This window comes from Hirundo rustica, chromosome 6 (assembly GCF_015227805.2).
Source record: "Hirundo rustica isolate bHirRus1 chromosome 6, bHirRus1.pri.v3, whole genome shotgun sequence".
NCBI classification, from domain to species: domain Eukaryota; kingdom Metazoa; phylum Chordata; class Aves; order Passeriformes; family Hirundinidae; genus Hirundo; species Hirundo rustica.
This window is the reverse complement of record NC_053455.1, coordinates 44,039,970-44,110,940: the sequence shown is the minus strand read 5'-3', so window position 1 is coordinate 44,110,940 and position 70,971 is coordinate 44,039,970. Positions and strand designations below refer to the sequence as shown.

General features: G+C 44.8%; 1 protein-coding gene across 4 annotated transcripts; it reads left to right on the top strand.

The window, feature by feature from the left end:
* The first annotated feature begins 20,360 nt into the window (after positions 1-20,360).
* Positions 20,361-69,139, top strand: PRR5L (proline rich 5 like). Of its 4 annotated transcripts, none has more exons than XM_040067718.2 (9): positions 20,361-20,445; positions 39,701-40,049; positions 41,395-41,475; positions 44,916-44,964; positions 53,795-53,852; positions 56,748-56,839; positions 60,122-60,262; positions 61,934-62,060; positions 65,402-69,139. In XM_040067718.2, the coding sequence occupies exons 2-9, from the start codon at positions 39,880-39,882 to the stop codon at positions 65,731-65,733; spliced, it is 1,050 nt and encodes a 349-aa protein (XP_039923652.1). In that variant the 5' UTR covers positions 20,361-20,445; positions 39,701-39,879; the 3' UTR covers positions 65,734-69,139. The 4 variants fall into 4 exon arrangements, with proteins under 4 accessions (XP_039923652.1, XP_039923651.1, XP_058277218.1 ...); XM_040067717.1 differs by lacking the exon at positions 20,361-20,445 and adding an exon at positions 20,551-20,654; XM_058421235.1 differs by lacking the exon at positions 20,361-20,445 and adding an exon at positions 21,202-21,219.
* The last annotated feature ends 1,832 nt before the right edge of the window (positions 69,140-70,971 follow it).

The following is a 70,971-nucleotide window of genomic DNA, read 5'->3' as shown; positions in this document are numbered from 1 at the left end:
TACAGTGAGAGGTATGCAGAATTTTTTCAAAGCAGTAACACTTCTGAAATGCCATTTCTAACTGGGTGAGAGGGACACATATTTTTTCAGAGCCTTTCTAAAGCAATGGCTTTACCAGAGTTTAGTAAAATCAGGTTGATCTGTGCCTAGAGTATTGAGTTTCTGTGGCACGGTTCTGGTAGTGGGGGGGGGCTACAGGGGTGGCCTCTTTGACAAGCTGTTAGAAACTTCCCCCCTCTGCAACAGAGCCTGAACCAACTGGCTCCAAGATGGATCTGCCACTGGCCAAGGCCATCAGTGATGGTGGGAGCACCTCTGGCATAGCAGGGCTAAGAGGGAAAAAACAAAAGTTATTGCACAGAAGTAATTGCAGCCAGAGAAGAGAGGAGTGAGATTGTGTGAGAGAAACAGCCCTGCAGGCACCAGGCTCTCTGGAGAAAGACGAGAAAGGTGCTCCCGGTGCTGGAGCTGAGATTCCCCTGCAGCCCCTGGTGCCCATGGTGAGGCAGTTGTGCCCTGCAGCCCATAGGTGACCACAGGGATGCAGAGATCCACCTGCAGGCTGTGGAGGACCGCACACTGCATACCTGAAGGAGGCTGTGAGCCCGTGGGCAGCCCGTGCTGGAGGAGGCTTCTGGCAGGACCTGGGCACCCATGGAGAGAGAGGCCATGCTGGAGCAGGTTTGCTGTCAGGACTCATGCTCATGGGGCAGGCCATGCTGGATGTTTCTAAGGACAGCATCCTTGAAAGGGACACACACTGGAGTAATTCATGAAGAACTACAGCCTGTGGGAAGGAGTCACACTGGAGAAGTTTGCAGAGAACTGTCTCCTGTGGGAGGGATGCCGTGCTGGAGCAGGGGAAGGAATCTTTCCCCTGAGAGGAAAACTACATCAGAAACAACATCTGATGAACCGACCATATTCCTGTTCCTTGTACTCTGCGTCACTGGTGGGGAGGAGGTAGTGAATCGAGAATAAAGTTAAGTCCAGGTAGCAGGGAGGGGTGGGGGGAAGGTGCTTTTAGGATTTGTTTTTTTCATTATCCTGCTCTGATTTTGACTGGTAATAAATTCAGTTAATCTCTCTGAGTCAAGACTGTTCTGCCAACCATGGTAATGTGGTGAGTGATCTGTCCCTGTCCTTAACTCAGGAGCCTTTTGTTACATTGTCTCTCCCCTGTCCAATTGAGGAAGGGGGTGATAGAATGGCTTTGGTGGGCCCTGGGCATCCAGCCAAGGTCAAACCACCACACCTGTACAGAGGAACTTTGTAGGTGGAGAGATGCAAAGGATGCAAGGGTGTAGGTGTGGAGAGTAGATAACTGTCACTGCCAGCTCTCACAGGAGTGTGTGGCAAGAGAACATTTACCTGTGAGTCACACACTCAGAACAAAGATGCTGCCTGCTAGTAAACAGAGCTGGCATCCTGCTGAATTCGTTCTCCAGTCCACCTCCTATTGCTGCCATTTCCTCACTCTGGGAGCATTACAACTATGAAGAAATAATGACTGGTTTGATTTAATATCAAAATTGAAATGCTGTTTGTTTAATATCAAATTTGGAACAACCAAAGCCAACAGAAATGCTTAGTAAAATGCTTTATTTGGTTTGATCTTTCCTCTTTTCTTCTTCCTTCCCTTCCTTCATCTCCTCCTTCCTTCCTTCTCTCCTTCTTTCCCCCATTCCTTCCTCTGTCTTCAAGGTAAAGGCCTCCAAAATGAAATTACAAGGGGTGAAGTGTGAGACTGCATCCTGTAAGGAAGGCTGTCCCTGTGATCAGTGTGATTATCAGGAAGGTCTGAGAAACACCAGTTCAATTATCTGCTGTGCCAGAGGCACTTCTCTCTGAGTTTGAAAAAAGAAACCCACTTAGGGGAGTGAGATGGATTGGATGACCTCCAGATGTGTTTTCTCACAGCCTTTTTTTTACCATGATTTCATGTCTGTATCACCCAGGGGGACTCAGCTGTGAGTTCTGAGCCTGCAGATGAGTCACAGCACTGTGTGAAGGAATTGGGTTGGAGCTCATGAACCAAATTGTCCAGTCATTGAGTCTGAAAATTAAACTCTGCCTCTGGGCTGGCACATTTGCCTGCACCCAGGCCTGGGTGATACAGCTGGACTGACTGATGTAACTCTCTCTTGGCTGAACCAGCCTAGGGTATCTGCAAATGGTTCTCCCTAAAGCAGCGCAGGTGTGTTGAGGTGGTTTTGTGTGTGTTTGTTTGTGGGGTTTTTTTGTGGTTTTTTGTTTGTTTGTTTGTTTGTTTTGTTGTTTGTTTTGTTTTGTTTTGTTTCCCTTGAGAAGTAAAAAAAAGGAAATAATAAGTTTAGCTTCCCTATAAGTCTTACCTGAAGAACTGTAATCTTTTTATACTCCAGGGAAAGAACCAAACACTTCTAGCTCACTTTATCAAATCAAGGGTCCCTGGGAGAGAAATCCTTGGGTTATTAAGGATTTGATGGGAAGAACTCTTAGTGTTTTCCCCACAGCACAGCCTGTATTCACTGGAGTATGTGTTGCAGAGGAGTGGTCTCTTCCTTAAGGGCTTCCAGCTGCAAGCCAAGGCTCTGCTCTGTAACTGCTCCCTGTTGGGTGTGTGCAATTTTAGTAAGAAAGTTGCCTATCCTTTTCCAAATTAGAAATGCAGGACTTAGCTCCAAGGGAATGCAGTAGAGAGATGACATCAAGTGTGTTCATGGGCCTGGATGTAGACTGTGTGAGAGAGGAAAGTTCTTTGTCCCAGCCAGTCTGTGGCTTAAGCCCTGCAGAGCTTCACAGAACAGGATTTCCAGACAGTCACCCGTAATAAGTATTTCGACACATATTACTTTTTGCTGCAGTTCAGAGATACTGGCTGGTCTCTGTTGCTGGGGAAAGTTTCTGAACTGATCACTGGACTTGACGGGTAATCCTTGTTTTAACAGACTTAGGCAGGTCAGGTTCATCTTCCAGCTTCCTACATTTATTTCTGTTGGTGAAACCCATTCATTCTGTGATAGTGAGAATAGGGCAGAAGCTTGGGATGTGCTATGGGCATGATGAGCAGTGCTGGCCTGGATCTGAATGGCTGTGCACCCTGTTCATTGCCATTCTGTTGTCTCTTGCAGTGGCCAGACAAAGTGCATGTAATGTAGAATCAACACCTTTCCTATTTGCCCCAATCTCTACTCACTAAGGACCTGTCATCCTGACAGGTTTTTACTGTTAGGGTATTTTAAGAAATGGAGCCAAACTATGTGGTTAACACCTGGATTTGTACTCTTCCATGTCAGTTTTCAATCACCTTTCAGATGAGAGTATGCCTTCCTCCCTGGCCTCTCAGCTGAAGCAGCTGAACTGCATTTTCAGTTTGGATTGCTGACACTTGAGACTCTTCAAATGGGACTGCAAATTAGAGGATAAGACCACTGCTGACAAATGTGATCCATAAGGCTCATGCCAGCAGATACTCCATGTGCTCTGTAAGCCTGTGGACAGTTGCCTGCATTACAGCTGGAAAGTGAGCAGCCTCACACTGCTGTAAATCTGTATTAAAACTGGAAAGTGAGCAGCCTAACACTTGTAAAGAAGGCATCGCCCATTAACAGCTCTTCTAAGGTAATTTTCTTTGCCCTCTGCTGCAAGGCAATCCCTGTAAAATTTGGTAGGCAGCTCAGGCTGTTCATGAGATTATGAATGTGCTCAAACTGCAAAGCATCATTGGGACAAAAAGAACCTTTTTGAGTGTTTTCCAGCCTAAGCATTTGGCCTAAGCATCATACCAAGCTTTTACCATTGTCTTCATTCAAGATCCCATTCAGATTTAACAAACATTCATTGATGCTCACAAAACTCATGGGAGAAATTTCTGTGTAAGAATCAATGGAACTGCCTCTGGTTTTATAAAGCAAATTAAAGCATGCAACAAAACATTTTCCATGACGTATTTGCAGCCCCAATGGCATAGCAGTCAGTTCTGACAAGACAGGAGGAGCAAGCCAGCACAGACAAAAGCAAGACATTTAACAGCTCTTATAAAAGCAAAAAAGTAAACAAGCCTTTCCTCCCCACTCTCCTCTTGAACGACAGTGTCCCTTAGCATGATGTGGTCATGCTGAAGCTGAACAAGGAGGCAGAGGCCAGCACCAGCATAGGCTCCCAGCTCTCCCTTTTGGCTGCTGGAGGCCACCACCGCTCTGTGCAAGCCACTGTGCAAATACGGAGGGGAAGGCAGCAAGGGGAAGCTCAGACGTGCTGGAGCTCGTCGGTAAACTGATCGACAACGGCTGCCAGAAATGTCTCCTGTGAGACAAGGTGTGTGAAACAGCAAGCCTCAAATGTTTCAGTTGCACGGCTTCTTTCTTCCAGCAGAGGAAGTCACCTTCAGCAGCAAGTAGTTGATGAGATCTGTTACTGGGAACCACTGCTGGCAGGAGAGCAGTTTCTGCACATCTGTGGGGCCTCAGGCCATCTTGGTGACTTCTGGCAATTTAGCCTTCAGAGGGAAACCTCTGCAGTGATGCCAACTATCAACAAACCAGCTGTAGGCACGTTCCATCAGTTTTGTTTTCTGTACTCATTACAAAGTCTCACTCCAGCCCAGCCCATTGCAGCCTGCCGTGTTGCGGTGACACAGCCTATAGACTCTGCCTAACCACTCTCAGTCTGCTACGTTTTCTCGCCGCCCTTCCACTCTCCCGCCGCCGGAATCCCCCTTGGGCGCTGCCCTCTGCATTGCCTGCCTTTGACCGCTGGGTGCCAGGGGCCTCCCGGCAGGAAGCCGCTCACACCCTGGCTCCTTCCCCTGCATCAGGAGGAGAGCCACCGGCCGTGAGCCGCTTCACCCAGCTGTGCGTGTGCTCAGTTTACATTCGTGGTGAGGGCAGGTGTCTGAAACAGCCAGTGGCAGGTCAAGGCAGCCTCGGGCACCTAAGGACTTCAAGAAATCGCATTGTCTCCTCTCCTGCAGCTCAGGCTGCCTGCAGAGAGGGAGGTAGGGAGAGCTGTGAGGTCGTGGCTGTGACCCCAAACTGCAACAAGAACCCCATCAGTTCATTTCATATGAGAATAGCTCACAGAGAGAAAACAGACACCATTAGTTTAAGGTCCATCTCAGTAAGGCAAAAGGATTCATATCCCATTATCAAGGAAATACCGGAGTCATTCAGGCCCTTTTTGTTGCAATTGCTGCCTTTTATTGGTCTGAAATGACGATTTTGGAGGGCTTATTTCTGCCTTACTAGCTATGATTGTCTTTTCATTCTGTGTTAATTTGATGGCTAGCTCAAAGAACTCCAGATTTAGGTGCTAAGAAATAGCAATAGAATCGTAAAGCCACAGTTTATTTCAAGAATGCCTTGATCACACATATAATTGCAACAGAAAATAGTTTCAACAGCAGTTTTCAACAAAAAGCAGTTTCTTTCTCTATTTTATATGGCTTAAAACTCAGAAAAGAGGAGGTATAACACAAACACTTAGAAAAGCCTCTATTAATGCTTCAAAACAGAAGAGCAAAATTGTAAAAACTAACAAACTGGAAAATAAATGATTTCTCTTTCTCTAGGGAAGTAGAGTTTTAGCTCTACCTCTCCACAACCACACGCTTAAATTACCAAGCCACCATAAGGGTAAATGTCAAGATAAATGCTTTGAAAAATGTCCTTCCCTGTATTATTAACATCGCTGTGGACTATTAAAATTAAAAGGCTCTTTTAAATGTAATTGACTTTTTCATTATTTATCTGCTGCTGCTGCTGCTGTTCACTTCCATGCGTGTAAGTAGTAAATCTCTAGAGGGGTGTTTCATATCTATATAAATGTATATTAAATGCTTTGCCTCTGGCATTTTAGAAATAGCTCAAATGCAGCTGTGTTTGTGCATCTATAATTTCAGGACATGAGGCAGCCTCTCAAAGAAGTTTCCACTTGGCAGCTTATATTGTCTTCTCTGGAGTTTCACAAAATATCCGGTGTTAGTAACAAGGGGGTGTGAGGCGACGTCAGAACAGCAGAAATTGTCTAATTACATTAAGACTTCAGACTATGTTTATGTGAAACATTATGCCACAAGTAAATTGAATCCAGCTAGCTGTCTGCTGGGCTCTTACAATAGGATAAGAATGATATGCAAAATAGTAGAAACTAATTATTTTCTTTTAAGCGAAGCTCTTCAAGCAGATTATGTAAAACACACCAAACCAGACTTCACCCCCAATACCTATCATCTATTACACAGTAAATGCAGCATGTGTAACAGAAATTAATACTTTCTCTAGAAAAAGTAGCTTTAACCATTTTGTGTGCACTTGTCATAACTCACAGAGGGGGAAGGAAGAGAGAGGTGCTGTTTGGAGGTGAAAACAAACAAAAAAATGCAGTTCTGCAGGCCATGCAGTCCCTCTGTGCTGTGCCCAGTAGCTCTGTGTCTCCAAGGGGTGCAGAGCAGCAGCTGTGCCCCTGTGAGCACACGAGGTGCAAACCAAGCTGTGGCGTGGCAGGCGGGAGCTGTCACTGGTGTGACTCTCGCGCCCAGCGTGTGAGCTTCGGCAGGTTTGGTTTGTCAAAGATGGGAGCTGTGTGTTGGTTGCTTGCTTCTGCAAGCAGAAAGTTCTGGTGCTTATGTAGTGCATGTCCTTCTGGCTGTTACTAATTTAATGAGTGTTTTTTTCTTAATTGAGAACATTTTGTGGCTGTGGTGCTTTATGTTTTTTTCCTCTCAGTAAACTGCAGAATGGAGCTTGCAAACCCTCCAAGCCTCTCAGGGGATGCTGTATTTAATCCTGCCATCCCAAGGTATGTGGTTTGATGAGTTTGGTGAGTCTTTTGCTATGCTGAAAAGAGTACCTAAGCATTGGCGTGCTTCTTGTTCTGTTCCCTCCTGACTGATACATCCTGCAAACAATCCAACTTCATTCCTTGTCCCCACAATGACAGCATTGTACAGTGCCACAGATCAGCATCAACTGATGTGTGATGCACAGTGCCTCATCGTACCAGAGACTGAATCAAAGGGCTACTGAAGAGTGCCACAGCTTTAAAAAAATGACACAGCTGAACCTAGAATTTGTTAAAACCAGGCTCCCCAGTACATTTTCTATTAAAACCATCTTTTGACATGGCTATAAAATTACCTTAGTAGAAGGATAAACCAAATTATCATGACTCTAACATTAACCCTAGGAAGTAATTCCCTGGCTAATAGCTACTGATGTTGCCCCGTCCCTGGGTACTTGTTTTTTTTTACCCAGGCTGTGCATCCCCACCCTGTATCAACAGAAGAGCCACTGCCTGGGGAACCAGAGCTCAGGGGAGACGGCTGCAGGCATAGCTTTACTGGTCGAGTGTTCCTGTGACAACAATATGTTTGGTGAGGATTTGCGTCAGCTCAGGAGGAGAATCTTTGCGTGTTGCAGAGAGGCTGGATATTGGTAGCTGACTTTATAATTTCAGTGTGTGTTGGAACTCTGGAGGCTGATAATTTCAGGCTTTCTGTTCTAGAAGACACTGATCCTCAAGCGAGCACTGCATTTGACTTGAGGCCGTGGAACAGGCTTCTGAAGTTGAGTGATAGCACTGGGGTTGTGGTTGTGTGGTTTGAATAGTATTGTGTGATCTCACAGGGTGAAAAACTTACATTTGGGATTTTAGTATATAGTAATATATGGGGCAAGATGGAGGATTTTGGGCATTGTCTAAGTCCTTCTTCACCTTCTTCTTCATGGATTTGGATGGTTTTCTGTAATTAGTGGGTTCCGCATTGTGGACTTCAAGTAGTTAGTTATTAGGTTTAAAGTAAAAATAATTTAGGTGGTATTTCACAATGAGATGAATTGTCCTTGAAAAGACCTTGTAGAGGTAGAGAAGTACTCCATTTTACCTCCGTTTTCTAACTTCTTAGTTAGGGCTCATGAGTTGTGAGGCTGTAATATAGATAAGAATTAATAAACACTGAATCCAAACATGAAACCATGGCTTCCATGCATTAATCCCAGCACTAACATGAAGAAGAAAAGAAAATAAGAAAAACAACAAGTGTGTCCACATAGAGTGCAAACCTGTGGTTATAAAAGGCATATAATATATAAAATGTAAATACAGTGGTGTAAAGCAGGCCTTAAAGGTTTCTCCACTCGTGCCTGTAACTCTTTGTGCCAGTGCTACATGGGAGCACTGCTGCCTGAATCCTCCCGTTGCAGCATCTTGCCAGTGTACAGTGATGTAACGTTATGCAACTTCATTATGCAGTGACACAAATACCATGGAGCTGAAGCACTACTTTCAATAAAAATTTCTTCCAGCAGTAAAAACAATGTTTAAATCAACACAAACACAGGGTTTTGGTTGTAAGGCAGCTCTGGGTCACCAACTGCTCTGAATTAGCATGTCTTGAAATGAAGCAGAATGAATTCTCATAGCTTCAGATACAAACTGCCAGAGTTTAGAGAAGTATAGATGCTTTACACCTCAGGAAATGTGCCTGAAAGTAGGAGCTCATATACCAGTCTGGAAACAACAGAACCATGTGTCAGCCTGTTGTGCCTTCTCTCTGCATTGTGGCTGTAGTGTGCAGTGAAGTGACAAAAGTGTGGGACAGAGCAGAGCCATTACAGCAGTCCTGCCCGCAGTGCTTGTGATGTGGCTCCACTGGTGTTTTAGTTTGGATCAGGACTGTATTTTGAGGCAAATCTCCTGAACATCTTTATTGCCTGAGTTTCATTTTGCATCAGGGGCTGATTTTAATTGCAGGGGTTAGGTTCTGCTGCGTGAAATTAAACTGAAAAATGTTCTCCAGAAGTGTACCCAACATGCTCAGACCTCATTAGCCATTTGCTCCAGGGGATCTAAATGAAGGTGATTCGAATTGAAAAAAACCTGGAATATGCATAGTGTGCATGTCAGATCCTCAGCAGCAACTGTTTGTGCAGAGCATCTATTCTACAGATTCTTGGTCTGCTTGACCTTACCGTGCAGATGTAGCTTGATCTGATTTTTAAGAGGAGTTGAGAGAACCCACTGAAAATTAGACTCCTAATTTTTAATTTCATTTTCCCCATAAATTAAATTGACCGTGTGAAATTCTTACTCCTCCACAGACTACGATCATTAGTGAATTAATGAATTAGTGCTTACATTATATCACTGAGTGATTTGTCATTTCTGTAAATGTGCTGGTAATGGTGAGGAAAATTGCTAGTTTGTTCTATAATAAACTAAAAAATATTTCACAACTTACACAAGTGGTAAATATTTCATTTGTTGCTGAAAATTGACTCCCTTCAAGAGTGGAATGTCCCAGCAGAATCAGCACACAAAATTACAATGTAACTAGAGAAAGATAGGGGGTAAAAGGGGAAATTGCATAAAGAATTCCATATCCTAGCTAAAAATCAGCATATTGCAACCTAAATTGGATTTGGACTAGTCTTTGCCTCTGCTTCTATTGTAAGAGACAATGTGATTTTTAAGTAGTCAGGATCCTCCCAGCTACCTTTCATTGGGAAAGTCTGGAAATGCTCTAATTCCATAAAATGAGGCAGAAGTCCTAGAGAAAACATGTTTTCTACGGTAGACCATAAAGAGTACTCACAGTACCCTTGAGATTTTTCCTGTCTGCATTTTTAAAAGGAAAGGCATTTGAGATACTGTTTAATGTAAGGCCTTCAATTGATAAGTAAATGTTAAACAGTGTTTGGAGAAAGTTGGCTGTTAAGTAGTTATATTTTCAACAGTTCTTACTAGACCTTTTTCTTAAGCAGAAGCAAACAGGAAGCACAACTCTCAGTATCACCACCGATTCAGATTTGATTCAACTAGGAAAGGAAAGTCTATAGTAACAAAAATTTTAAAACGGTATTTCCTTCCTGGAACAGGAAATGTAAAAATAGGAATAGTCTACTTCCAAATGCTGCTAAAAGAGGTGAAAATATCTCACTTATTTCCAAAAAACCCAGCACTTTACATCGTTTTTGAAAAAACAAGTACAGTGACCTAACCAGTATCATATATGAATATGTAGCATATTAAAAGAACTGACAGAAAGCACAAAAGCACACAGAAATCCTAGGTACCTTTCTTTTCAAGACTTCTATTACAAGGTCCAAACCAGTATCAATCAATTTAATCCCTGTGAACTATGAACCACTGTTGATCCATAAAATGTAAGAGTCCAGACAATGGAATACTTGCTGATTTCTGACTGTTGGAAGAGAGCAGTATCGGTATTCCACTCCAAATCCCAGTCAAAATGGTTGTGATTATAATGTGTAATTTAATTTTTCTAAAATCACAACATTTTATTAATGAGATGGCAGGTGCTTTATTTATTGAGCAAATTAACAAACACTAGTAGTATGTAGAATGCTCCAGAGACTCCCACTTTCATTTTCCTTTCCCGCCTCCACCCCCCTTCAAACATTATTTGGCTTGTTAATTACAAAGGCTGAGAAATAGTTTTCTTACAACCCAGGTTTGGGCTTGGATATTAATTCTCGGCCAGAAACTTCCTGTCCCAATTCTCTCTTTGACTTGGTCAGTTTAAAACCACCATAAGCCTCAAATACTACACAGTTCCAACCCCGATCATCTTGAAGTGAGAACCTCAGAGTCTAAAAAGCTCCTTCTGCTGGAGTCATGAGAATCACTGTGTTTGAACAACCATTCCCATTTCTGAAGATAAGGAGGCAGGAGAGGAGCTTTAGTATTTCTGAGGTCTGATGCATGGTCAGCTACTTCACTAAAGAAGCAGTCGTGTTCGGGGGCACTTGAACAGATGAACCTCTCTCAAATTGCTGAGGCCAACTCTCCTCCTGTCTTAGAGCAGGGAGTTTCTTCCAGAATACTTTTTTGGGAGCATCCAGCAGCCTGCACTCACCTCCTTCTGCAAATACAATTTACATGATTAGCTGGAACTGAGTCAACACCCCCAGACAAGGGCACAGGATACAGAAGGACTTTAGTATGAGTTGGGTTTCCTGGAGGGAAGTCCAGCTAAAGAGGAGTCTTGCATTCTCCTCAGTCTATTGTTCAGTGTGACTCGGACCCTGGCCTTTTCTGTTTATTTGCTCAGACAGCCCATCTCCCTGCATACCAATCTCTGTGTGTACAGTAAACACTGGAAGCTCATTGTAGTGGTAATAATGCACTGCAGCTACAAGAATCCAAATCTTCCTGGGTCAGCTGCTGACCTTGGTCCTTTCTGCCCTCTTGTCCCTGCTGGCAGGCTCGTGCAAGAAGGTAGGTGCAGGCAGTGTGTATCCTGTGCATATCCTGAGCACAGCTGCATACTGCAACTTTTATCAGATGAGAAAAATACCTATATGTCAGCAAAATGTCTTTTTCGAGGCTAATGGAGGCGACAGAAGTTTTGTTGCTTAGACTTCTGTATTTATATCTTTTATTTGGTAATTTTGTGACCATTGTGTGTAGAGAAGGGGACAATATGGAATCACATTAAGGGTAGTTCAAGATGACTTCACTGACTTTATAGTTCAGGCTGTGGCTGTGTATTTGGCAGCAACTTAACACTATTCTTTCTCTTTGCCTCCTGTCAGGAACGTATGCCATGGAGTTTTCTCCAGCAAGACATCTGTTCTTCATAGACTTTGGAAAACACAGACATGAAAATAAATTCAAAGGTACCTGCAATTGTAGAGGAAAAGTGATTGAACTGCAGGGAGCAAGCACCTTGTGCTAGCTTCTTAACTAATGCTAGCTTCTAACTTAGCTAATACAGGTCAAAATAGTGGTGAAGGTAACTGAGAGAAGTCATCTTTCCATATGCTTTCCCTGTTCCTATGGTCCACCTAAGACATCTATGTTTGGCTACTGTCAGAGACAGAAATCTGAGCTAAAGGGACCCATTCTGGCCCTCAATATGTTACACTGCCTAGTAACCAAATGCAAGCTGGCTGGGATCCCTGCTACCTTACCTGAGCCACATTTATGCAATCAGACACATTTCCTATTTCCAGTTTGCTTGTAACAATTGTGTAATTGGACTAAGTAAGCCTCTCTTAGTGGTAGAACTACTAATTTTTAAACAGGCTGATAATTCATGGGGATAATGGATCTGTCAGACAACATGCAGGTTCCCTTGCTTTTGCACCAAATTCCCCTGCCTAGTCCTCAATATCACCTCTCCCTCCCTGAGAAACCCTCTGTGCTGGGTGCAGCCTAATGCAGAGTCCCTTAATGAAGCACATTCCCCAGCTGCAGGAGAACACCGCAGTCTGTCACTGTCACTCTGTACCTTGCTGGGCAGAGCTCCTGGCTCAGGAGGTGACACAGTGCCAGCTCAGCATTGCTTCACCGAGCTGTCACCAGAGCTGTTTGTGTCCACAGGTCAGGACTGTGCCTTGCCTTAGCCACGACCCAGCAGATGAACTTGAAGGATGGGAGAGAGGCTGCCTGCTCAGGGCATGGTGTGCATAAATCCAGTGAATAATAATCCAGAGAAAATTACTGTTTCCTTGGAATGTTTTTGCCATTTTGATTTCATATGTTTCAGCAAGGTGCAAAAATAGCGGGGAAGAAAGGGAAGGGGGGAGAGAAAGAGAGGAAGCGAAAGAGAAGAAGCAAGCTGGTTTATTTGCTGAATTTTATTGGTTGCAAAGCCCAAGTGTTGTCTCTGTGTCTGTTGTAGTGAGCTGGCACCACATACACACACAAAAATCTCATATTTCCTTTAAATGGCTGAAATTCCAGTCTGGCCTGGCAGAAGGGTAAATTCCACATAAAGAGCAGTCTCCATGGAGAGTTTTTGAAAATAAATCAAAAACCTGAGAGACTGAGAAAAATTCTGAAAACTGGCTATGTGTCAAACTGATTTACCCAGCTTCATATTGGCACAGTTGGGATATGACTGCCCCCCACAAAAATGCAGAGCCTTAGACACAGATTCCACAGCTGGTGTTCAAAAACTTACGTTAGCTCACTGGAGAAGTGTGTCTGTACACACAGCCATGTGGCCACCATAGAGTGTTGCTCATAAGCCATATGAACATGTGCATATGGGATTCTCGAGTTAAATGCATTTATTCTGGCAGTCACAAGATGAATTCCACAGGTGCACAGACCCTTCTGGCTCGCAAAGGCTCATCCTATGCAGAAGGTCGATACACAGTCTGCATCTTCCTTCGTGCAGTGCTTTTAGCATCTTGTGTCCTTCCTCCTGCTTTATAGTGTGGTCTGGTACAAAGGCTCTATGTGATAACAGTAGATAATTTGGGATCAGAAGCATCTGATAACATGGAGGAATTCTATGATGCTGTCCTGCACTTTACTTTCCACATACTTCCCACAAGCCATGCATATTATAGGTATTTGCATCTTGCTCTGTATATTGAAAAGCAGTCAACATTTCAAATGCTTCCTTGTCTGCCAAGGATTCTCATCCTCCCTAGTTTAATCCTACACTGTATCCATTGCTTCTGTGCCAGAAGTCATTGACACTCCTCTGTGAGACAAGAGTTTGGTCAAAAAAGGGGTATGTAGTTACTGAGTTAGACTCGCTCATTCTGCCAGGTCCTTTCTCTGTGCAGATAAACTCAGAATGGCCAAGGGTTTTCTTCTCCCCCCACAAAGCCTCCAGCCGCCTTCCCCACAGCACAGCCCCATTCCCAGGCAGACAAAATAAGACCCTTTAGCCAGTAAAGGCATCTTCCAGTGTGCTTAGCACTGCTATGTTTGGAAAAGGTGACCTGGCAATTACAGTGGAAGTCAAGAGCAAGATGAGTAAATAAGCACCAAGCTGTAAACATGTACCTTCTGTCTCTGACACTTGGCTGCATTCTATCATTCCTCCATTTATCAAGGAAGCCAGGGTCGCCTCAGGGAGGTGAGGAAAAGCTGTTGGCAGCGGTGCCAAATCAGCAACATAAGCCACAAAACAACAAATAAGAATCTTGCTCCTAAAGGAAAAGGCACGTCTGCCCATCATCATCCCACCAACCATGGGATGACTGAGGGTTCAAGTCTCTCCCACATTCTCTCTGAATATAAATGCAGGCAGAGCTACTCTGATCCTTTTTGGTACAGCACATGATTTCCTCATGGCCCCTGACTAAACTGATTCTTGTGCCAGTCAGCTCAGGAGCATGTCCTTCTGCTATGTGCACACAGATTTGTTTTCAGCCGGCTCTGAGAGCTACATCAAAGTGATGGTGCCAAATGCATTTAGGAGTTTTAAGGAGGAAAACCTGTCTTTTTCTCACTAAGAGAAATCTACCCCTACTAGTGACTTTCACTGTGTTGGAGTGCTTCTGTCCTGCAGAGCACAGCATGGTCTGCGAATGAGGTGTAGAAAGTGAAAAAAAGACAGACTGAAAACCAAGAGATGAATCACACCAAGTCAAGGATGAGTAAAGGAAGACATCTTAGAAACCTCCTGTAATTAGAACAGCGTGATTTGGCATCCATTCACTAGTGTTCACTCATTTCACCTGAAGAACCATGTCAGCTTTCAAGGACATTACAACCCAAAGCTGTTGCCAGCAGACAGCTGATATATGAAATATCAAACCTCTCTGCAGCTGTAACTGAGCCATTGGCCATCTTGCCAAAATTACCCCAATTACCCCCTGTGGTGAGCTCTTTACTGGCACAGCCTACAGATCCTAAATGGCCAGGGAGCTGGCTCACAGCAAGGCAGCACACGTGGCAGAGAAGTTTGCAGCTCTGCTTCCTTAGGCCTGTCCTTACATTAAGAGAGCACAGTTAGGTTCTCCTTGACTCTTAGGCTGGTGTCGTGTGGTGTCGTGGTGGGACTCACACGACACCGGATCCAGTTGTCTTCTTCAGATGTCACCAACAGCACAAAGTCAGGCCAAGCTCCCTGCAAGCAGTGAAGGCAGTGTCCACTTTGTAACCCTGCTCATCTTCCTGGTCCAGTCTGCTGTGCAGTCACAGAGATCTTGATGGTGCAAGGGAGGGGCAGTGCTGGACAGAGCTAACAGCCAAAGCCAGTGTGAGATTGCTTTTTTCAGTGGCAATCACAGCTGGCTTTGGTGAACCTAAGATATAAGAAACTGCAGTAACACCAAGATAGGAGAGGAGCTGCAGTGAAAAGTAGAGAAGAATAGGCCAAAAGAGGGAAGGAAAGTAAAAGGTATTGCTTTCAACATGAGAGGTGAATGCAATGACATTGTAGCATTGTTCTGCATAAATATGAGAGAAGGTTATATTTTTGAAAGCTGGAGAAAAAGATATCACAATAATCTTCATATGAAGTGACTAAAGTCAGGCTGAGATATATTGCTCTGTGGGTAAGGAAGGACGGTAGCTGAAAGAAGACACCCAGAAAATATCTGGAATATTTAGACATTGCCTGAAAATTAAAACCTAGAGAAAGAATAGTCTGACTTAATGCCCAAATAATTTACAGTTAGTATAGTAAGCGCAAAAAGAGAAGGGACTGAGGCAGAGAAGGTAACCATGCACCAGTAATTCAACTGGTCTGTGTGTGTGAAATTACCTGAAGTCAAGATAAAGAAGAATAGAAGTGACCAAAAGAATAAAAGCCCTCCCAGAGGAAGCCAAAGGATGATATACTGGTGAAGCAATTAAGGAGGAAAAGGAAACTGTAAGATGGAAAATGGAAGGCAAAAGGACTGCCATGTGTTTGAAAGATTGCTGACATGTCAGAGAAGATGGGTGTTGCTCTGAGGATTCACTCAGTTAGAAAATGTGACACACCACTCTGATGCGGGAGATATAGAAACCAGATTGGAGAGAGTTTAGGTGGATATATAAGATTCCAAGTAATGAATTTAAAGATTCATTTTTCTGACCTCAGGGATGAAAAGCATGAGGGAGATGGAGCAGATGGAGATGCTGGAGAGACGAATGAAATCAGGAGTGGGATGGGAAGACTTAGAGCAGGAGGATAGAAAGAATGGTTTGTTATGTTTGCTTGTGACCTTTGGAAATTTATATTTTGGTTTCTAGCAGGGGTCAGTGTAAGAAATACTGGTTGTCAATGCCTTTGCCTGGCTCTGATTTGTGATGTGACTGTAAAGCATCAAACACAAACATATTTCAGTTATTTTCTGCATTTAGATCTCTGCCCGTGGGCTATTTTGTTTGTCTTCTCCTCGAGGTTTGCCACTGGCGTGACAAACAGTGCTCTACAGAGGAGGAAGCTTTAGAAACACAGAAATTAAAGATGGAAAATTCCTCTGTAAAAGATCAACTAGCCCACTGTGCTTGGTAGGCCAAGGGATAAACACTGTGTTGTGCTTATTTAAAATACCGCAAGAAGTCTCCCACAGCAACTGCTCCACCAGGCAGTGGATCTCACAGCCAAGCCATTGTGACAGTACTCGTCCTATTCTTTTTGCCTTGTCCCATCATAGTTTCTCCCTCCTCACAATAATAATGCTCTCACTTCTGTAAACCAAAATAGTTGCTCTCCTGCAACTGTGTCTATTTTTTTATGGCGATGTGTCCTACACACCGTGCACAGCTGTATTTAGTTCTTTCAACTCATATGACAGGGGCTCTAAATCAATCCTCATCACTTCTTCTTTTTTTAAAAAATAAGTAATTTATGTTTACTGATGTATTTTTAGTGAGAAGATAGTCAGGACTGAATGCAGTATTCCAAAGAGTTTCCACAACACTACCAGTAACAGAGGCTTTTGTTACAGTTTCTGTTTATGAACTCTACTATCCCATTGTTTTCTTGTTTCTGGTTTTTTTTTTTCCCTCCCACCATCTCAAATTATGGGCCTGTCTAATTTACTGTCTGCTCTCCTGCTATTTTAGGTCTCTCTCAGCATTACAGCTTCTAAAAATTTGTCTTCTCAATGAATAACTGTGACTTGAATTATTTTTTGACAGATGTAGCAGTATAGCTGCATGTTTCCCTGTGGAACTACATTTTGTTTCCTGAATATCATTTGTGCCAGAGCTTTGGCTTGTAAAATTAATAGAATAACGTACCCTCAACCCCACAGCTTAGAGGTGTTTCTTTCCCTTCCCCTTTCATCCCCAAGCTTGAAATCATAAAAATGAACATTGAATGGCACCCAAAGAAAAAAAAAAAATTCTCTTTAAAAGAGTTGTTTAAGCTTTATGGCATCACTGTTACATAAAGTTTTCTCACTACAGTCCCAAGAGAAAGATGAATTGCTTTGTTAAATAATTTCCAGTGTCACTGAGGATTACCAGACGTGTCTTCCATGTCTGAGACGTGATAGGAGGTTGCTGCTCGCAGTTTATCCCCATTTGTCTGCCTCATACTCCTTGCTAGAATCTGCAAGGCAGCTTCAAATGTAGCTATTGCCTAACCCTTTGTTGCCCAAATAATCCACTTTAGTTGAAGTTAATTTTTTATTTTTGCTGACCCCTCCTCTCCACCACACATTGGAGAGATGCAGTAAATACCTGCTATCCTTGCAGATGGAAAGGGCAAGAGGTGCTTATGGATAGGATAAGAATAAAATGTAGGTTGTTTTAGCTGCAACCCTCAGCTATTTGAAATAGCGCCAGAATTGGTAATGCTCTTCAGAAATGATGACTCTTCTCACTGCCTTCCTCACAGACTACACTGTGGGTCTTTTCCCAGGACTCATTTCTGGGAAGCACAGGACGCTGAAGACCTGTTGGGTCACACAGCCAAAGCAAAGGCAATACGTTGTGGGTTCATCCCATCATCAAGTGCATTATAAGCAAACCAATAAAAGGTCACATCTGTTAGTCACAACTCTTGTGGTTGGGCTCTTATTGAACAGCAGGCTGTGTGAGAGCAGGACGTGTGTGCTCAGTCTCGCTATGCAGCGTGCTACAGAGAGGATGTGTGGTGTTAAGGCAGAGTGACAAAACCAAAATTAAGGCTGTAGCTATTTTTCACGTAGCTGTTCTTTATAGAAATGTCTGTGGCAACGTTGTTGATGTCAGTTTGCCTGCTTTTCAGTTCTCTGAGACGATGCGGTAGCACAAGGCACAGAAGAGCCCGTTCCTCTCACAGAAAGCACAGAGCAGTGCACTTGCACCACGCATGGTCTTTGGGGCAGAGAGCAGACACCCGTGAATTATCACTTGTCTGTGTAAGGCAAGGAGCTTTCTTCGAAAACCACGTTCTTCTCATTTTGCTCAAACCACAGCTAAAAGGGGAAAAGGAGAAATTCAAGGTAATTTTTCTCATCTGTCAACCTGAACACAGGTCTTTCCTATTCAGATCCCTTTCGCTGCTACCTTATTCCACTTGGGCAAGCTATAGGGCAGGATTTACCTTATCTAACTTGGAAAGCTGGGTGTGTTTTGCATACAGTCAGATAGCTAAAGTTAGGTGCAACGAATCCCATCTAAGTATTTTATCTCTTTCTACTGGGCTAATATTTCTAGTTGTCTTTCTCATCTGCCCTTGCCTTACTAAAGTCTTCCCAGTACCTGTGCTCCTGCACAACATAACGAGGGGCCCTCACTCTCAGAGACAAAGATTATTTTCTTTCCACAGAATCCTCACTTCTCCCTAATGAGGAAATTGGAGAGGACCTCCCCTTTCCTTTTGGTGTGGTGGCAGGTGTCTTTTCAGCTCTTTCCTTCCTCTTCTCCCACAAGTGAGAGTCCAGCCATACATCAGGATGGTCACAGTAAGTCTGTGTTGTGGCAGTGATGGCCCTCAGTGGTAGTCCTGAAGCTAGAACCGCATGGGTATGGCAACCAGCTTTTCTTTCATAAACCTTAGGCAGGAATTTGTCCCACACCTGAAATGTATTCTCAGATTTTGATTCATAACCATGTGAGTTAAAATTTGGGGAAAGATGCCAGCTTGTGGGATGGGGTTTTTTTTTTAGAAAACCTGGGAATTTCTCATAAATGAAGCATGTCACCTGAACAAATATGTCAGGTCACCAGACTCTTCACCTGAAAATTCCTTAGGGTTTTTGCTGGCCCATGGAAAACAGCTGAAGTACGGCAAGTCACATCCTTGCTCTGCAGTTGACCTACCCACAGTGGTGGTCGCTTCTCAGCTATACCATGAGTCACAGATTGAGATCCCCACTCAAACTCCACTTCAGCAATGCTGTCTCTGAAATGTAAGTGACTGTTGGCTTGAAAAGCAGGTGCAGAATGAATGATAAGATGCAATTTTAATTATTAGCAGATTAACTGATTTTATATTCTCGTAGGTATCAACTCTCATCATACGACACGAGTCTGGGACAGGAAATATGTTTTCTATGTATTCATACTGCTTGCAGTAAAGTTTTGTCTGCAATTTCTAGGTAAGGATTTCGTGTTCATAATAGTAAACCCTAACTAGCAGAAGTGATGGACAGCAGGTAAGGTTCACAGAATTTCAGTGAGTCTTTGTTTTAAACATCTGGAGATAGAAAAAAGGAGACATGAGAATACCTTTCCTACAAACACATAAGTCAACTGTTCTTATCTAAGCTTACTATGGATATCGACACAACTTAAAAGTATTAAAGGATCCCAGCATGAACTAATGGATTAACGAACTTGTTTCAGAGTAGCATTAGCTTTTTTCATTCTGAGACCGGGTACAACTCAGTTGTTAGGTTATGATTTGAATCTTCTTAACAAGGAGAGCATCAGGTTACCAAGCTTCAGCAGTATGGTGCATAATCCACAAAAGGCTCTTAAACAGTTCGAGAAAATGACACTATTTTACCAATTTGGTCTGTTTCCTTTAAGCAGTTAAAAGTCTCAAGTGTTTTTAGTTAATGAGTAGCTCTCCAAAAGTCAGCGTAACTATTTGACTTACACGTTCCATGCGATTGCTCCCTGATTGCAACTAATTGCGGCTTTTAATCTCTTTAAGGACCCCGAATTACAAGTGGGGTTTTTTTCAGCAGTTTCCTGTCTGATACCTGCTGCAGGCTGTGACAGCAGAAGAGAGCAAACTACACGGCGCTGCGGCTGCCAGAGGAACCTTGAACCATGAGATCAAAATAAAATAAACCCTAACTTTAAACGGCACATGCCTTCCCCCGTGCTACACGACCCGTTGCTTTGGCTGGGCGCGCCCCGAGCCGGGCCGGCGAGGAGCCGGCGGAGGTCCAGCATCTCCCGGCCGAGCCGGCGAGACCCGGGCGGCCGCCCTTCCCCGGCAAGGGCCTCCCGAGCTCCTCCATCCTTTCCATTCCCTGTCTTTCGCTTAAGGTCAGAAGAATTTAAACTTCCTGGCTCGGACGGGACGGGAGGGGTACCCCCGGGCGGAGCGGGCCGGGAGCCGGGGGAGGCAGGCGCGGCTGCCCCCGCTCCGCCCGGCTCGGCCCGGCCCGGCCCGGCCGGCTCTCGTCTCGGCGGGGAGGAGCCAGCCCGGGGCAGGCTGTAGCAGCAAGGGCTGGCCGGCCGCCAGGAAGTGTAAAATCCTGGCCGGTGGGTGGCAAATTTCGCCAGATCGCGGCGAGGAGGCAGCGCGTCCGTCCGTCCGTCCGTCCGTGCGTGCGTGCAGGCGCGGGGAGCGGCAGCCCGGCAGCCCGGCCCGCGGTGAGTGCGAGCCGCGACCTCGGGCGCCGGCCCCGCTGGGCCGGGGGGGCTCGGGCGGCCCGGGCCGGCCGCTCCGCCCGGGGGCAGCGGGGCCGGCGGCGCTGCCGGCGGCGCGCAGGGGATGCACCGGGGGCTGCGGACGGGAGCGCGCCGGGCCGGCTCCCCGCGCTCCGCCCGCCTCTGGAGCGCAGCGCAGGCATCGGACCCGGGTAAGTTCTCCATTTAAAAATATTAAAAATAGACCCTCCGGCTCCATAGCGCTGCCGAGTGAGTCATTTCCAAACCAAATGTCTCGGTCTAACCCTTCCCCCCAGGAGATGCAATAATTCTGAAACCGGGGCGGAGGGAAAGAGATTCTTCTCCCTTCTTTCTCTAAATAAATTGAGTTAGCACGTAGAGGAGACAAAAGCCCTAAGAGCAGCCGGCCACCTGTTTAACAAAGTGAAGCGCAGCTCCATCCCTTTTCTTTCTTCCCTTGTAGTACCTCTCCCGTGCTGATGCCGCCCATCTTTCCCCAACGTGCGCTCGGAACCTCTCTGCCCTAGGAATATTTACAGTGCTTTCCAATTCCGTGGGCACGATCTGCTTTCCAGTTTCTTCCACTGCCAAACACATTCACTGCCACCGTCTTCTCCGTGGGACATCAGCCACAGCCACGCATCATTCCAGCAGTGACCCCAGTCCATGCAGCTCCTGGCTGTCTATGCCAAAAAGAATAGTCCAAAGCGCAGCTATTTTTTTCTGCCTTTTCCAGTCATATGATGATTTGTTCATGTAAGTGAGCTGTCTTGACTAGAGAGATATTTTGTTTGTCAAAAACAAGTGCTGAGCGTATTTGTAGGCAGTGCTGCAATTTTGTGGTGTGAAAGATCTCGGGTATGCAGAACTCGTCGGAACCTGGATCAGCATGCAAGACCTGTTTACATCTCGCATATAGTGCTCTCTGTGTGTGCAGATTTAATGCATAAACCCATAGATCATTTTTCACGGTGGGGCAGAGTGTGCAAAACACAGGAGCTGATAGGCAGGTTACGTATTTCTTTTTCTTAACAGATGCCACAGTCCACCTGTGCAGCAGCCCTTGACAGTATAGCTCTAAATCGGAGGAGACAAGACACTGTGGTCTACTAATGAACTGACTTTCCTGAAAACCCCCTAGCTGCAAGTAAAATCCTATGCTCTTAACTCCATGAAGATCTGTTAGCATTTTGATGACAAAAAATGGCCTATAGTTGAAAATCTGTAAATTGTGTCAGTTGTTTTACAGCCATGACGAGGATGTTGGGTTTGAGAACATTATCTGTGTTAGCAACCCAAAACTTAATGGTCTGTCTGTGTAGGTAAGTGGAGAACTGTGATGTAAAAGAGCTTGCATTCTTTTTTTGTTGCTTAGATTAACTTCTCCTATTAAAGCTATTTATACTTTTTACAGCCAAGAGAGACCATTGTGATTGATTGACCTGTCACATAGGGTGAAGAGTGCTAAGAAATTCCTGCAGAAGGCATGAGACTTTTAGCTGTAAGATAGAAGCGATTCATGAACTCAGGGTGCTACCAAAGTACTGAACTTAAAAAATGAAAAGGTTATTGTCTTGTGCTTCAAAACAAGAAAAAGTAGACATCAGATCCCAAGTGAATGCAAATGTCACAGTAATCTAGGATGAGGTATGCTCTCGATGCACAGTTTATTGGCATTCAGGATGGCATTCTTGCTGAGATACAACATCTGAGGGAACAAAGTTCTTGGGCTTGGGTCAAAAAACAAATGCATTTTATTGAAGCTAGGAAGAAACTTTTCCAGAGATGGATTATTCTTGGTCGCCTATGAGGGGGGTGCCCTAAATCTCTGGCTGAAGTATCTGTCATGTCAGGTAGGGTGTGTTGCACTGGGTTCTGCATGGATGGCACTGGCAAGCTGGCAGTGACAAGGGTGGGCAGGGAAGTGCAAGTGCACTCAAGCCCTTATTGGGAGTCTTTTTTGATATGTCAGTGTAATAGTAATATTTCCTTTTGGCAGTTTTACAGCACAGTTAAGGTGACAGTTTCGCATTTGTCTTCCGCCTTTAAGATAAAATTCTTTGTAATAATTGTATGCAGTGTGTTTATGGGTTGTCTGGTATCACCCGAGACTCTGATAACACCTTCAACGTTCGCTTTCAAAGTTCAGCTGGAACACAGGTAGTGTTTGCTGAGTCCTTACTCCCTTCTGGAAGAGTTTCAATTCCTTAAATTTCCAGCAACCAAAGACAGAATAGGTGAGATAGGTAACTTTTTCTTTGAGGTAGCTTCCGTTCTTATGGAAAGAGTGGAGGAATGGGACTTGCACGTATCAGCAAGAATTTAAAAGCAGCAGGCACATAAGAACTAGAATTTTATCCCTTTTTGTAGCTTGTATTCAGTGAGTTCAGTTCTCATGTGACTTTTTTAGGCGCCTGTAGAATTTGTGGATTTTTTTGCCCATAATGTATGGCCTTTTGTACTCATTGTTTCTGCTGATGTGAGTTCAAGCATAAATATACACTGACTAAATATGTGCTGGGTTCCAGGGCCTATTCAGTAGGGCATAACAACCCGTTTTTACTGCACAAGATGAGTTTAAGTGCAGCTCAGAAGATGGACTGAGGATTTTAGCTGAACCCCAGTCACACTACAGCTGGCTGGGGATGGGCTGTGATGTATAAGCAGATACTTAAGTGCCACGTTTTGTAGCCCCAGGGTAAAAATGTGAGGCATACTTAGGTTTTTAACAGAAACAACAGGAATGTGAAATTAAAAATCAAACAAAAAGGAGTAAGAATGAAGTGCAAGAAAGCACAAAGATAATAAATTGTCATTCTAGTTGCAGTTAGAGATTGTTCTTAAATAATTTTGGTTGCTGACTTATTGTTTGATTTTGATAAAGTATATCTTGCATGCCTTCTGATTAACATTCCTAGATAATTAAACATGTCATTACATTTAGATTGATAATGGCATTTTTGCCTCTGAAATTACATTTTTCTCTCACACCATGCTTTTGCCTGGCATGTAATCAGAGAAGCGTAGAATGTTTTGGATTAGAAGGGACCTTAAGGATCATCTAGCTCCAAGCCCCAGGCATGGGCAAGGACGCCTTCCACTAGACCAGGTTGCTCAGAGCCCTATGTGACCTGGCCTTGAACAATTCCAGCTTCTCTAGGCAATCTGTTCAGCATTTCATCACCCTCACAGTACAAAGTTTCTTCTTAATGTCTAATCTGAACCTATTTTCTTTAAAGCCATCCCCCCTTCACTTATCATCGCATGCCCTTGAACACAGTTCCTCTCCAGCTCTCTTGTAAGGCCCCCTTTAAGTACTGGAAGGTGCTCTAAGGTCTCCCTGGAGCCGTCTCCTCCCAAGGCAGAACACCCCCACTCTCTCACCCTGTTCATGTAGGCATGGTACTCCTCTCCTCTGATCACCTTCATGGCCCTCCTCTGGACTCCTTCCAAAAGGTCCAAATCCTTCTTGTGTTGGGGGCTCCAGAGCTGGATGCAGCACTCCAGGTGAGGTCTCAGGAGAAGAGAGTGGAGGGGAGAGTCACCCCCTTTAACCTGCTGCCCACGCTGCTTTGGGTGCAGCCCAGGATATGGTTGTCTTTCTGGGCTGCAACTGCACATTGCTGGGTTGTGTCAAGCTTCTCGCTCACCAGCACTCCCGAGTCCTTCTCAGGGCTGCTCTCAATCCATTCTTGGCCCAGCCCGTGTTTGTACCTGGAATTGCTTTGACCCAGGTGCAGAACTGTGCACTTTGCCTTGTTCGACTTCATGTTCAGGCCCTCAAACCTGTCAAGGTTCCCCCGGAGGGCATCCCTTCTCTCCAGGGTGTCAATTGCACCACACAGCTTGGTGTCACCAGTGAACTTGCTGAGGATGTGCTCAGTGCCACTGCCCTTGTCACTGACAAAGGTGTTAAACAGTCCCAGTCCCAGAACTGACTGCTGCTTTCCACTTGGATAAGGAGCCATTCGCTGCCACTCCTTAAGTGTCACCACCTTTAAGAAAGCATCCCGTGGCTTGTCTGTTCCTCTCTTGTGAATTCCCCTAGGAATTTGTTTGTGAATTTCACCACGTTTGACCAAGGAAGGGATGATCTAAAAGGTCAGATGGTCTAAATGGTTAAAGTTTCCCTGAGATTTGTGAAAATATTTTAAGAGCCCATGCTGAAAGAATGGCTCTTTGTGGGTGTTATCACTTCCCACATGGGTGAAATTCAGAAGAGAGAGCAATGCTAAGTTAGTTTCTGGGTTTGAAAACTATTTGTCAATTCAGTCCAAAGACCTTTACTACAAGAAAGAGTTTGATAGCTTACTCATACTTGTGTCATTCAAGTGACACATTCTTGGGCTGTTTTTCTCCAGTAGGGGTGCATTTACTAGGGAAACTGTTGAATGCAGGAATACTGCCAGTGGAAGGAAATAACTGTGTGCGTTTCATCTTCCTTGTTTTCATCTGTGTCCCCATTTAGCTGTATTTCTTGAAAGTCATCTGCTAATCAAGTGAGTTTAAGACTGGTAGGTCTGGGAACAACGTGAGTTACTGAACTGGGGGCCGGAGATCCTTGGAATACTGCTTTGCTGTTAAATCAGCTGTGGTTTTTGGAGTGTTAACAGCTTGAGTAAAGCCTTCCTATAGAATTGGAGACAAAGCAGTGGTGATTTTACATCTGCTACATGTCGGTGGTGAAACTCAAAAGATGGATGCAGATAAGTTTGGTGCTTAAAAGAATCCGTGCTAGCTGTTGTGGGTTAGGATAGCACTGCAGTGATCCAGGTTGAAAGGATGGTTGCTCCAGATGTTATGGATGCAACTTTATGGAATGCCTAAAATATACCCTAAAGCTTTCAGTTGATCAGAAAGTGGTGATAGTTCTTATCTTCCCCCTACTTATCCATTCCTTCTCTCTATTGAGCTGGTTTCTTATTGTACCAAAGAGGTAAGTCTCTTTTTTTGTTCTCAAACCACTCCATCAGTTTTATTTTTCTGAGCCCATGTGACATTTTTGCTTCTTGTCTTTCATAGCTAGGTTTTGGCATGGTAATTCCTTATTAGGGGGATACAATTTATTTCAATTGGATAAAATCATCTGTTAGTGCATCTAATTCAAATTTGTCTCTGCTTTCATTCTGGTCAGCTAAGGGATTCTAATGAGCTGCTCTCCTCTTACTCTCACCCAAGCATGCAGAGTGTTTTGCAAACATATCATGCCTTTTAATAGCCATGAAATTTTCTGCATTTTTTTGAATGATGTGAGTCCTAGGAATTAAAAAATTTGTTTGAAATAACACAGAACATCTATGGTAGTAAACAAAATAACTTTGTTGTCTTAGATGCTACTCCTGTATAAGAAGATATTTATTTTTCTCTGTGTTCTTTACTATGCGTGGATCTCTTTAGTTCACATTGAACTGGCTTGCTCTGTGTTATTATTGATTTCTTGAATTTTTTAATGGGTAGTTGTACTATCATGTATATAGGTGTGAAGCAGCAGTCTTACTTTGAGCTGGCTGTAAACTCCAAGGGGGGCTGCCGGAGTCTCTCAACTACAGAGAAAGTTCAGACCATGGTGGGATATAGACAAAGGTTTTTTTCCCCTCCTCATATATTTCCTTTCACTCTTAAGCAGGGTTTCACTTTGAGTTTCAGGTTTGATTTAACCTCAGAAACTCAGAGCACAACTGAATGGATACCACTGAATTTCTTTATAAATGCTTCTGTTATTGAAGCCAAGTTAGGTCGGTTTGTGAAGTTGTTTGAGATGTGTGGTGAATAAAGGCACGGTGTGGGTCAAATTGGAAGAGGGAATATGCAAAAGATGGGAATGGAAAACAGGAATGCTGTTGTCCCTATTGTGGAGATGGTGTGTACTAGGAAGATAGGGAAGGTGAGGTCTTGTTTTGGGTAGCCAGTGTTTTGTGGCAGTAAATTTTTTGATTATATGATTGCATACCAGAGTATGGACTTTGTATCAAAAAGGCTGTTTTCCCCTATTCTATTGATGCCACTTTGATAACATATTTAAGCTCAATAGTTAAAATCTATCAATTTTAATTACAGATATATGAGGCCAGCAGAACACCTCAGGACTGTTTATGGGACATCAAGTTGCTGCCTTTGTGGTGGTGCAGCCAGGGGGGAAAAAAAAAAAAAAAAAAGAGAGAGAGACACCTTTTGGTATTCAATCATCTTAGGCTTAGGAAGGGAGAGGTAAGGAGAGGTAGATCAGATTCATCCTTTTCTCTCCAACACTGTCGAATAATTTGAAAGGTTCATTAAAGCAGCTTAGAGGGATATTTCTGTTTGATGAATAGGATCCTGGCTTGCAAGGTTGAAGACCAGGCGAAGTCACTTCACTGGCTTAGCAACTTTTATTTCCTCAGCTAGAAAATTGAGCAAATTATTTTTACTCTTATTAGTATGCCTCCCAAGAGCTCTTGATGAAAGGAGTGATTTGCAGAACTGAGTGGCCTATCTGCCTGGGGCTGAGCCTCCCTGGGATCCCTCAGGGCTTTCCCATGGTGCAGGGAGAGGTGAGCAGGCTGCAGATGTGGGGCAGGCTGACAGGCAACCCTGGCAGCACCTGGCACTGCACAGGCTGGGGGCAGCCAGGGGCTGGCAGGAGTGTGTGATGGGGCTGCAGGTAATGTGCTTGGGCTGGCTGAAGTCCTGCATTTCCCAGCCGGCATGAACCTGCACAAAGAGCTTGAGGAATCACCCTGTGTTCCCCCGTGGGACAGCATCTAGGGCACTTCATTTGGCTGTGCCCAGCCGAAGTGTGGTATTGTCCTGCTTCCACCTGGATCCTGCCCTCGTGCTGAGGAGTAGGGGCATGGTCTCTGAGCCTGCCTGTGGCTGTGAGTGTAGGGGCATGGTCTCTGAGCCTGCCTGTGATCCATCATCCTAGCCTCACCACAGTTTCCCCTTGCAAAATTTCTGAGATGATTTTTGGGATTTCAGAAAAAAGTGCCATTAATTTATGTGTGTAAGAAGCTGTCTTTTAAAGTTTGCGACTTGAATCAACCCTATTGACAAGACTGAAAGATCTGAAGTCTGGTCTTGCACTCTTCCACTTACCTTCCTGGCCTGGGAACATCTCCTAGTACAGGCTGTGCTCCTGCTGCTAGCATGAGCACACGTGGAGATACACTTTTCCTTACGTGAGGGGTTGCTCACAAGACAAAGTGTCACCACTTTTCCATGCTGCTTCAGGACTTGATTCAAACCATATTAAGATCAATATTTAGTTAGATTCCTGTTGTTTTTATGGGCTGTGGATTAAGGACTGTACTTTCATGGTTTGGATAGCCAAAGGTGTGAAGGCATGAAAGGATGAGGATGTGGGAAGGACTATACCTTGAAATTGGACCCTAAACTGCTCCGATGTTTTTGACGCTCTTGCTTTCGATAGCTTCTGAGGTATATCTAGGACACAGCTTCTGATCATTGTTGAGCAGAAATAACCTGTTAGTTATTGAGTGACTCTCCATTTGATCATCTTCTCTCCTGAAAAGTAGGAGAGATGATGATGAAACCTTGTTCAATTTTAAGAAACTGAGCAGTTGGAAGCTATAAGAGGAACTGAATGTGCTGTTAACTTAGCAGTGGCAAACACTGTCGGTGTTAGAATATGAATGAAGTTCATGCATGTGCCGTGTGTAATTATGATGACCCACAGGACGCCAAGTTACAGGCCGTGGGCTGCTTTTACACCTCTCAGCGTGGCTGCATAGCAGGTAAATGAGAGATTTTTGTCAGAAGCTGTGTCTTCAGATCTTGTCAGTTGAACTCATGTCAAGGGTTTTGCCAATCACATACTTCGTTGAAGATTTATTGGGTTGGAAGAAGAATCAGCTAACAAGAATCTTGTTAGCTCTCTGAATACTTTTTGTGTGTGAGGCAGGATGGGATCGCTCATTAAGCATTGTGGGCTTAGTACAGTGGGGCATTTTTCTACAGATTACGCTTCTTCTACACTCAAAATGTTTACAAAATATTCAGGTGCATGTAGCAGTGTCCAATTTGTGTATTTTATGATCATAGGTTGTCAATGTCACAACTGCATGAAGCATGTAAAAGAGAAATTTAAACAAGTGTGTATTTTTCTTCATGAAGAAAGTGTATTTTTAACACTAAAAATAATTAAATGGCTAAACATCAGTTATGTCAGGCTAACCCATCATTCTCTATTGCTCTGTTTCATTCTTCACGATTTCTTTCCCTCCTATTGTAAAGTTACTTTTGGACTTGTGGCTTTTTGGTGTGAATTTGTTGTGAAGTAATGTTGGTGAAAATTTTCCTCTAAGAAGCAAAAACATTTGTAGATTTTTCTGCCATGTCACTTCTGTTAGCAGCTGTTTTTCTGAGTTTTGCAGAGAAGACATCAGAGGAATTTTAAAAGGTCTGTTCTGTTAAATCTCAGTTACCATGGGCCTTTTGTTTGTTTGGCCCAAGATTATCATGAAGATTCATAATTCAGAGAAACTGCGGCCAATTTTTAATTTGGGTTATTCTTTCTTTAGTAGAGAGAGATATTGAAGTGGGGATAGCTCCTGATCTTGCTTTTCTTCCAGACAGTCAGACGTATTATGGTCTGTTGGGAGGGAAAGATCGATTCATGAAATCATTTTATAATGATTTCTCTGTTGTTTATTATGGCTAACAGAAAACAAATAATAAAAATTTCCTAGCTTCATGACTGTAATGTTTTTATAAATGTCTGTATCTATGTGTGTTGGAAAAGGATTTGTCTCGATGCTCAATTCTCTTCTTTGAAGATTCAGATTAATCCTAAAAGTGTTTACTCAGATGCGATGAATTACAAGTGGATGAAATTACATTGTTGTCGGATTGACTCATCATCCTGCTGGGCTGCCTCACTTGGGAACATTGACTTTTATCTCTGCAGAGTTAGCTCCCTTGAAGACCTGAGTTTTACATACCTGCCTGGTTAGAGGTCTAGAGGGTTTTGGTAGCTGGACTTTGAGATGGTAGTCAAGGATAAGGAAAACAAATAAGGGTGGGTAGGACATCTGAAAGGGAAGGAAGAGCAATACCTATCTCTCTGACTTAGTCACGACAAGTGTCTTGCCAAAAAAGGTGTGCAGGGGAATGTTTAGGATATATCAGCTGGCAAACAGTTTGAAATCCCCTGATGCCATGTTATCCCAGCATTATCCCAGCAGCTGAAGCACGTGGCACTGAAAAATTATCTGGTGTGGCTGTATGTCTTTTGTAGTCATTGCACTTCAGTCTCTAACTCTTAATGTCTTTTATAATTGATGGAGAGACTGTTGCTTGGTGCCTGGAACGTGGTGTATCCCAGTGTCTCCCATCATTCTTTGTAAAAGGGGAAAAGTATTTGCTTCTGTAAAGTTTTTTTCTAGTTCTGTGGTTGCTAATAGGATTGTGATTATTAGAAGTTAAGTTTTATTTTGTAGCCTTCTAAACGGCTTTAATCCTAGCAAGAAGAAATTGCAGATTTGAAGTAGTTTATACTGAAAGCCTCTAGGAGAGCAGTGTCTGTTTCTGAACATTTCTGCATAATTCTGTGAGAGTTTTCACAGCAAAATGAAAAGGAAGATTGTTCCTTGCTCAGGATTTTGCTAAATGCTGTTCATTCCCAATACCTCAAATAGCCTGAATACCATGAGGGCTTCTTACTAACCTGTAACTATGTTAATGCCTTTCTTGCCACAGGGGTAATTTCTCCCAGTAAAAAGCCAAAAATTTGCACACTGCAGAATGCACACCCCAGATACTGCCAAGAAATTGCTGCTGCAACCTCCCTGTGAAAATAAAGCATTATTTACAAGGCTTTGGGGAAAGTTTTCAGTGGAAGCTAGTTGCTGTGAAAGGAAAATCTGGCGTGATGGAAGTGTTGGATTGGGTTCAGGTGCTTTGTTGTAGGTGCGCAGGATCTGCAGAGTACCTGTGACAAAAGTCAGTTTTTTAGTAAATGCCCTGTTACTTGGAGCTTTATGAAAAGAGTTTAAATGGGCTGTGGGCATGGGGAGAGCATGGTCTTTCTCACAGACTGGCATTTCCAGTTTTGGTAACACGAGGGTCAGTTATGTTTGGATGCTGTTTAGAGTTAGCCTGCCTTCGGAGTAAGAGTTTGATGTGCCTGCCATTTAATAGCTACTGGGTTTAGATAAGATAGGAGAGATTTGTGCCTTTGAGTCCTGAAGAAATAAAAATAAGACTCTGAATCAAGTCCTAAAGCTGAAGAACTTGCTTTAAATTCCTGATGAGATTCTAAAGTAAGGTTGACTTGACAGTAACATACATTGCAGACTGGGTTAGGGGAGGAAGAGGGGTGTCTTATCTGCTCTTTGCAGGCAAGAGCTCGTTTTTATCTGACCTGGTGACTTTTAACAGAGATTAAGGAAAACAACATGTATGTTTCAGTGAGCTTAAGCACATTCCCTAGGTAAGAAGTGCTCAGGAAATTTATCGTGGGGCCCAGTGTAATGCCATGGTTCTGCTGTGTGGGATCAGTCTTGTGAATCCATAGCCCAAGCTCAGAAGAGACCTTCCTGATCATGGTGTTTTACTGTTTGCACAGAATGGGCCAAAGAATTTCCTACCCGTACTTAAATTTATATATGTTAAGGCACGGAGGTTATGTTGTTTTATGTTTCTGAATTTAAGCTTTCCCCTTGCAACTTAATATAACTGAAATGAATATAAATGCATCCTATAAAATTATTTCATTGCTGGGGAGAAAGGTGCTTGCATGCCTTTGTGGCACCTGGACTAGTGCTAAGATGAGGCTTGTGGGTTAGCACATCTTAACCACTGCTTTCTTGCCCTGTTAAATGCCTGCTAGAAATCATACTTATATTGCATTTTATACCTCTGAAAGTGAAAGGTGTCTCTGCCTGTGGTAAGGGGGTTGGAATCAGATGGTCCCTAAAGTCTCTTCCAACCCAAATCATTTTGTGCTTCTATGTGTAAAGATAGTTAAGTGAGAAGTTTTACAGTGCTGCTGGGAGAAGTGAGCTGTCGCTCATTCAGCTCCTCATGCTGTCAGTTTTGGGTCTTGTAGACAAACATTGGCACGAGCTCTTGTTTTGCAACAGAAACAGCTGCTACACTTGGGCTTTGCCTCGCGGCCACCCTTGGGTCTGCTGTGAAAAGAACCTGCCTCGGCTCTCCAAGGTGCTGTAGCTTTTTCCTCCGGTGATTTCTGATGTGGTTACAGTTGTCAATGGAGGAATTGCTGGCAGACTGCAAATGTGTGGGCAATGCCAAATGAACTGTTGCTGCAAAATGCACGGGAAAGATCCTGCCGATGTGGTTGCACTAGTTTACAGTTAGTCTTGATGTCTAAAAGTTATGACTTTGTTTTTATTTTATTGTAACAGAGCAGCCAAAGAACCAACAGATTGCTGCCCTTTCAAGCAACAACAGTCAAGACTAAGCTTATGTCACAAAAGACTGTCTGGGCTTTGCCATCTCTGAAGACAGCCTGGAGTTGTCTAAAGGCAGGAGAAAAGTTGCACTTGTAGCCATGTTCCAGTTCCACAGAGATCTTTGCAAATTGTCTTTAGCTTCTGAGGGTATAACCACAGTACTTACATCTTGAATAGCACCAAGAATGATAGTACTGTGTGTTTCAGTGCCTAAAAAATGGAGTGTTTTCTCCCTTAGCTTCCTCATTGGCAGGGCATGTGGTGTCCGTGGCACAGCAAGGGCCTTGCAGAGGCTTCATGGTGGTTGATCAGAATCTACCAAAGCTGTGCAGAACTGGGATAACAAAGTGAGCTCAGCATAAAATGGGGCTGACCAGGTGGGAGGAAAGCTGTTTTCTTACATGTAAGAGTTAATAACAGTTTGGGCAGTGGAAAGATTTTCCTGGAGCTGAACACCAGTCAAATTAGTGCAGATATGTAGCATGGTTTGGTTTTTTTTTTTTTTTCTGTCTGACCATCTCTCTTTTCACCTCGTGCTGAAGATGTGGTAGAAAAGAGATTTTGCTTTACATCTTTCATGTGCAGTTCAGTTACACAACTTTTTTGTTTCTTTTCCCCTCTGCTCTCCTGTGTCCCACATCTCATTCTCCAAATGCACCTATCCTGCTGAGATTTTGGGTGAGCCGGGTCCTGCCGCTGCGGCGTCTCGGCACTGCCACCTCTGCCTGCCGAGGACACCCCCTGCCTGCGGAGGACAATCCACCGCGCCCGGCTTCCAGCCATCAGCGCCGGAGCCGCCACCGTTTGCCCTCGGGGTTCATAGTTCTGTTCTACTATTGTTATAATTGCTGTTGTTTTTTGTCTGTCCTGTTATATTTACTAGTAAAGGACTGTTTATTCCTTTTCCCCATAGCTCTGACTGAAAAGTTTATTTTTTAATCTTCCAAATTATAATAACACGGAGGGAAGGATTCAAATTCCTCATTTCCTAGAGAGAGGCCTGCCTCTCCTTAGCAGACACCTGTCTTTTCAAACCAGACAGAATTGTGGCGCCCAACGTGGGGCATTGAGAGAAAAAGGAATAACAGTTCTTAGTGCCTACATTGCTGTGTACCTGGATATCATGTGGTCTGGCTTAACCTGGTTTGGGTGGCATTGTGGGTGTGGCCGTATTTCTCCCATTTGCAGGCCCTTTTCTAAACATGGGCCCTGTAACTAAGGTTACTGTGGCTGTCATCAATCTTGCTATATGGGTTAACGAAGTGAGGAAATCGTGGATTTTTAATTTCCTCTGGAAGGCAGGCACATGGATTCAGGGCTATCATACACTAACTGTGTGTTTCTGGAGTTACTTTAACAACGGTACCTACTGTGAAGAAATGACACCAGGAGAAATTTTTTCACAACCCTTCACCCAGCTCTTTGGGCCTACCCCACCAGTCTTTGAAGGGTTCAAATCTCTGAATGTTAATGACATCATACAGTGGCTGGTGTTGCTGGTATGCCTGTTCTGTTTAGCATTTAGAGATAAGGGGAGACTGACCTGGATAACCACCCTGATACCTACCCTAGAGAATAAGGATGCTGCCCCACAGCCTGAGCCCATCCCACAGCCTGACACTGCCCCGCAGCCTGACCCTGCCCCACAGCCTGAGCCCGTCCCACAGCCTGACCCTGCCCCACAACCTGACCCTGCCCCACAGCCTGAGCCCGTCCCACAGCCTGACCCTGCCCCACAACCTGACACTGTCCCACAGCCTGCGTCAGGAATAAACCACCCAGATTGGGTGAAGGAGATCCGTGAGATGGGCCAGATGCTGAGGGAGTACCTTGGGAAACCCTCCCCCTGCCCCAACAAAGGAGAGTCTGATGGTGCAGCAGCAGAACCCACAGATGTTACAACCGTCCAGGTTCCAGCTGAACCACAGGGGCAGCCACAGCCAGCAGCAGTGGCCCCTGTGGAAACAAAGAAGTATAAGGTGAAATCAGAGCACCCAGGCAACAAGGATAAGAAAGGAGGGCCCTCACAACCCGGGGAGGAGTCAGAGGTTGAGATCATCACTGAGTCCCTGACATATGAAAGTCTCCGTAATCTGCAAAAAGATCTTGCACGGCGGAGACGTGAGGCTTATACAGCCTGGTTACTTCGGGTCTGGGACCTTATAGGTACAGGTGTGCAGCTAGATAGTAGTGAGGCAAGGAATTTGGGACCCTTGACCCAGGACTCAGTGTGAATCAGGTATTCGTAGGGAGCCAGGGCCCCTTTTCCCTTTGGGAGCGGGCTTTTAATGAGTGTACGGAGAGGTTTGTCCACAGAGACAGAATGCATGGAGCACCATCATAGAATGCGCTGGAAGACCCTTGAGGAAGGATCCAACAGTTGAGAGAAGTGGCGGTATTGGAGGGTACTCTTTGGAGGGTGGACAGCATGATAATGACCCCGACAAAGTCAAGTGCACAGGGCAAATGCTGTGTGGAATCTGGCAACTCTAGGACCATCTCAATACGCCACATACATGCAAACAATTCATCCTGATACCAACGAGAGAGCAGTGGGTTCTGTAGCCAACAAGCTTAGAAATTATAGAGTATCAGCTGTGGCCCAATGCAGGCTCAGGTCTCTGCCGTGGCTAAGGAACTCAGGGAGAGGATGGAGGAGGTGACAGAGGAGATAAGGGAGGTGAGAGGGAGATGAGGAGGAACAGTTCCCATGTGGCACCTGTGCGAGTTACGGGCCCCAGAGTCAGAGCTCAACAGCCCCCAGCTAGAGAGAGAGGGTACACCCCACGAGCTGACCTGTGGTACTTTCTGCGTGACCATGGGGAAGACATGGGAAGGTGGGATGGAAAACCCACTTCTGCCCTGGCAGCACGGGTGCGTGAGCTCAAGGAGAGAAACACTAACCGAGGGGGTTCCACTAAGATGAAGGTAGCCTCGACATCGCACGACCAGGCTGCCAGGTATTATAGAAGTGAGGATGATATGTCAGATCCCCGTGAAGGAACCTCTACCATGTATGCTCAGGAGGGGAATAATGACCGGTGCTAGAGGGGCCCTGCCTCTAGCCAGGGAGAGGCACGGGAAAACCGGGTCTATTGGACGGTGTGGATCCGATGGCCTGGCACATCAGAGCCACAGAAATATGAAGCTTTAGTTGATACTGGTTCTCAGTGTACCCTGATACCATCGGAATATGTGGGGACAGAACCTATTTCCATTGCTGGGGTGACGGGGGGATCACAGGAATTGACTCTGTTGAAAGCCGAGGTGAGCCTGACCGGGAAGGAGTGGCAGAAACATCCAATTGTGACTGGCTCAGGGGCCCCGTGTATTTTGGGCATAGACTTCCTCCGGAATGGTTATTACAAAAACTCTAAGGGATTCAGGTGGGCTTTTGGAATAGCAGCTGTGGAGGCAGAGGGCATTAAGAAATTGAATAGCTTGCCTGGACTGTCGGAGAACCCATCTGCAGTAAGACTTCTAAAAGTAGAAGAGCAACGAGTTCCAGTTGCCACCTCGACGGTGCACCGCCGACAGTATCGGACAAATCGAGATGCCGTGATCCCCATCCACAAGATGATCCGTGAGCTGGAGAGCCAAGGAGTGGTCAGCAAAACCCACTCACCCTTCAACAGCCCCATCTGGCCTGTGCGCAAGCCTGACGGAAAATGGAGATTGACTGTGGACTACCGTGCCTTGAACGAAGTGACTCCACCATTGAGCACTGCTGTGCCGGACATGCTGGAACTCCAGTACGAGCTGGAGTCCAAAGCAGCAAAATGGTACGCCACAATTGACATTGCTAATGCCTTTTTCTCCATTCCTCTGGCTGCAGAATGCAGGCCTCAGTTTGCTTTCACCTGGAGGGGCGTGCAGTACACCTGGAACCGACTGCCCCAGGGGTGGAAACACAGCCCCACCATCTGCCATAGACTGATCCAGGCTGCACTGGAAAAGGGTGAGGCTCCAGAGCACCTACAGTATATCGATGACATCATTGTGTGGGGGAACACGGCAATGGAAGTGTTTGAGAAAGGAGAGAAAATCATCCAAATTCTCCTGAAAGCTGGTTTTGCCATCAAGCAGAGCAAGGTCAAGAGACCTGCCCGAGAGATCCAGTTCCTGGGAGTAAAGTGGCAAGATGGACGGCGGCAGATTCCCACTGAGGTCATCAATAAGATCACTGCAATGTCCCCACCAACCAGCAAAAAAGAGACACAAGCTTTCCTAGGCGCTATAGGTTTCTGGAGGATGCACATTCCTGAGTACAGCCAGATTGTGAGCCCTCTCTACCTGGTCACCCGCAAGAAGAACGATTTCCACTGGGGCCCTGAACAACAACAAGCCTTTGCCCAGATCAAGCAGGAGATCGCTCATGCAGTGGCCCTTGGCCCAGTGAGGACGGGACCAGAAGTGAAGAACGTGCTCTACTCAGCAGCCGGGAACAATGGCCTGTCCTGGAGCCTTTGGCAGAAGGTGCCTGGGGAGACTCGGGGCCGACCACTGGGATTCTAGAGCCAAAGCTACAGAGGGTCCGAAGCCAACTACACTCCAACAGAAAAGGAAATCTTGGCCGCCTATGAAGGAGTTCAAGCTGCCTCAGAGGTGATTGGCACAGAAGCACAACTCCTCCTGGCACCCCGACTACCGGTGCTGGAGTGGATGTTTAAAAGAAAGGTTCCCTCCACCCATCATGCCACCGATGCCACATAGAGCAAATGGATTGCCCTCATCACTCAGCGCGCCCGCATTGGAAACCCAAATCGCCCTGGGATTTTAGAGATAATTACAAACTGGGCCGGAAGGTGAAAACTTTGGTCTCATGAATGAAGAAGAGCAAGAACAAGTGACACGTGCTGAAGAAGCTCCACCATACAACCAACTGCCAGCAGAAGAAACACGCTATGCTCTTTTCACTGACGGTTCCTGCCGCGTCGTAGAGATGAACCGGAAGTGGAAAGCAGCTGTATGGAGCCCCACACGACAGGTTGCACAAGCCACTGAAAGAGAAGGTGGGTCAAGCCAACTTGCTGAACTCAAAGCTGTTCAACTAGCCCTGGACATTGCTGAAAGAGAGAAGTGGCCAAAGCTCTACCTCTACACTGATTCGTAGATGGTAGCCAATGCTCTGTGGGGTTGGCTGGACAGGTAGAGAAAGGCCAATTGGCAGCGTAGGGGAAAACCAATCTGGGCTGCAGATGAGTGGAAGGACATTGCCGCTCGGGTAGAGAAGCTACCTGTCAAAGTCCGCCATGTAGATGCCCATGTCCCCAAGAGTCAGGCTAATGAGGAGCACCAAAACAACGAGCAGGTAAATCAAGCTGCAAAGATAGAGGTGTCAAAGATAGACTTAGATTGGCAACACAAGGGAGAGTTGTTTCTAGCTCGATAGGCCCATGATGCCTCAGGTCACCAGGGCAGAGATGCCACCTATAAGTGGGCACAAAACCGAGGGGTGGATCTAACCATGAACAGTATTTCTCAGGTTATCCATGACTGTGAGACGTGTGCTGCCATTAAGCAGGCCAAGCGGGTGAAGCCCCTGTGGTATGGCGAGCGATGGTCCAAGTATAAGTACGGGGAAGCCTGGCAGATTGACTACATCACCCTTCCCCAAACCCGCCAAGGCAAGCGCTACGTGCTGACCATGGTGGAAGCCACCACTGGATGGCTGAAGACCTACCCTGTGCCCCATGCTACTGCCCGGAACACCATCCTGGGCCTTGAAAAGCAAATCCTGTGGAGACATGGTACCCCTGAGAAGATTGAGTCTGACAACGGGACTCATTTCAAGAACAGCCTTATAAACACCTGGGCTAGGGAACATGGCATTGAGTGGGTGTACCATATTCCTTATCATGCGCCAGCAGCCGGGAAGGTTGAACGATGCAATGGCCTGCTTAAAACCACTTTGAAAGCACTGGGTGCGGGGACTTTTAAGAACTGGGAGAATAATTTAGCAAAGGCCACCTGGTTAGTAAACACTCGAAGTTCCACCAACCGAGCAGGCCCCGCCCAATCTGAGCCCCTGGGAACAAGAGATGGAGATAAAGTTCCCGTAGTACACATGAGAAGAATGCTGGGAAAAACTGTTTGGATTAATTCTGCCTCCAGCAAAGACAATCCCGCTCCTGGAGTTGTTTTTGCTCAGGGACCTAGCTGCACATAGTGGGTAATGCAAAAAGATGGAAGGACCCGCTGCATACCTCAAGGGGACCTTGTTTTTCGGTGAACACTGTGACTGTGTCTGTATTTATATTCACATGTATATATATGTATATTATTTAAAGATTTAAGTTCAATATAATATGTTGGTGTGGGAAAAAAATTCGGGGTGGATAATGTTGGGGTTTAAGTCTCTGTGGAATTTTTTCCCCCCTCCCAAGTTTCTAGGAGACTAAGTGCTGAGTGCTTAACGTGGACAAAAGAACTGATAACTTAGTTTTGGGGGAGGGAAAAAAGCTCCCGGAGAGAGCGGAGGGTGGGGGGATCTCGCGGTTTTTTTTCTTTTCTTTCTTCGGGGGGGAAGCACGGATCGGGCCACGGCTGGCTTCTGGAGTCCACGGGTAACGAAGGAGTCTGGTCCTAGGAATTCTACCATCTGTTGGAGTATCCAGGAATTCGGAATTTCTTCGCTATCCTGCTAGATTTTGGGTGAGACCGGGTCCCGCCGCTGCAGCTTCTCCGGCACTGCCACCTCTGCCTGCCAGGACACCCCCTGCCTGCGGAGGACAGTCCACCGCGCCCGGCTTCCAGCCATCAGCGCCGGAGCCGCCACCGTTTGCCCTCGGGGTTCTTAGTTCTGTTCTACTATTGTTATAATTGCTGTTAGTTTTTGTCTGTCCTGTTATATTTACTAGTAAAGGACTGTTATTCCTTTTCCCCATAGCTCTGACTGAAAAGTTTTATTTTTTAATCTTCCAAATTATAATAACACAGAGGGAAGGATTCAAATTCCTCATTTCCTAGAGAGGCCTGCCTCTCCTTAGCAGACACCTGTCTTTTCAAAACCAAGACAACAACTTTTTTGTTTCTTTTCCCCTCTGCTCTCCTGTGTCCCACATCTCATTCTCCAAACTGCCAACTACATCTATTGCTTGTGTTCATCTAAAGTGGGAGGATTTCAAAGTACAGAAGCTTTGCCAAAGTTTTTTTGTGGCTTTTATTCAAGTTCACTTCTTCTATTTCTGTGGTTAACTTGGGGCTACATAGTCATCTACATGGAGATGATGATCAGAGTGGAAAATACGGTCATTTCGTAATTGGCCTAGCAATTACTTCTCATGCTGTAGAAAAAACAGAAACATAAAAGCCTTGCTTATGCTCAAAATATCTGTATGTCAGAACTCTTTTGAAGAAGCTCCTTATTATATCCTTTTTGTACTGAACTGATAGTAAGTGGTTTTATTCCCTTGCACAACACTTCTCAAAAAAAAAGCACTGTGTTAGTCTATTCATCTTTTCTTCCATTGTTCATCTTTTGTACCTCTCTAGTGGAATGTTTTTCTCTTTCTCCAGTTACTATTTTATATACAGGCTGAGTGGCTAACTGTATTTAAATGTATTTGTAAAGTGTCTCTGGCAGAAGAGTTGAAGAATTTCTGTTCTTGCCTCTCTGCTAATTGAAGTCAAAAGAGAGACCGTGCTTGCATTTCTGACTGTCTCTGTTGGGTCGTTGTTTAAGGGGCAAGATGGGAAATGGGGTTGTTAAAGAACTCTGGAATTCCAGAGTCTTCCCAAAGCTGCTATTAATGCTAATGGCAGAGGATATTTCCACCCCTCCCTTCTCTGCCTGACTCTTTTCCTTTCTCTTTGCATTGCAGGACTGTTTCAGTTCCTTCATCATGCACCTCATGTCACAACCCAACACGGTGGGGACCTGCTAGTCCTTGCTTTTGACTGAGTCCTTGGGCTCGAAGACTCATGAACATTGCTGAGACTGACACTCGGACCTTCGAGAGAGCAGCCTTTCTGACGGTGCTGCTCTGCTCCAGCTGACCCTATGAAAGGAGGGTTCACCATAGCTCTGTCCTTTGCACTCCAGTCCCACAAGATGGGCTCGTTCAGAAGGCCTCGACCGCGCTTCATGAGCTCCCCTGTCCTCAGTGATCTGCCTCGGTTCCAGGCAGCCCGGCAGGCGATGCAGCTCAGCTCCAACTCTGCCTGGAACAGGTGAGCAGGACCCACCTGGCTGAGCTCTTGCCCTGCAGCAGCTCCTCAGTGAGGGTCAGGTGTATCTTAGGCTTGTGCTTCACACTGTTTATGACTAAGCCCATCTGTTTATAACCATGCACAAATTTTTGCCATGTCCAGGCTTTGCTGGCATTGAAATAACTGTGGAGTTGTAAAATTTAGACCTACTAGTGCTCAGTTGGTTTTGGACAGTGCTATTCAGCCTGTTTTGAAGTAAAACAGAATTGCTTTTTTGTTCACAGTTGCATCTTTTAAGTACAGTTTAGGAAAACACATTCCTAGTACTGTATTAAGTGCCAGTTTATTAATTCACAAAGGCATGTATTTGCATATTATGAAGATTTTATCACAGTCAAGTTCCTCTGGCAGCTACTAAGCTTATGGCTTCAACCAGCATTTCCTATTGATGGCTAAACGCTGTCTGCTGTGCGTGTCATGCAGCAGCGGCCGCTGGAAAAACAATGTGAAGAGTGAAGAGTGAGATGTCCTGTGTCTTGATGTCACGGTTTGCTGCTACCAGAAGTGGGTGTTCCCACCTTCCCACCTGGCACCAGCTCTGTGCTCTGCATACCATTCTTGCCTGCGGACCTAGCTCAGTTTACCAATGTCACAATAAAGTAGCCTGGCAAAAACATTGCAGTTTTGTGCCATGGTAGTGAGCTGAGGTCTGCGAAGCATGCAGATGCCTTAACTGGCCCACAGGAGGGAATGTCTGTTAAGGGAATGACCTATGCCCTTGTTAGCCGTGGCAAGTGTTAGACCTGCTAAACCTTGTCTGCCGGCACTTTATGACTTCCTCCGTGCTGGTGAGAGAATTAGACGATACTCCATCAGCATCTTACAAGCATTAACAGGGCTTAAACTCAGATGTGACTGAGGTGATGCTGGCTGCAGAACATCTTCCAGCATGTCCAGGGTCTTGCCAGATGCTGCAGAGTGGTTGGTTCCTGGTAGGATCACTGGATAATGAGGAGCGATGTGTTTGGCAGATATTACCAGAAATCAGTCTCCTCAGAGCAGCTAGCCTTCAGCACACAGCAAAGATCCCCCAAGCAGTTGTATTCAAGGTAAAATCTGGCATGTGTCCCTGTGACAACTTTTCCTTGTTTACCCTAGGCAGAACTTGAAATGGGTTCTGCTCTGTCTCCCAGGGGAGATGTAGGTAATTAAGAGCAACAATTTCAAGGTGAGAAACAGTGGAAGTATTTTAGGTCAATTAACTTCACCTGGTTGTAACCCCTCTGCTTTTGGTGTTTTGCTCACATTGTGGTAAATCACACTATTATTCATGGATGTTGTCTTGTCTCATTTCTTTTTTTGGCAGTGTTCAAACAGCAGTCATAAATGTGTTCAAAGGGGGAGGCTTGCAGAACAATGAACTTTACACCCTCAATGAAAATATCAGGTGGGTCACGGAAATGCGTGAAAATGGATTTTTGTGCCTGCTTGTTTGGTGTTTGCTGGGGTCTGTTGCCTTCAGAACCACAGTTAGAAGATAGTGGCGGGAGGAGAAGAGATGGAAGCAAACTTAAGCACAGCTTTGGGGTTTCTGGTTAACTTACTTCTTTTTTGCTGTTGACTGACATGAATGGCACGGGGTATTTGGATAAGGTTTCTCCAACTTGTGTAGATATGTAGCTTTGGTAAGGACAGGTTGTGTATTGACTTGGATTGTAAGGCTTTTGTTCCTTCCTAGGAGGTACACCTCTTTTGGATATGTTTTGTATATAATAATATTGGCATCTCTTTTCTGTAACCAAACTTATCAGAACCTTGGAGTGTTTAAAGTACACCACAGCATTTCATTTAAAAGACTAATCTTTACATGATAATTGCAGAGCAAAACCTGAAAATATGAACCGTAAAGACAAAAAAACCTGAAAGCCTAGATAACATTTTCTGTCACTGATGCTAGTGATGGTTAAAAATATCATTTTCTTTTAAAAGCAGGTTTCATGATTATCTGTGGTTTCATTCTGATTAGTTGGAAAGTTTGATTAGCAATAGATAGGACTGTAGAGTAGATAAAGAACTCTGTGTTCTTGCCTTGGTTCCAAGTGCTGCTGAGAGGTGTATTGTCAGGGCTTATGGATGTAGGTTTCTCCTTCTCTTTTTACCACTGCATCCATATTAGTTCATCAAGAGTGCTGTCACACGTGTCTCTACTTCTTTTATATGCCTTCCCCTCATTCCTATTGCATTTTTTTGAGTTCCAAAAGATTCAAATGGCAATTTGAGCTAAGTATGTGCTAAACGGCAGTCTAAACTACCCCTTTCCCCACTTTCAAAATACATGCAGCTATCAGGGCAGGAGACTCTCTCCAATTTGGTCTAGTCCCAAACCCGAAAAGTTTAATATAATTTGTTTTGAGAGTTGAGCAAGGGCAGAATCTTGTACTTTAATGATATTTTAGTGTGTTCAGGTCAGAAGTCTTCAAGTTAGGTTTAAGTACTTGGAACAATCTTAATTCTCCATGGGATGAGTATTTGTGGACATGAAAATAAAAACAGATGTCATAAGGCTTGGGAAATACCTAAAGCCCCAGCAGACGTGGGGAGTGGCTTTGGGCTTTGTGAGTCGCCTCTTGCCTGTGGCAGTGGCTGCATCCTGCTTTCCCCCTGAAGTGCAAGCAGGTGCTCCTTCCCATCCTTCCAGGGAGGCAGTACGCTGGGCAGGACTCCTGTGGGCCTGGCCACAGTGGGTGGACCCTGCTCTCTTCATGCTGGTTGCTGAAGTGAACGCAGACTGCCAAAAGCCAGGCAAAGAACAGGAAATTCTTTATGAACTGTGTATGCTTTGAGAGCAGTGCTGATGGTGGGAGGGGAAATGCCCTTTTCCACAGATATGCACTGCCAGGCTGCACTTGGAAGCACTCACCTTGAATTACATGATTAATGTTCCTGCAGGTGCCCTGGGCATTGGTTACATCTCCAAATGTCACTCTTTATATAGACCATTTCACATCCAAGTAGCTCATTAATGCCCATCTAAGGAGCAAAAGGACAGGCATGTGTGTTTGTATGAACACCTGCAGCCTCACACCTGTGGTTCTTGATGGAGCTCCCAGCACGGGGTGAGCTCTGTGCACAAGGTGGATCTCCAGCTTGACACTGGAGAAAAGCCAGAGCTCTGAGACAGACAACTCTTGTGTGCCATGGAGTCGAGCTGGTGCCTTTTCCTTGCCCTTGCTCGTAGTTCTCCCCTTGGCTCCAGGGCTGTAGTTTGCTAATGCAGTAATGGCTCCAAGGTTCTGCACAATGCTTTGTCATTTGGCAGAGGGAAACATGGGACAGTTTTAAAGGAGGATGGTAATGACAGGACCAGGAGATGAGCAGGTGGTAATATTTTGTTATGGATTGCTGCCACCAAGTTTTTATTTTGCTATGATTTGATACTATCTCACTGGCTATTTATTTATTTATTTATTTTTTTATTTTAATGGCTCTGAGAGTCAGTTGTCACAGCAAGAGGAGATGTAAGAAATGCCTTCAGTAAATGGAATTTCTGTAAGTGGGAGGTGGCCTGGCCATGCTTAGGAAGAGACCCTCCCCTTGATTTTTCTCTAAGGTGCAAGCCTCTTGTTGCTGGTCTTACCTGCATGAAGCCAAATCCTGCTGGGCTTGTCAGTCAGCTGATGGAGAGCCTGCTGGATTCGGCTGAAGCCAATGGAAAAGCTTCCGACAAATGGGCCCCCAGAGACTCACCCGATTTATTGGTCTCATAGACACAGATATGTGCTTTGATTTGGGTGGATGAATATAAGAGAGAGAAAGGGTAAAGGCATGTTGGCATGCAAATAAATCTAGAAGCACTGTAAAATGGTTGGAGAGGAAGGCTGTCAAACTTAACTTTGAGCAGAGATGAGGTAAAGTGACGTAGTTTGTTGGTAAAATCCCATGCAGCCTAAGAACTGGATGGTTGCTGTTTCAAATGCTATTTTCAAGCATTCTTGACTATGCTTCACGTTGGTAGACAGCAAAACTCTTAGAACAGAAAAAAAAAATGCAGTGTTTGGCATTGAAAAGTATTGGGCAACTTTTACATTCTAGGCAGAATTTACTGCTACAGAATTTATTCTCAATCACTGAAAGCTTAAAATGCAAATGCACTGAACTTCCTAAGTTGTTTTTTCATGCTGCCTTGGATGTAAAACAACCCTGACTTTTATATATATATATATATATTTTAAATACAAATATATAATAGAATTTCCAACTCTTATCACATCCTGATTTAAATGCCAACAATTTTCATCAGAAATACTTTTTTAGAGTGGCTTTTGACTGTATGTATTTAAAACACCTCTTGTTAAATTTCTAGAATTACTTCCTTGGAAAATATGCCTTCTTTTTTTATTGTTTGAAATGTGATTGTTAAAATGTGTCTGTAGCTTCTACTTCATTTCTCCTCTCCTTATCCTCACATTCCACTTCCAAGAGGAAAGGAAGTACAACATTAGGGAGATATGCTATCTTCTGTGACATGAAAGGCATCTTTGTTTAAACAAAAAAGCAGAAAAAAAATACGGATTTCAATCTAAATAACCACAAATTTTTTTTCACCAGCTTTCTATTCATTCAGGGGGATAATTACTTTTTTTGCTTGTTCTAGGTGTATGGTTTAAAATTAAAGACTTTAGAGAAACTGTTGAATTCCTTTATAATTTGAGAATAGCCTTTGTAAAATACAGATGTAACTGTAAGAGACATCAAAGTGTGGTCAAAAGGACCCATTTCCCATACATTCCTGTATCTTTGGTAAGACTGGTAGTAAAGTGCAGATATAGCTGTAAGAAATGACCAGCAGTGGCTGCTACTTCATGGCTCCATTCCTTCTGTCTACAGACGGCTGCTGAAGAGTGAACTTGGATCCTTCATCACAGATTACTTTCAGGTATTGCATGACTTGCTTGCTTTATTTTGAGGTTTGCTCCCTTCAGCTTTTTAGCCTATAACAAAATTAGGATCCCTTTTTACATGCGTGTAGCCTACAAGTTTTGTTTTTGTTTTGCTGAGAAAGATGATGGAGGTACTGGACCTTTTAAATGTGGGCCATATAGCCCCAGGATTAATTATTTTTATTGATGTGGGCACGGAATTAAGGATAATCTTCCTTTGCACTTGAGAAAGGCTGCTCGTAGCCTGCCAAGATCAACAAGGAATTCACTTGAAGTTTTTAAAGAAGATGGGATGCCTTTTCTGGAGTGTAGAGAATTCAAAAGTAGGTTTTCTGCAACAGGGGCCAGCAAAGGGAAAGAGGAGCAGTAAAGATGACTGCCTGGAGGTAGGAGGGGGCAAAGAGAAAGAAATTTCTATCAGCAGGAAATCAACCTGGGTGCTGTTTGCCTTTTAGTCCCACAAATATAAATGCAGCTTCTGAAAAAGGAAGATCTGAAAGATGAAGGAAGACATGAACAATCACAAATGTGAATATGTGTTGCTGCCTGCCTTTTATCGATACTGGCCAGATAGACAGAGGTTCACATGTAACCACATGAAAGCCTGCTGGATGATTTTTAGAAGGCACTGATGGCTTTCAGTGTTTTAATTTGTTCAGTGTAGTGATGATTAAAAAAAAAAAAAAGAGGGGCTGCTGGAAGCAAGAGGGTGTTCTTCCTATTGAATAAAGAGAGGGAGAAGATTTCTGTACTTTCTGAAGCGGCTGATGCTGCTGTGTGCGTGCTAACAGCTTAAAAGAGGAAAAAGAAGGCTAGTGTTGTTTCCTATCAGATTGCGTGATTTATTAGATTACATGACTTTAAAAAATCCCCCTGCTGTGCTATCAAGTGAGAAGAAAACTCCTGCCCTAGGGGTAGTTATGTTTCACTTCCTCAGCCCCTCTTTGCACAAGTTGTTTACTGCAGAGGCAGCTGCTGGTGGCGCATGGCAGGATGTTTCCTAGACCCTGAGCAGGACGGTAGCCACCAGCACTCACATTTAATTTCTGGGGTATTTTTGCTCAGTGTCAAAAGGAGTAACTTGGCATCTGTCAGACTTAGCCTGAGGTAAAACTCTTGGTGCAGGCAAGTTGTGAGACAAACTGAGATAAAGGCTATTGTCAGAAGTGAGATTTTTCCCCTCTGTGAGCTAAGATGCAGACTTATTTCTGATTCTAGACTAACAGCATATGGCCATGATAGAAGTTACCTCTCCCTCCTGAACTTCTTTCCTCAAAAATCCTAGGGCCGCAGAGTGGGGAAGGACTGTTCGTGTGCCAAAGAAGGGCTGACAACATTATTTCATTTGTCTGTGGGTTCTGTTTCACTGCTGATGGCAGCTGATTTATGGCAGTACTGCTGCCACCAAGATGAGCAGAGTTGAATCAAGCTGCTGATTTGGCTGAAAAATAACCTTGAAAGAAAAAAACCTGAAGTTTCCAACTACTTCCTTTGACGTGTTGTGGTCATCACCTCTGACATGGGGGAGGTGTTGGGAGTGGGTCACCAGGATGCAGAGTGGAAGTGCATCTTTTGGCAGCGACTTCCTCTGACATCTGTTAAAGCCCACTGAAAGCTATCCCAAGAACCAAGTTTTTTGTCCTCTTGCATTGAAATGGACCCCGAAGAATATGCTCTCTGTGTAGCCAGGCAGTTTTAAACACCCTAGCAGCAATTAGAGGAACTAACTGGATCATGTAATATTTAGATGTGATAAACTGACTTGAATGTTTTCCATTTCTTATGCCATGGCACTTATAACTGGAGCCACTAAGAGGTACTTTAAAATCACATTTGTTTTAAGAGTTCAGGATTTCACATTATGTAAATTTTATACACTCACACATGCACATTTTTTATAACCATTGAATATTCAAGATTAAAATGGAACAGAGCTTTTATAGTGAGACAAAGCTACCTTTGTGATCAACTTGACTTGATTACTCACGAGTCCTTTTCATCAGCACTCATGCAAATTAACAGTTTTTAGCTCCTGAAATTGCTAAAAGAATGTTTAGGAAATGGTTGGAGTTTATGCAGTCTTTTTTGCTACCAAGTCATCATCATACCAGAGTTAATGAGTCTGTTTTGTCTTTGAAAGAGAAATATGATTCCCGTAAGGGCTGCAGTGCAAACTCAGATGTTTCATTCTGAAGGAAAGTCGTGTTTATAAGTCCGCCGCTTTAGCAATCCTACTGTATATACAACCCCTCTCCTTGGATTGAAGCCTGAGTGTAAATGCCAGATAGCTGGGACTTGTAGCATTTACTGCAGATCTGCCTTAAAGCAGTGCTTCGTGCTCCAGGTTTTTCAGTACTGAATTTGCCTGTGAACTGATTCAAGAATTTCCTGAAAAGGGGCACTTTGTACCTGTCTCTCTGCTCAGTGACCCAGCAGGGCATCATTGGCTCTCGCTACTGGGTTAGTTTGCTGGTGGTCAGCTGAGCTGCAATGGGAGGAAATCCTATGGCCATGGAAGGTAAGAGGCTGGGATTTAGAGGAACAGGGTGTACTGGCAATTGGGACTTCTCTGGGGCAACCGTGTGACTTTTCAGATAAGCTCTCTTCATTTCCTCCTGTCTGTCCCTCATGTTGGCAGAGAAAAAAATTTAAATATAAAATTAGCAAGTGTTGGTAAATTGATGCATTATCTGGCTGATTCTGCAAACAGCCTGAAACAAAACCTTTGGAAGGGATGAACTGTGTCTTTTCACTCTGTGTGGGCTTATTAATCTTGAAACTCATGGGGGGCAAAATGGAAATGCATTTATGTATATTAACTCCAAACTGTCTCCTCCCAAGGCAGAGAGAACTGATCCCTTCCCAGGCACTGTAGCCTCTCCCAGAACCCATAGGCTGCAAATGCAGAAAGTCAAATGCCCAGAGCTGATGCCTGATGTCCACTCTCCGCACTGGCAGAGCTGGTAGGTGAGGAATGGCAACCTCATCTAATCCAACGAGACCTTTGATGTCTTTAAAACCAGAGGCAAGCTGTTACATAATTTCCAGCCCGCTGCAGTGGAGAGCCGCTGGAGGCGGCAAGTCCTGACTCAGAACTAGACCCAGCTTTCTGTTCGTAGGCGAAGCTGCAGCCTGCAGGAGCACACATTGCTGAGGTGTCAGGCAAAGTCCAAGCAGCAAGATGATAATAAATATCTGAAAAGTAAGTGGTATCAGCAATGAGGCAAGCCTGGATCCCAACCAAAACTGATTTTATCTTCTGCCTTCAGAGCAGTCAGAAGCGGTGCTGGTGAACCTTCCTGTGGTCAGAGTCCCTCTCGCTGCAGGCTCCCCAGCTGTGCAAGGTGACTGCAGTGACAGAGGGAAACCTGTCCTCCTCCCTCTCTTGTGGCACCATAAAGCTTTTGTTTAGGTCCCCACTGCATGTTTTCCTGGAACTCCAGCCTGGAGAGATGATTCCAGAGTTTCTCATGATGTTTGCTCGCTCCTTTGAAAGGCTGCTTTGTAAAGCCCAGCCAACAGCTGAAAAGGCCATGTGGCTGGTTAGCCAAAGAGAATAATACAGGGGGTGTGATGCATCCTTCCTTGATGCCTGCTTTCTGTGTCTACCTGTTTCACAGCAAGGCAGGGAAATGATTGTGTAGGCTGCTGGAGTGATGGTTACTGCTGGATGCAGGCAGCACTAGCTTTTCTCTGCCCGAGTTCTGTCTCGTGCCTGCTGCCGGGGGCTGCAGCAGCTCAGCTGCCGCACAAGGAACAGAATTCACACTTGTGTGATTTGCAGAGCTCAGCTGTGTGTCTGCAATACTCTTGTGGGTCAGACTGGTCCTTATTATTGTATTTGTCTCCTCACTGCCTGGGAGCCTCTGTTCGTGCAGGTCTGCTAATTATTTCTGCTTCATCTGGCGCTTTTCTGGAACAGCCTTCGTGGAGCAGCTCCAGAGACTCCATAGCAACTGCCCAGGTTCGTTATCATGGACGGAGTCCCCGGCAGATCAGCGCTGCGGTCGAGCGGAGGACAGCAGGGGCTGCTGTCCTGGGTGGCAGCAGGGACACCTCCTTCCAGGCCCTGCTCCCGTGGACTCTGTAGATGTGGAAATCCTTCCAAAGGGGGCCTGGTTGCTCGCGCTCGAAGCACGCCGTGGTCGCTGTGCCGTGGCCTGGCTGAGCATGATCCCAGCTGGAGCAGTGACTAAGGGCAGAGTCGAGCCCTGGCCGCGGGATTTTCCAGGAGTCGCTGCCTGGCTGGTTGTGGTCTAGATCGTAGCAGCGCTGCCTACTTGGTCTGCTCTCCTTCTTACTCTCCCTGCCTCACTTTCATCTCCTCGAGTGGGCTTTCTCTTTGATCTGTTGAGAACAAAACTGGCTCTAGGAAGAGTCATTTTAGGATGTGATTTCATATTCACCTTGAAGTTTCTCCTCTATGTAGGATGGTAGTGATCTCTCTGCTTCTGCCAGTATTTCCCCTCCTGTTAGAGAAAAAAGGATGGGGGTGGGGCGATGAGATGCTGCAGCTCACACAAATTTCTATTTTGTAAAACCTTGCCAAGAATTAGGTAGGTGTTTGTGTGCAGCTGGCAATAACTTTGTAGAAAATACCCAAGTAAGTCTGAGTGATGCTTTTTTTCTCAAATGCAGCCCCCTTTTCTAGGCAACGGAGGCTTTGTGTTCTAGTGCTAAACCACACTTTTACAGGCTCTACAAGCACATAGCCACTGCTTTGTGAATAATCTGATGTTAATTTGAGAAATGCTGTAGTGTTATGTAGAAAAACTGATCTTTTTTTCACCCAGCAAAACGAGGTCAATTGTTTGGAGTTTGTACTGGATCGGTTTACTTCTGTTTCAAGCTTATGCTGTTTGATGAACTAATACTAATTTGTTAATTTGAATTTTAAAAGGCATACTGGCCACGTTTGGCTTGGACACATGAAGAGAAAGCAGAAGTTATCCGTAACTAAAAGGGTGTTTGTGTATGCATTTTTCCCTCAAAGATAATGGCTTTTTATCAGCAGGAGAATTCATTTGTACCTTGCTGTGCCGCACACATGGCGTTCAGACAAGATGTGAAGTTGCCTGTGATGGCTTGAGCCTCCTTGATGTTTTCTGTGGAGTTGCTGCCAAAGCCACTTCGCTGTTTTTCGCCAGCCTTTTGCATGAATATAGCACCCAGAGCAGAGCAAGCTGTGCTGGTGGCACGGCTGCCACCCGAAATCCTTCCTGTTGGTTCTGGCACCACACCCATGCTGCTGAGTGCTTCTGCCAGGCAGTGTTTGATTTGTCCCAGGCACAGTCCAGTGGGTACCCTTTTGCCCAGGGTGTAGTGGGAGCGTGCACGGGAAGGGCCCCCGCTGGGAATGCCCAGCTCCTGCAGTGAGGTGCTGGGAGCTGCTGGTTTGAGAGAGGAGCCCCGGCTGCGGTGCCTGGGAGAGCTTCCACCTTCCACCTCTGGTGGGAGATGGTGGGGCTGGGATTACTCCATTGGGCATGAATTGAGAAACTTGCCTCAATTTCACTAGCAGGGAAGGGAAAGAGGAAAATATCTGTGCCAGAAAAAGAGGAAGGAATTATCAGGAAAGTGTGTGTGTTTTATAAGGTAGTGTCTGACTGCCTTCAAATTTTTTTATTCCCCATGATTTGAGCATGACTTACTTTAAAGAGTAGCAAAGACAGACATGTTATGGGAATATCTCTACTAAGAAACAAATGAAAAGTGATTTATTTTCACATTGAATCCTGTCTTTAAAAACTTAGGGCATTTAAAAAAAATTTTAAGAGCTTTCTTTTAGCTGCCCTTCTTAGTGGTGTATGTGAGTTAGCTGTTTTGTTTTTCTGCACTGAGAAAGAGGGTCAGGCTGTAAGATTTCACAAGGTCACTTCTATCTGCTGCAAAACATCTCTCTCCAGATTTCTCAACTGCACGTACATGTGTTGAAGTTGGGACTTTGTTTCTCTGCGCAGCAGAGTAGCAAAGAGTAAAGGCAGGTTTGTATCCCCCAAAAGGAGCATGTAGCATCCTGTGATGCCCCAACAGCTGGGTGAGGAAAACAGCCTGGGGAACCAGGAAAAGCTCATTTGGGGAGGGAAGGGAATCGCTACTCCCCCAAGCTCCCAGTTCAGCTGTAACTGCAAAGAGATGGAAGGTGGCAGCTGAACTTTTTCCAATAAATGTACCCTCAAGTTTACTTGATGTGAATCTATCTGGTCTTGCTTTAAATAGATTTATTTTTCCTCTTAGCTCTGTGATTCTGGCAAGCAGGGGTGCAGCAGCAAAATGAGACTTATAATCTAGACAGGGTCTGATACAGACCTCCACTGTGGCTGCATTGAGTAACTTGTATTGATTTGTCAGCAGACCCTGGTAGGGTTTGTTAATGACAATTTGCCTGTCTGGCTTGCTCTGAGGGATTAATGTTTGGATTTAATCAATTCCTAAGCCTGTGACTTCTTGCAGAAAAGATGGAGAAGGAACATTTCCAGATATTCTTAGGATGGGGAGAAGGGAAATGAAGTGTGGTTGATTTTATTTATTTATTAAAGTCTCTTCCACAGGAAAAGGGAAAAACTGAGAGGATAAATGAACAGTCTGCAGCAACTACAGTAATTATGTGGACCTAATCTCTTTTTTAAGGAAAGCTTTAGAGTGAGATTTGCAATCTCTTTAGCATGTGGAATTGCTATAATACATTCATAAGAGCATTATAAATTTGTTACCACAGAGTAATGACTAATATATCTATTTACAATAGATACAGCTGTGCTGTCCGTTAGCATGTACAAATGTGTTCTTCGGTTGCTGACTTAGCTGCAAAAGAAAAAAAAAAAAAAAAAAATCCCTGGAAGTAAAAAATATCAATAGTACTACCTTTTAGGCAAAGAATCAGGAAAATTGTATCCAGAGTGGGAAGCATATGGAAAATGAAGCCTAAGGTTCTATGGCAGATGGAGAAGGAATTCATATTTCTTGAGAGAAACACAAGAAAATAAGCATCACATCCTCATATGTGTGTGTGTATATATATATGTACACCTTTTTATTACAAAGTAGTTTAAAATAATACTGTATTAAGGACCAACTGTAAATTTCCCCTGCAGTATATAAGAAGTAATAGCCTTGAGCCTACAGGTTGAAAAAATAAAGAAATTAAGTACTTTTATTGATAAACTGAAAGCATTTGAAAGGATTAAAGTGCCATATCACCCCAACATTATCTATTGTTCAAGCAGAAAAATATTTGTAGTGTAAGTGGGTTTCACTTTTTTCCCCCCTTATGGTTTTCTTCATGACAGATTTCTTTCCCCCTCCTTTTTCACACTGTTGGTTTTTCCTGGAAAGTTTCATTGTTTACCAGAGCATGATATGTGTGGTCATTTATTTCTGTTAAACAAATCCAAAATTTCAATGGACATCCATATTTCCCTCCAAAGCCCATATTTCTGCTAGAGGATCTTCATAAAACAGTCACCCTGCACTTGTTACTAGCATTTGGAAGTGCTGTAGTTTTTTTTCATTGTGTGAACATATTTATCCAGCTTGCGATTCTGCTGTCATTGCCCAAGTGAAAAATATCTCCCAGCCTGAGAATGTCACTGAGCAATGCTTCCTCCTTTTTATACCCAGCTTTGTGTTAGCTTCTTGTTGAAGGGAGGATGCAGAGGTGTGCTGCTCTTGGCTTGGGGTGCTTCCACAGATGCCTGTCTCTGTGTCAGGGCTGAGCCAGGCTGGTGTGTGGCTCCAGGAGGCAGGTTTATGATCCAGAGCAGGAGTGCCAGGGCAGGATGCACTGTGGCAGCCCATCAGGAGGCCGTGGTCGTGTCCAGGCAGTGGGGTAACAGCAGTGTCCACTGGGAGTGGAAAGAGATGTGCCTTGCTCCTTGGCCGATGGAAGGTTCAAAAGTTCAACCTTGACCTGATTCCCCATTAAAAACAAAAACTGTGGGATGAACAGTGGAGGAGTCATCTCTGACTTTTGTGGGCTACCCTGATACTGAATCCTTTCAGAGAGGCAGAAGGCCTTATTCTCTATCAGTATGATCTCTGTACTATTTTTAGGATGCAGTAATAGTGTGTTATGTGGTGATTGCAGTGCCTTTCCCTGGGAGTCTCAAAACTTTTCAGAGTAACTGGTTCACCTAGTCCTGTCAGGAGAACAAAAAGAGAGGTGTTGCTTTTGCACCATTCTCACCTTTGGGGAAGTGGGAACAAAAGGCTAATCAGGATGTCCTGAACTGCAAACAGGCATATTGACATCTTGATCTGTCTGATCCATGAGAGTTAAGTTTATCTAGAAAGACCAGGTCCTGCCAGCTCTTCTGAAGCTTAGCACTGCATAGTGAGATGATCCAGCTTCTCAATACAAAAAGCACAGCCTCATGGAAAGACAATAGGTAGGAATAGAATAGGTGTTAGGGAGCTGAACTTGGCCTGCTGTGCAGTTAGACAAGCAATGAGCAAGTGCAAAAAGAAGAGGAGAGTGGGACATTTCCGTAGCGTTTGAGTCTTTGATCGCCTCCATCGTGTAATTGAGTTTTAGCATATGTGGGTGCACCATTATGATAAGAACCATTTCGTTTTCGTGACTCCCTCCCTGTGAGCCTTCCCATTTCTGGGAGATGTTTCAACTGCATTCTCATGGCTAGCTGAACAAAAGGAGGTTAAGGAATGTCTAGCACTCACACTGAGACCAGTGCTGGAAGAAGGTATTACAACATGACTAATCTTAAGGTAAATGCATGCAAAGTGGATAGCATCCGAAAAAAATGCATTCTTCCACGTTCATTATAAATAAATAAAAGGCAAATGCACGTCTCTCTTTTCTCTTGGCAGAACCAGCTCCTTGCGAAAGGCTTGCTGTTTATGGAGGAGAAGGTCAAGCTGTGTGAAGGTAAGTATAGTAGGAAACCTGTTTTGGAAGGGAGCTGTGCTTTGATGTTCGGTCAGACGAGGTGAATTGCATGTCTGGAAAGTGTACAGCCCTTCGTGGTGGTGCCCTGGGGTGTCACACAGCCCCTCACAAGGGAGCCCTTGCGAGGCTGAAGAGAGGGTGGGCTGTTTGAATGGCCACAGGGCCACAATGCTCCCACCAGCCACAACTGCTTCACAAAAGCAGGAACGTGGGTCTCGTGTGGTAGCTGAACCTGGGCTCATAGCAGTTCTGGTCTGCACATGGATCCTGTTGCAAAACTGCTCGGAGCTGCCTTCTGCCTTTCATTGCTCAATGTGATTTGCAGCTTGATGTAAGCACAATTTTGGTTTCTCTGTCATTCTTTTGAGAGCTGAGCTATCAAGCTTTGTGTAAATTTAAAGAAAAGAACAGTCTGTCGGGTGAGAATGAAATCCTTCAGGAAGAAGTTGATCACACATGGAGTTGTGTTCTAAATACTGCTGCAGAGCCTGTGGGCCAAGGAAAATGTGGTGCGGCCACTCAGTGTTGGAGGTGTGGCAGCTGGTCACATTTAGGAACTGTTTCAAGCGAAGCCAGAACGTCTTTATTCAAAACCAAGCTGCTCTTTGGTTTGACCCAGTTTTCTAGCCTGCAGGAAAGATCTCTTGCTAATCACCAGTGTGTTGTATGTGGGTCATTAAATGCCAATAGACGCTTCTAATCTCACATCATTGCTGGTGCTGGATTCCTCTGCACCATTCTGCACCAAGTGACTTCACCCAGCTGGCAGGCTCTAGGATTTGGGCCTCAGAGGAGTTAGGGGGTTGCCAGTCTCCTGCTTGGGGTGTGCTTCTTCAGCACTGGCCTGTGAGGGAGGAAAAAAGGCAGACTCCTGCATTTCCCAAAATATGGGTACCTGCCTTGCCACTGCCAGCTCTTCAGAATGAATGCTGCACAGGTTACCAGAGACTTTGGGTTCTGTATTCATATAAAACTATTCCAGTATCTGCTTTAGCATTATGAAAATTGATTTCGAGTCTGTAATACACTGAGAGCTGCCCAAGAGTGTTTTGCAGATGCTCAGGTAGTTTGGGGTCATATGAAAATAGCAAAACACGTTCTATGCCTCGTTTTTCTGTCCCTAGCTTGAAGTGACACTGGAGCCACTTTGCTCTGCAGGCTGGCATCACTGCAGGAGATGACTCATGGGCACCTTTCTTTTATAATATGTGGGCTTGTTGCAGGTCTTGTGGTCACAGCAATGAGGATTTCTTGGTTAGTTCTGTCTTCCTGGAAAAGTTATGCTTCCCCTGCACCTAGACAAAGTGGCTTCAGGGCAGCAATGTTTTATCTGTGTCTATTTTTCAATCTCAGCCTCTTTAATGTGATTTTTCTTTATACAGTCTGTCAGAATCTCTTTCAATGCCTGCAGGCTTTATGATTTCCTGAAGAAACAAACTATTCCTGCTTCCCCTTCAGAAGGAGAAGTGATCTCTGACATTTCATTCTGTCTCCAGACAGCAAAGTATTGAAATCCTGGATAGGAGGCAGAGGAGGGAAAAATTTAAACATTCAATTAATCTGTTTCCTGTTGTCTTGTTTGCTTACACTTGGCTGTTGTGGTAATGGGTAGCTGTTGTGGGGGTGTTAGGTAGCTTCTTCTCTGCCTGCAGTTCCAGTTTTGAAGCCAGAGTCATACCAGTGAAGCATCTCTTTGAACCTTTCTGTGGTTGTTAGTGGGCTGGCTCTCTGCTCAAAGGGAAATGTCTGCAGGATCTAGTCCTGCTGGCTCTCTGCTCTCTGGCTGTGTCCTAAGCAGCACACAACCCATGGGCAAGCACAGCGAAAGTCTGTGTGGACGTCTGCAGATGAGAAAAGCACTTCACTCCAGAGTGATGAGGCTCCTTTGAGCTGCAGTTTGGCATGTTCCTCATGTAGGACCTTTAGTGACCTTGAGGCTGAGCCTTCAAACCTGTCTTGAGTGGCCATCTTCCATTACTGCTCTTTGAGTCTAGACTGCTTATGAGATACTGTGGGAGGTATCCTGGAAAATTCTTTTGTCGGAAACTTGTGGTTTTAAGCCTGAGACTGTATTTGTGCCTGAGATTTCCAGGGATGTATCTAAAACTTGAAATAAACGTTGCAAACCTTTAGCTAAATACCATAGAGGCTTTGGGCCCAGATGCTGAGGAGTGCACAGCTCTGTAAATTAAACCTATGAGCATAATTTGATCACAATTGTGTTCCTGTTACGGGAATCCCAAGATACATAGTTTAGTATGTCTTAATTTTAAGTACCCAGTTACATTTGGGGATGTTTGCTTGAACTGGAGTTATGTGAGGGTTGGCCATGAGTGGATTTCATTTGGGAACTTTCACAAGTGCCTCATTTTTCATTAGTGCCTTTGTCAGGACTCCTGACAGGTACCTGACTGCTGCTTGGTACTGAGGGGATGCTGCAGGGGGCTCAGCTCTTCTAAATGTTCTATCTGACTCAGTTGCAGGGTGATGTTGGATGATCAGCTGATGTTGGCTGTGACCTGCTGGTTCTCAGATTCAGCTGTTTTTGTGTGACCTCTCCCCTGGTAGTGGAGCATGTTAACTCTGAGCTGTGCAATTGCACAATCCTGTGCTGTGGAGTCAAAGCCTGTGGTTGAAGAAGGGCTTCACTCTTTTGTTGGAATTGGTCTCACGTTTTGCACAGAACAAACAATGGTCAGAGCCTTGTGTCTCTGTCAGTTAAGGGGAACCTTACCTGGGTGATGTCCAGTTTTGGGCAGAAACTGCAGAAGTGAAGTCTCTCCTGCTTGGGGAATTAGAAAGCACTTAGAAAATCCAACTTTCTTTTGGTGTCCCTGTCACTAAAGCTCTTGCTCCCAATCTCTGTTTTCATAGGTGAGGATCGCATTGATGTCCTATCTGAAATCTGGGATCACTATTTTACAGAGACTCTTCCTACACTCCAGGCAATATTCTACCCAGTCCAGGTAATCCTAATTACTGTTCAGTCAAGTGAAGCAATGTAACTGCAATGCCTGCTAATGGCAAGTGGTAACTTCTCTGCCGGCAGCACTGTTTGGCCAGTGGCTATGTGCATGTCAAAACCTTTAAATTAAATCTGGGAGGAAGTAGAGTTTATCCAAGTATTAACTGTAAGAAGTACTGCTAAAATCTACTGGACAAGCACAATGTTTTGGGCTGAATTTATTCCCAATTGTCTACTCTCTGTGCTTAGCTAAGCTTGCACACAGAAACTGTTGGACTATACCTTGTCTAGACTGAAGCTCTGGGCTATTTGTATTTATAGTTCCTTCTTTTTTTAAATAGCTGTGACTGTTGGTGCAGATGACAACACTGATAGCTTGTCTTAGAGGTATAAATCTGAAGACTGGATCAGGAGAAAATGTGTTTAACTCACCCTAATGACTTTTGAAGGGCTTATATCCCATTTGTGCCTTTGGGAAATCCTCAGCTGGGTTTTTTTAAGCTTCAATAAGGGGATATGTAAGTCTACAGGTAGAAGAAGAATAACCTCTTTATGGTGGATATTTTGGAGGTTTAGTATCCCATCAGAAGTGTTGAGCTGTATCATTTTTTAATGTAGTTTTAGTCAGGGTTTCCATATGAGCAGTCTAATTACCTCCCCAGCCAATTTTGAACATTTTTGCCATCAGAGGAAAAGAAAAATGTACCTCATGTGGAGAATGACGTTCTTGGAAAGGCTAGCCTCCTCCCCTTGACTTTTGCCTCTTCTGGAAGACATTATTTCCAGAGCCTCTTAAAATTATTTTTCCTTGTATTGTTTGAAAGGCAGCAGGTAAAGCTCAAAGCTTGCCCTTTTCCTCTAATCCTATTAAAGCTGGCATTTCCTAAAAGAGAAAGGACTTCTGCAAAGACAGACACTAACCTTTCTACTGTGTTTATTTTTGTTCTTTCCTTGCTGCAGATGCTTGAAGGTAGGTGTTTGACAGATAAAACTGTGCAACTATAATACCCTCCCTTTCTCTCCTTTGGCAGCTAGCTCTCAATGAGGGAGTGACCTATTTAAGCAGGGGTTTGTCTGCACTGCAGCTATCTGTGTACTGTGGAAACTGTTGAGCTGACTGTGTGTCATGCCCACTGATGCTAATAATTCTGCCACTTAACTGGAAAATCTACTGCCCTGCTATTAAATGTCTCTGATGAGAAATGGGACAGAAGTTACAACACTGTGGGTGCAGCTTTTGGAAGTAACTTTGTTATAGTGGTGAAAGAGTGACAATGGGATGTTGAGATTCTTTGAAAGCATAATTTTTTTTCTGTAATTGTCATGTCACAATATCTGAGTCACTCAAAATATGTCAGCAAAGCTGTAAAGTTCGGGAAGTATTGCCACTTTCTGGATGAGGAACTAAAAGGTAAACAAACAGGATATTTAAAGCTTTGTAGGCACCTAAGTACTACACAAATGTATGGATTAAGCTGCCTGAATACATCCAAGAATTTAACTTGGAGTAAACTGCTCCAGGCTGCCACAGAGAGAGTTGCTGGCACAGCAAGAAATAGAGATTGCTCTTATGCCAGGCCAGTGTCTTAATAACAAAATTGGGCTTTTCCTAGAAATAGGGAACTGTATGAACCCATTTATATGGTGCGTTGCAACATGTGAGGAGAGCTCATCCAGCGAGTGTCTTCCACCAAGCTGTGGTTCTTTGTACACTGCTCTGATAGATGGGAAAGTCAATTTTTGATTCTCCATTCTTTCCTGTAAATAACCACAGGATTATTTAGTTGCGCTCTTCTGTGATCCCAGCAATTACCCATTCAGAATGAAACTGAGTCAGCCACATGTGTGAACCTATGTTACCAAAGGTAATAACTTACACCAACCTCATGTCTCAGCTAAGTTTAACCCCAAGGCTCATAGCTGTTGCAGAAATATGACCTTTAAGCAGCCAAGTTGGTTAAATTGCTGTACAGAGGGAAATTATGTAAACAGGTCACTGGCTTTCGTATAGTTGCAGCTGTTGATGTGACTATTGGTGTGGAAAAAAAGAATAGCAAATCTTGTTTTGCTTGGCACAGAAACATATTTGCATTTTGAAATGGGGTATGAAGTTAATGGGACTAAACTGCATAATATAAATAAAAAGTTTGCAGCTGCTGAAATATAGTTTCAAGAAAGGTACTGGTCTTTCTTCCACATTTTTTTCCCTACACAGTGATGGTTTAAAACAGCAAACAGCTCTAATTATGGCCAAACTGCACTCCATACTATTGTTTTTAATTCATATTTACATATCGATAATGCTGTTAATTATGACATGCAGCCTGTTATGAATTAATGATTAACTGCTTTTAATTTCTTCCAGCTAAATATTTGCTATGTTGAGTGTGTTATGGAGATCATAAAATGGTTCCCAAGCGGACCATGGGGCAGAGATTAACATACTGAGAAGGATAAGGCAAACCTTTCAGGCTGGAAAGTTCTGGGCAAGGCTGGGAGGAAAATTTCTGCTATTGAGTTGCAGTGGGGCAAGAGAAAGTCATGCAGATATTAAACATAGCAGAGGGAAAGGTGGTAACACCAGAATGCCAAATGGAGTTAGACATATGTCTAAATACGCTGAGAAATACTATATCATCTGTTAAGCCTGCTCAATTGTGTTGTTGATGTAAAATAGGAACGCCTTGAAGAGGATATTCAAGCCGTTGCTTTTTAAAATGATGTTTGGTTCGAGCAGTCTTGGCTAGCTTTGCTCCAGCCTAAATCCTAAAATCTGTGATGAACTGACTTGTAGATTCTTGTCATATCAGCAAGGTCTAAAGAGCAGACATTGAGCAAAAAGAAGGCACAATATAGGTCAGAGGCAGATTTAGTTTAGAAATATTCTGTAACAACTTCATTCCCTACCAAATCTTCTCTGCTTTCTCAGCTCCAAGCGCGAGCAGCACAAGCTACATCCAGCCTGGGCTTTTTAGTGAACAAATTGGAGTGCAAGTGGGTTTTATGAATACACAGATAGTAATTTGGTGAACTACAGGCCCATTTCTGGCTTCACAACAAACCTAAAGGTGCCACAGCTGAGGTGATGCCCACTTCAGAATTTGTGTGAGACTGAGAGGGAAGAAATTAAAGAGTATCATGAATCCTGAACACAAATGACCGGGGAGTGTTTTGCCACAGCAGCAGTGGGCGGAATAAGCCCTCCTGTCTGTGTGCCCATGTGTTGGTACTATGCTCACACATCCCTTTATCTACACTTGGATTTTGCCTTCTTTGTTTTTAGGGCCAGGAGTTGACTATCCGTCAGATTGCTCTTCTAGGCTTCAGAGACTTGGTCTTGCTAAAAGTAAAGTTGGAAGAAATCCTTCCCCTGGTCCAGACAAAGGTTCCAGCTTCCATCGTCCAGATGCTGTTAATTCTGCAGGTGGGGAACTTCTGCTCTTCCTTGTCTGACTCCCTTGGGTATTTTGACCTCGTTGAAATCATGCAAACACTGGAGGAAAAGTAGGGAGAGCAGAGGGTGTGATGAAGGGGCTGTGATATGTGCTTCATTGGGAGCGGTCAGTGTTAAAATGAGAGCTGAATTTGGATGCCCTGAGCTTTCCTGGGAACAGGTAGAGATGTTGCCTTGAAAGAGCCACAGTGTGGGGTTCTTCTTTGTACCTCTCTTCCCCATCTAGGAACAGTCTCAGGACTCTTTTATTCATGGAAATTTTCATCTTGTAGCTTGTCTGGATGCCTCTTTGAGCCATAGTTTTCCTGATTTCTCAGCTTTGCAAGGACAGGGAAACTCTCCATCACAGCAGATGATGGAGTTTGAATGAATTGTGGCACTGGCTGCTTGACAGCCCCTTGGCTGTCTGGGATGCTGAGTAGTGCCCATTGGAGGAGAAATACCTTTTGGCAGAAGGCAAAATGAGAAGCTTTCTTTCAAAGGCCTCTCCCGAGAGATCTAGAGCATCTGTGATAACTATCCAGATCTCAACAGAATACTTTCCAAGCATGCCAAATACAGCTGGGTTTTTTTTGGTTTTTTTTTTTTTCCTCACATTGCCCAGCCTGACAGTCCTGAAAAATGCCATATTACATGTTTGAATTGATAGAATCATCAATTGATAGAAGGGTTTGGGTTGGAGGGATCCTAAAAAGCATCTAGTTCCAACCTCCCTGCCGTGGGCAGGGACACCTTCCACTAGACCAGGCTGTTCAGAGCCCCATCCAGCCTCATCCCTCTGAACCATGTGCAGGACCTTTCATTTGACCTTGTTGATTATCATGAGGTTTGCACAGCCCATATCTCGAGCCTTTCAAAGTCCCTCTGGATGGTATCCCTTCCCTCCAACACACCACACAGCCTGGTGGCTTTTATTTCTCCTCCAACAAAATGAGTGTCTGAGAGTGAAACTTTATGAAGCACAACCCAAATTGCAAAGTGGCTACGCTGGTAGTTCTGTATGAGTTCTCACTCTTCTGATGTTCCAGTGACCCTGACTGGAACAGCAGGTGATACTAAAGTGCTACCTCAATTTCCCTGAAACATTTTTTTTTTTAATACAAGAATCTTGAGAGCAAAGAGGATCTCAAAGCAGCACAGTTGAGGAAAAAAGCTTATTGAGGCTTCGCAGGAAGTTAAGTCTGAACGGTTTCTGAAATTACTGTTAAATTGGTTGGTGTTATCTACCATCTTCACAGCTGTAAGCTGAACCACAGAGGGTGCTTTGCCTGCAGTCCTGCCTAGGAAAAGAGCAGTGCTTTGCCCAAGGCGTGCTGAAGCTTTTCTACAAAGAGATGTTTTCTGGTAGAGCCGCCCTGGCACGATTACATTGCTGTAGTACACTGTGCACATCCTCAGCAGGAGCACACCTTGTACCTTCCTGTCACTTGCTCAGAAAAAAGAACTGTCTGCTCAATGTCCATAGGGTGTGACTGTCACCTCAACAAGGAGATTGACCTGAAAGGCGCCTAAACCTGTGTCAGCTCCAAGAGCTTTACTGACACAGCTGGGATATTCCAGTACAGAGAGAATTGACAAACCCCAGACTTTATTCAAAAACCTTTTGAGGGCAATGTTGACTTTTTGTGTTTGATTTTTCAGAGTGTCCATGAGCCTACTGGCCCCACTGAGGGCTACCTACAGCTGGAAGAACTGGTCAAGCAGGTGGTGTCACCATTCTTAGGTTTGTGTGAGGATCACAGCTTCTCTGGCAGCACCTGCTTGCTTGGTAAGACATGCACATTATGCTGAAGCTATTATTGGGGTACTCAGGTTGGGTAATGGAAGGCAGTGCTGGAAAAGGAAACAGTGCATGACTCCACAAGACAGAAAACAAAGAGTAAAACACCCTTGAGAAGGCCCTGATTAATGTTTCTGAATATATATTTTTGTGACAGGCTTTTTCTTTTCCATGACCTAGTGAATTCTTAGTGCCCCACCACTCCACGCACACACTGAAAAACTCTCCCCTCTCTGGACATGGACTGGATTTTAAAACCCCTTTGTCCATGCCTGGTGTAATGCTTTCACCACACTGAGAGACTGTACCTGGTCCTTTGCTGCCTGCCCTCTGTCCCTGCTTGCTAGCCTGCTTCAGCTGCTGCATCAATCAGCTTTTGCAAACAGCAGAACTGTTGCATATTAATTCTGAGGTTCTGTGGGAAGACAGGGATTTTGCATGAAGTCTTCCTTCCATCTGAGGATTCTGTTTAAAAAAAACCCCACAAATTAAAATTCTGTGTTTAAAGTACAGATAAACACGTCTAGGTGAGAGAATGATGCCTCACTTAAGGAAGAGCATGCTTATTCTGGGAAACTTCTTCACATGATGCAGGAGCTCTGTTTACACATGTGGCCAGCCAGAAGAGGTTGGCTAGGTAATGGGCATCATGTTACAGACTAGATAGTCAAGAAGATTTAAATAGAATCAGTGAAGAAGGCTCCAGTCTCCCTCTGTTTTTACTAGCTTTAGCTTTTGCTTCAATGCAGAATGGAGACCCACACCCTGCCTTGTACTACACTTCAGCAGCATATGGGAAAAGATGGTCTTGTGGTAGAACTTATCAGAACTCAGAATCTGTGCCTGTAATAAACTCATGGCATTGCTTTAGGAAAATTGTGGCTCAGGATTTTTGTTCTTGTGGTTGCTGGACGATCAGATATCTTCTGTGCAAGTGAACATGGTTGTATAGTTCAGCGTGGATTTGCAGATCTGAGCCTAAGGCTCAAGCTAGACCAAAATCCCCTGTAAAAGTTGGACTTTGGCAAATTTGATTGCTTGGCTGTTTATAGACATCTGCATGCTGCTGGGATAGTTTGAAAGGCAGCTGCCTGACCTGTACTGAAGTTTCTAGCCATCCTGGATTTCTGCCAGCTGAACGAGGCCATTTAAAAAAACAGAAAAACCTACACAAACTGGCCTTGTAAAGTTTATATGCCTTAAAAGAATTGAACTTGCTTTGATTCTAGCTGTCATTTATTTGTGTATATTTCCAAGGTGGCCTTTTACCCTTGCTCCACCTTGTGCTGAGCATGAGGAAAGAAGGAACTTGCGTTTGCAGTACAAGACAGGGAGTGCAAAACAGCACTTCTGTAAATAATCTTGGTATTTTCCAAGTGCTGCTGTGGAGGTGGCTTGTTTTCCTTAACTTTCACTCGTAATCAGACTTCTTTCTCTTCCTCTCTCCCTCTTTCAGTCACCTTTTTGCTTTCTCAGAACCAGTTTCTTCTCTCACTGGGCAGCCTGTATGATGGTGAAGCCCAGTAGGTTCCCTGTAGTAGCTTTTGGGAAGGGCTCTGTTGGGCTTTGGGTGTGTTCTACACAGCTGCTCTGGAGGCCAAACTGCCCTCTGGACTGGAGCCTTCAGGGTAAATGGGTGTTGGGAAATGTGGCTGAAGGTGTCTGATCCCAGCTGTGAGTATTCATAAGGCTTCAGCCTGTAAGGCTGCTGTATCTTAAGCTGATTTAAAGTGAGAGAGGTGTGAAAGGGACAGGGCTGCTCACAGAGGGGAACCGGAGGTGACAGCATTCCCACCTGCTCTCTGTTAGCACCCTTTCTGCTTTGCCTCTGTAAATTAGCCATAACCTGCATGGTGAGGATGGTGTATGCCAAAGGGATCCAGCTGGGTAAGAAACAGGGTTTATACTGGGGATAGGAGAGAAGATAAAACAGCCATGCATCACTGCTGATCTGAGGTTGCTTGCAAAAAAAGTACCAGAAAACTCCTCCCAGTTTATATTCCTGGTCACAAGGCACCAAAATAAAAATAAAATTTCTAGTTCAGCTGCGCATGACAACCGGCAGTAGCAGGGCGAAATGCTGTCTGCTTACCTGTTCCTCCCTGCAACAAATAGGTTGTCTTCTGCTTTTCTTCCTGATGCAAGCTTCCAAAACTCTTATAACCTTCAGTGATGAGTGCTTTGTTTGCACTTTGTTACTCTTGTGTTCTTCAGTGTTGGTTGGAAGCCTTTTATATGGTTTAAAGGCTTCTGACTTTATGAAACGAAACCCTGCACTTCAGTGAAGCTTGTGAGAGACAAAGAGACACATAGGGAATGGCTCCCTCAGCTGCTGCAGGGATAGACTCTCAGGAGGTGTCCAGAATCACATGGAACATTGCAGGGGAGTGGGAAGAGTAACAGGGTCTGATTCAACTTGCTGGGATGGGATTACAGTGAGCCAAGGCAAAACTCTGACCCCTGCCTTCCTTCAAGCTTTCAGAGTCAGAATTGAAATGTGCTTCATGATACTGCGCTGGGGACTGCACCATGGGTCTGTGCTTTAGACCTGGCATTTTTCCTCCTTAATGCTTTTGCTGAGCAGATCATACAGCCCACACCCATCCATTCTGTGTCTCTGCCTTTCCTCTTCGGCACTAACACCGCCTTTCCCTTGTGCCCCTTTTCACCAGGCTGTTGTGGACTCTTCCTGTGCACTGTTAGGTGTTTTCTGTGTCCAGCCTCCAAACCAGACGTGTTGCAAAGTGGATGAAATGTCCTTCTTCTGGCATGATCTTTAAAAAATATGGTGGGAAAATGCCAACAGAATGGCCTATTCCTAGGCAGATGGAGAGAGAGTGCAATGTAAGCATCAGGAATTTCACATGGATAACAGCTAATGGCACTTCCTGAGAAACATTTTTCAGAGAAAGGGTTGGCAATTCGAGTCCCCACTGAATGGTGGGGTTTTTTCTGAGCCTTGTGTTGCTTTAGTGTCACTTATTTTAGTGAACCTGCATGTGAGAGTACCTGCTTGCTCTTCACCCCTCGATAAAAGAGAAGACTCTCAGGATGCTAAAGAGAGTCCCTTGGCTGCACTGGTGACATTTTGGCTCACTTCTCTCGTAGGCAGCAGCCCCTAGAGCAGGATGGGAGGTCTCTCCTCTGGGGCTGAGGCAGATCTCCTTTCCCAACACCTAGCAGTATGAACAGTGGGCTCCTGACTGTTTCCCAGTGGTGGCGAGGCAGGGCACACTGAATTCTCTGTGCTCCCCGAGGCCAGCCTGGCAGCGTGGGCAGTGCTTTGTTTGCGTGCTGTTGCCCATTGCTGCTTCCCCTTTCTCTTCCAGAGAGGCGGTACTCCAGATCCCGTCCCAAGGCCCTGAGCCCGCTGACAGAGCAGGAGGGCGAGGCTTACCTGGAGAAATGCGGGAGCGTCCGTCGGCACACGGTTGCCAACGCTCACTCGGATATCCAGCTGCTGGCCATGGCCTCCATGATGCACACGGGGATGGTGGCCGAGGAATCGGACGGTTCTGACAAATGCCTCCTGCTGCAGCCCAGCTGCTTCAGCCACAGGCAGTGCTCCAGCGAGCCCAGCATCGCCGACGGCCCGGAGGCAGTCGTGGCAGCAGCCTCCAGGCAGGACCCTGCCGAGCTCAACTGCACCTCTGTCAGCTAGAAGGAGGCTGGCTGAGGAGTGGAGAACTGTATGCACCGACCTGGACAAAGGGGCGTGTCACCCCTGCCGGGGAAAAAAGAGAAAAATAGGAATTTTGCTCACGTCACTGAAATGGGCTCGAGGGTTCCTCTGGCTGAGAATGCTCTCTAGATAGGTTCTTTTACCAGTCTGGGATCGTTGTTGATGGAGGTACCAGGCTACTCCCAAATGACCACTGAGAGCTGCAAAGATTTTGCTGTTGAACAGCACAGTCTGCCTTCTGTAAGCTTTCTCCCTCTACTAGTATAAACTTTTTGGCATCAGGTTTCCTTCTTTTTCTTTGGTATGATACAAATTGAGTTCTTTCTGCTTTTCTCCATCTTTCCCAACTGTGATTTTTCTTTGTTCTTTGTCCCTGTGGTGGAGGCCTCTGTGCTCAGTGTTCTCTTTGCTTCTGGTGCTAGTGTGGTGAATGCCGAGCACTTAATTTCTCTTTTAAAGTTGAACTCAGGGATGAAACCATTTGCATCCTGCAGAAAGATCTGCTGAGGTGGCTTGTAAGAGGAGGAGATCCTTCACCTTGCTTCCTATGGGCATGGATGAAAAGTCCAAATCAGAATTAATCAGACTCACTTTTTTCCCAAGCCCAAAGAGAATTGAGTACAGGTGGAGTCAGAGCTGAGTACTTCATGTGTACTTTACTTAGTTCCAGTCATATCTTGGGTCTTCTGGTATAAATTAGGTGCAAAGGATGGCTGGGGTGTGTAAATTTGGTGCAAAATATATTGAGCATCCTGGCATTAGACATCAATTTGCTCTCAAAATTTCGTTGGTGATAGGGCTAGGATGAAAGAGAAAATAAAGTGGGAAAGAGATGCTGCACTTGTGTGGCAGATGTAAAGGTGCCTCTCAGCACTGGGTCATTGTGACTCCAGATCAGGAGGGGATGATCAGGATTTCATGCTGGGCCTACCCTGGTACTTCTAGCACTAGCAGATTTCATGAGACTGAGGATAATGAAAGGAGCCCTGTCTCAGTGTATTCGTGAAGTGCTCCTGACCTCCAGTGGTATCTGACTCAGTGCAGTATTGCTTTTAAGATAAAGTGAGGGCTCTTTGCAGTCAGGTTTTGTTTTCATTGTGAAGATTAGGAGTGGGTCCAGTTTGCAGGTGTCTGTGTCAGGCACTGCAGTCTGCAGTGTCTGCTTTGTAGCACCATCACTTGGTACTTCAATGCTGCTTCTGTGGGGACAGATCCAATCTCTTTGGGCTGTCCCCTGGATACGCTGCTGATATCTTGCTAAGCAGGTTTGCAAGTGTAATTATAGGCTTAGAGGTGAACTGCAGTGCTGCCTTAAATGTCAAATCCCATTAAAAATATGCACAACACGACTACCACTTGAATCTACTGCAAGTGGTACTGTAAATAAGTGTGTCTTGACAAGGAAACAGAAGGTTAGGATGAGTCTTCGGGACGTTTTTTTGCATGCTGTGACATTAACTGCAGAATTTGCCCTGCTTCTGTTGGGCATTAAACATCTTCTGCTCCACTGGCCGTGCACCTCTGACCTGCCAGGATTTGGCATTAGTAGTACACGCAGCAAAAGGAGAGCAGGTTATTATTTAGCCACAAAGAATCAGAAATGCCAGCGACGAGCACAAGCTCAGCTGCCTTGATAAATGAGGGTGTTGCTTTGCTGTGGTTGGCAATGTTGAGAGAGATAGATGGATGAGCCTCCTTTTCCCTTCCTGTCACCAGAGCCTTGGTCTTTGGGGGAAGGCCGAGTGTTTGGATCACCAGCTGTGTTTTCTGTGTCAGGAAAAGAGGTTCTGTTGTGCTGGCTGCCTCCTCGGAGCACCCGCAGCCCAGCAGAGGCCAGGAAGATGTGCCTTTGAGCAGCGTTCCCTCAGATGGGTTATAGGATAAAGTGCTCTCCTGTCCATAAATTGGACTGACCAGGCCAGCTTACTGTCATCTGCCCCAGGGCAGCCATGGATTGTGGTGGAGCTTCAGAACCTCTGTGGTGCCGGCCAAGCCACGCTGGTCTTGCCTGGCACAGTCCCTCCAGCGTGGGGCAGATGATGGTGTCCTGCTCACAGTTAACTTCTTTGGCCCCTTGCCATGATTTAAAGCCTTCTCCTAGTCACACTGAGGTGTGTGGGGAAGTGGTCACCCTGCAGCATTTCAGTTCACTCTTATCAATGCTTTTCTCCTTTCTGTTTCTCCTGGAACCCATTTGCCTTCTGTAAATACCCGAACCATTTAAGGATTAGAGAGCAGCACCCTCTTTTATGGTGAAAACTAGAACGATTTATTTATTTCCTGACATATTCTTGGATCATCTCTAGGGCTAATAGGAGTTAGTCCTGGTTTTAACTTGAATTTCTTTCGTTTTACACATATGTATGATTTTAATTATTTTGGTTTTGTATCTGTTACTTTGCAAAAATTTGCACCAAGCCCTCTGAATCATGCACTCCCCCTGGTTGTTTTGTTTTTACGGAGAATTAAAGCTGGCGGCTTTACTTTGTAAACTGAGGTAAGCACAACCCTGTTCTGTAAACCGCACCGGGTGTATGGCCATGAGCACCGCATTTACAGCCACGTCAGATTGCCCAAGCCTCTGCAAGAGCTTTTCTTTTACAGACGGGGTGAACCTGAAGGTGTCTGGAAAGCCGTGCCATGGTGGCAGTGTGAGGCTGGCCTGGAAGGGCCCTGGGAGCAGCTCTGAGGGGCACTGCTGAGCACCTGCTCTCTGCTGAGGAAGCTTCCAGTCCTCTGGAAGCAAAGACTGTCCCCACGCCAGAGCTGCAGTGTGATAAATACGATAAGCCAAATTCAGTAAATCAAAATTTAGAATTTTATTGTGAGACCCAAACACAGTCTCCGGTAGCCACAATTAAAAGGGACAGCGTCGAATCCCGGGGTTTCGGCACTGGGTGAACACGGTAACCGGCTCTGCCAGCCTGTTACCCCCTCTGTTCACGAATTGGGTCTCCAAGCTGCGGATTTTTATACAGTCTTTCGCTAAGGGCCGACTGAGACCGTGAGACTCGTGCCTTGAGGTAGCTTCGTTAGATATTCATGTCCGTGTCCGGGGTCCGATGAATAGTTTCTCAAAGGCAGAACAATGTCCTGATGGCCGTGTCCGGAGAAGTTTTGGAGATGGTAACATCGGGCCGGAACAGATAAGATAGTGATCTGATACGATCAGGGGGTCGTCAGAGCACCCATCTCCCTTTTCCGTCCCTTTGTGCTGCCTTTGCAAGGTTCCCGCAGCGATTTACTCGTGCCCCACCGTCCAGCTGTCGTCCCGGTTAACCCTGTATCCACCTTTTAGTTTACTGACCTTAATTTCAAGTAAATTCTCGTTATAAGATATATTCGTACATTCTGTTGCGAACCAATTAAATCTTTTATTGTTTAACACGAATTAACTTTAGGACATATATTACATGCAGCATGAGAAACATTTGCATTTGGGGTACCGGGTTCTGGTTTGGGGTTGCACTGTGTTGCTGACCATGTCACACAGCTGTGACAGGGGCACAGGCCGGGTCTTTTCTACCCTCGTGGTCATCAACTTGAGAAAACCTCCTGGAGGAGCTGTCAGAATGGGAAAGAGGAGTCTCTCTCACCACCTCCTGAAGTCTGATACCTTCTACTTCGATAATGACCTAGACTGAGTCACTTCTCATCATACTGAATCTGTCTACCCTTTTTACTCTGTCTCCTTCTTGAGGTAAGTGATTTATTCTGTGTCCATGAAATTCTGTCATAAACATATTGATGAGGCTGTTCTCAGTATCACTGGCCTTTTCCCTGATATTCCCCATAGCCAAGCACATGTTTTTATTGCCAAAAAGCAGAGCTGTTTCTGACCCTAGACACGTGGACAGCAACTCAGTGTGGTTTTTTTTTTTTTTTTTATCTCTCAGAAGACTTGCAGCACATCTTGCTGCTGGCGCTGATGGCAGCAAGGTGAACACTGCTGGGTTTGGATTACCTTTTGTTTTTAGGTCCAAATGGCAATGGGTTCACCTGTCAGGCCTTTTGGCACTTGCCACTGGGTCGGCAGATGGAAAAATATTTGGCTCTTTGAGGCAGCCTGTGTCCTCCAGAGAGGAGAAGCTGCAGATCTAGTGAGAGACCAGTTGTGGTATTTATGGTGTGCTTGGTTATGTGAACTTCTTAATTTTGCTTTAGTCTCAGAGTAGCATACTTCCCTAACTGGATTCCCTGTTCCCTCCCAAGCTGGCTCCTTCCCCATGCCAGCAGCAGGACTCCTTGGCCTGGGAGAGTGCACCTTCCTCACCCTGAAGGAAAGTTTTGCCTTAGACGAAGCCACCAAATGGGTATCTGAGCTCCTGAAAGGGGCCAGGCTGTGCTCCCTGGCTGCCCCTTCCCCGCTTGGGACAGGTCTGCACAAAGCCAGCACCGCTTCCCACTCAGGAAAGCAGGTGAGAAAGCAAGACCCACCCTGGCATGGATCACCCACAGTGCCCAGGGAGTTTCCCAGGGGTACCTGAGCTGGAAATTCAGCCCACAGTCAACATTCTCTGTAGGAAAGTCACTGCAAATTTTCCTGTTAATTAGAAGTGTGAAGAGCAGGGTGTTTGGTATTTCCCTGAGCAAAGAGGAGGTAATTAGTCATCCTATTCATATTTCAAATATGGAAGGTGGGTCTGGCAGGACAACAATAGGTTAAATGGAATATTCTTGCTTGTCCACACTTTTGGAGGGTGCTTTCTCTTCTCCCTTTCTCTATCGAAACAGCTCCAGGTAAAGGGCACCAAGCATTCAGCTACATAAACAAAAGCTTTAAAACAGCAGCCTTTAAAGCAACTTTGCAGTGAAGGTACAGCCCATCCTCGTCAATGTGATCCTCAAAATTGCATGCTGTAAAATAACTGCCCCTTGCCACCTGAGCACTGGCTGCCTTTTATTCATTACTTGCATCTGAAGATACCTGAAGTATCCTTGTTAGTTATTTCCACCTGGGAGAGCAAGTGCTGTATATTTGTGGTGCCAGTTTACATCTCACCTGTGTGTAAGTGCATCCCTTCCAGGGGGCTAATCCTGCCCCAAGCACTTCTTCAGGTCTTGTCAAAGCTGTCCTAAGGCCACAAAGAGTGGCTGCTCAGATGTTTGAGTAGTTTGGGTGCATTTCTCCAAATGAAGTGATGAAAGGAAGTGACAACTCCTGTGCATAAGTAAGTGAACTGAAAATTGTCATTATTTATCAACAGTTGCTTGCTG

Coding starts and splice junctions, on each gene's coding strand:
- PRR5L (XM_040067718.2), top strand. CDS start 39,880: ATGAAAGGAGGGTTCACCATAGCTCTGTCCTTTGCACTCCAGTCCCAC. Junction 40,050..41,394: donor TCCAACTCTGCCTGGAACAG/GTGAGCAGGACC, acceptor TTTTTTTGGCAG/TGTTCAAACAGCAGTCATAA. Junction 41,476..44,915: donor ACCCTCAATGAAAATATCAG/GTGGGTCACGGA, acceptor TTCTGTCTACAG/ACGGCTGCTGAAGAGTGAAC.